The following is a 72,089-nucleotide window of genomic DNA, read 5'->3' as shown; positions in this document are numbered from 1 at the left end:
TAATTTTCCATCTTATGAAGCAATTTACCAAATATTTATTCCTAAATTTTAGTTCCAACTCTTTAACATATCTTATGGAGCAGTTTACCAACTATTTATTCTTAAATTTTATTTCCAACTATCTAATATATTTTCTGCTTGAAAAAAAGAAATCTTTCTAATAATAATAATATAAAAGAGCTTCTAAGAGCATCTCCAATAGGCTCTCTAAAGCCTAATTTGGAGAGCAAACACACTAAAAAACCCTTCCAACAACCTCTCTATCTCCAAATTTTTTTTTTAGATTTGCTACAGTAGCTCTCTAGGCATAGAGAGCACTGTAGCAATTCTAAACAATATTCTCCTTTAAAATAATACCCGGTTGAATAAAAAATGACTTCTTTCTCTTTCTTCCTCACTCTCTTTCTCTCTTCTCTATCACAACGGCTACAAAAACGCAGAATACAATCCGAACATATAAACAATTTTTCTCATAAACCAAATGAAATTAGAAAAATAAAAGAAAAAAAAGAAAGAAAAGAGAGAGACCTATTCATGAGCAAAAGAATTAATTCAATCTCAATAATCACAACCGATTAAAATATTTAATTTTCACTAAATAATCACAATAGTAACAACAAAATTATTCTTGATCTTTTCTCTCAAACATCTCTAAACTCGGTCTCAATCAAAATACAAACTCAAATCACAATTTTGAAACTAATCAAATTAGAAAGAAAGAAAAAAAAAAAAAAAAACAAAGCTGACTCATCTAAACCTCGGTGGGGAGGAAGATATGTGGTGGTGGGAGGAGGACAAGTAGACAATCTTTATGTGTGAGAGAGAGCTCCAGCCGAAGTGCTGCTAGAGAAGAAAAGAAAAAAAGAAGAGTACTCCTAGAGCTCTGGACAAAGTGCTAGAGAAGATAGAGATAAGTAGGGGTGTGCAGAAAACCCGCCAACCCGCCAAACCCGTTCCGACCCACCCATATTTTAATATATGTTTAAAATATATTATATATTTAATAAATTTAAAAAAAAAACCAGTTGTAGAGCACTTCCTCGGTTCCTACTATCATATATAATATAAAATCCTATTAGTTATTTTAATATATATTTAAATATATTATATAATTAATAAAAAATTTAAAAATTTAAAATATATTTTATTTATAACTAAGTTAGGAATCTCATGTATATTTTGTTTATAAGTGAATTAGAATACTAGTTTATTTATAATTTGTTTATTAACTCAATTGGATACTTAAACATATTTTGTTTACAACTAAGTTGGAATATTAGTTTATATATTAATGTATATTTTGTTTGTCAACTCATGTGGCAAGTGTGATATATATTTTTTTGCTCAATTTAATAATAATAGTAATAAAAAAAAATTGTCCAACCATAGGTTCAACCTGACTCAACCCAACCCATGTGAGTTGGGTTGGGTTTGGTTGGGTTGGACTTATATGATGGGTTGGGTTTGGTTGGGTTTTTTTTTACCCACCATGGTGGGTTGAGTAAAAAAATCCCCTCAACTCGACCCAACCCGATCCATGCACACCCCTAGAGATAAGGAAAAGGTGTGGAGGAGAAAAAAAGAGAAAAAAAAGAGATAAAGGGAAAAATAAAATAAAGGATAAGAAATTAAAATTGAGATATGCTACTATAATATTTTCACAATAAATTTTAAGTGGTGGGTTGTTACTAACTAATACTGATGAAATTTGTTTTTTAGTGATGTGTTCAAATTAAAATCAGTAATAATTTTTTTTTTTAAACTAAAGCAGTAATAACTTACCACATATGATTTATTGTGAAAATATTGTAAAGTGTTAAGAATATAGAATTTCTCATTAAAATGAAATGAATGAAAAAATATTAGAAAAGAAATATTAAAAAAAAATAAAGAAATATTATTTAAATAAGATTGAGGAAAGAATAGATAATCAATTAAAAAGTATATTAAAAAAAATAAGTAGGCAAAACGTAAAATAAATGGTTGAATCCCCGAATAGCTTGCTAGAAATGCTCTAAACACGCCCACACTAGTTGATTATTTATGCTAGTGTTTGCCAGATTCACATGGATCCTTCAGAAAAGAAAGTTTTTTTTTAATATTTTTTTTGTCGTAAGTTAGGTTAAATGCTCAACCGGGTCCCGCTATAACTTTTTGGTCAAAAAGTAAGAAAAAGCTGATTTGTGTGGGTTCCACGTTATAGTTTTTACTTTTACACAAATATTAGGTTTATTATTATTATTATTATTGTGTCTCAATTTTTTTTTTCAGCAAAAAAGTAATTATTTAATTTTATTTTGCTTTTAGTTTTTAGTTATAATACTTTAGCAAAAAAAAACTAGGTAAGATGTTTTCAAATGTACGCTTAGTGTTTATTGAGGAACAACTTATTTAGTGTGTTATAATACTTTTAATAAAAAAAATTAATTTATTTAAGCTAAATAAATTATTTTCAAATAAATCAGTTTTTATCTATCCGTTTAGGTACAAATTATATAATTTTTTAATTGAAATTTTTTTGTTGAACGTGTGTTAAAATATATTTATATTTTAAAAAAAATAAAAAATAAAAAGATTTTAAAAACTTGAATTTCAAAGTTTAAAATATAATTGCTTAACCAAATTCTAACTGACCTCCTACAAAAAAATCTTGTCAACATAAATTTTTGAGTTTTATGAAGGAGGTCAGTTGACAAGATTTAGTAATTGGTGAATTTAATCTCTTGATCAAATTCTAACTGATGCTGAATTTATTGGTTAATAACAATATAGACATATTATAATATGTAAGCTAATAATGCCAAAAGTTTTTCATAAAAAAAATTAAAAAAAAAAAGCCAAAAGTGTGGTAGGTGAGACTGTACTACATAAGTCATGACGTGGAAACAATTGGTTAAATTAGTTTTTACTATTAATTTATGAATATATATATATATAAAAATTGATAGGTCGTATATTTTTTTTCATTTATAGTAATGAATTATTGTACCAAATTTAGACCTTTCAATAGATTAAACATAACCTACAATTACATGAGATTCCATCTAGAATGTCTAGAATTTTTTAAATGCACTTGACAACAATGGAGTAACACTCAGCAGAGTGTTGGACTGTTGGGAAAAAAATATAAAAGAAGAAGAAGAAGGATCAAATTCGCTGGCAGGTTTTAAATCACCACGTACCAATTATAGTCCAAGACATTCATAAAAGGCACATATCTCTTCTTACTTAGGAGACGTGGAATTCAACTAAGATTTGGTGTGAAAGTGAGTGAAACTCATATTAAGCATGCGTTGGGGAATTGTTGAAAAAAAAATTATTTTTTCCTTTTTGTCTTAGTTTTTTTTAATAAATAATTTAACTTTTAACTTTTTTTTGAAATAAACTAGTTTTTATCTTGTGACAAATAAAACTCAACTTAAAAGTTACCCACAATTATAAACTTTGATATATATATTATGCAAATAAACTACATGCCACGCTAGAACGTAGCCCAATCTGATCAATAATTCTATATTAATCATTCTTTATCAAACTGTCAATATAATTTAATTTTTCACAAAGACAATCATTAAAGTTTTATTTTTTGACTGGTAATGACAGATCAAGTTTTAGTGCTGAGCCCTTTTGTACAGAGAGAAAAAACCATGTGGACCTAACCTAAGTGTTCCCTTTCATCATCTACGAAGCTAACGCCAATTTTCTTAGAACAATCATATGCTCATATGCATAGTAGAGTAACAAGATTACATAGTTTTCAGACCCAAGTGTAGTGGTAGTTGTTACTTATCAATAATTCTTTATTAAACTGTCAATATAATTTAATTTTTCACAAAGACAATCATTAAAGTTTTCTTTTTTGATTGATAATGACAGATCAAGTTTTAGTGCTGAGCCCTTTTGTACAGAGAAAAGCTGTGTGGACCTAACCCAAGTGTGCCCTTTCTGCATCTACGAAGCTAACGCCAATTTCTTTGAACAATCATATGCTCATATGCATAGTAAGGTAACAAGATTACAATAGTTTTCAGACCAAAGTGTAGTGGTATTTGTTACTGTTGACGAACTTGAATTAAAGAGTTCCGCTCATTGTTGGATTTGGATAAGGAATGAATTTTATTCCTTTTGGGTTACTGTTATTTGAAGTTATCAAACTCCATTATAACTTTTGTTTCCAACTTGATTTGGACTTTTACTTGGAATAGGAATAGAAATTTGTTTTGGTTTAAAACACATTCTCCTAAAACAACTTGGAAACCAGACTTTGGCATATCAACTCCTATGTAAGTAGAGTGTGTACTGCAAATTTAAAGTGGGTGAAAGAGGCTTTCTATTGGTTTGGTTCTTTGATATTTGTGAGACCGTGGGTCGCAATTTAGAATAGTGAGAGATGTATTGTTGCTGCTTGGTTTTGGTCTTCTGCTTTGTAGAGAACTATTTGAGTGTATTTGGAATTTACTTTGTGGAGAGTTATTTGGGTGTATTTGGGATTTAAGTTTGCGAGAGTGCTTTTACACCAATTTGTATTATCTCAAATTTGATATAGGGAAATTTTTTGTCATCACCTATGGACTTTGCTGAACCACCAATTTTGTTTATTGTCTTTTAGATTAATTTTCTTATTTCCTATTATTTGTTTGAAAAAAAATTTCAAATCTAAAATATTTTCACAATTAATCATGATAATTTTTGAGGTTCCGCCATTTTACAATAGTTTACTGCTTGCAATAGTAATAATGCAATAGACTAAGACTAATATTTATGGTCTGTTTGGCATGTGAGTTTTAACACAATAATTCACATTTTAAACAATATTACACACATTTCTACACACTTTTTCACACATATATATATTAAAAACATCCAAACAACATAATTCAAATTACTCTACCAAACACTCCCTAAGCCTTTAAAGTGCTTTTTGAACAAATACACACATTTTCCTCCTCCCAGTCCTTTCATGGAAATTTTGCGAGCCTGCCATACCAATGTCATCGTGTCAGTCAATTCCGTCAAAAAGTAGTCTGGTAATTCAGACCTTTCAAATGGAATCTGAATGAGTGAGCCATTTTTTCATTGGGACACATTTATGAGATATTTTTGGAAAGCCTTGTATTATATATATATATATATATATATATATATATATATATGGATAAATTGTAATAATGATCTTTAAGTTTGGAGAATATTATTTCATGAAGTCGATAAAGTGAAAATTCAAATTCTGAAATTTTCTAAGTGAAAATTCATAATTCAGTATTTTTGATTGGTCAAAACTTTTGCTCAATCGATTGAAATGGTAAGGAAATCTATCCTGGAGTCACTACCTATTTCAACCGATGCTCAATTCTTTTTTGATTAATCGAAAAGAGAATTCGATCGATTGAAAGGAACGCTCAACCGATTGAAGCTCATAAAACTGAATTTTTTGTAGAATTTTCTAGTTACTGTTTTGAAAGTTTGAAGAGGTTTCAAGCTCTATGAACGGTTTTATGAAATATTTTGACACTTTATATGTGCCTTTTGATGAAATAACTTTATAGGTATAAATAGAGGCTTATGACACATTTTGACTTTTTATACGTGTCTTTTGATGAAATATAACTTTACAAAATAGTAAGTTAGAAAGAAACACAAGAAATTCTGTGGTTATTCTCCAAAATTGCTATCTGTAGAACTCAACAACTTGGTTGTATCCTGGGGACAAATTTGCGATAACTATTTAGCAACAAGAGTGTGGGGGCAAATATTGTCTAAGGATAACAATTTTGTGCCTCTAAATTATCTGTTTTTGCTTGTCTTTTGAGTTATCATTGTTCTTCCTTTATTATTTGTGTATTATTCCCAACAAGCCTTTGACAATGCACAAAATCGTTAATGAATTGACTTTCTGTACACATGCCAATTATAGTACCTACAGGATAAAGAAAGGGTGAAGAACTTACAGGGAGCATCGGTGGGGTGTTGACCAAAGACCCTCTGAATGTTAAATAAGTGATAAAATAATTTCCAATAATTCAAAAGTGTAAGAGTTAGGAAATTTCACGTTCCTTGAAGAAGAGGAGACTTGGTGTTTATATATTAGTGTAGGGTTGACCAAGATCTCATGAACATATGATTCTTCCTTGTAGAGAAGATATGAAGTTAATATTCCGAGATCTCAGGGCCTTACCTCCCAAATTGGGAGGATACGAATATGTAGCAGGATCTTTGGACATGGTGTGCAAGTTCTTTCCATATAGGGATGCATGAGTGGAGAACATGCAAATGGCGTGGGACTAAGTGTAATCTATCGTCGGTATTTGGTAACTTGACGGGTACTTTCCTACGCGACGGTGAATGTGAATAGAGAGCATGGTCGATGTCGCCTCGTGATCAACTCGAAGGGAACTTAGTACCCGAAGGATAAAAAGAGACCAAAAGGCATTTCAAGCCCAAAGGGAACTTAGTACCCAAAAGGTAAAAGGAGACCGAAGGGCATTTCAAGCCTAAAGGGTAACAGAGTTAGAAAATTTCTCAATCAAAATATTCCTTATCAACCTCTAAGATTAATTTTTGTATTAAGTTTATACAAATGTTATATCACCTGATGATTTTTTATGTTTTATTTATTTTTTGAGCTGTTTAGAAAACTGACTTACACATTTGTATATGTGACATTACTTTAGTGGTTTTTCGGATGAACCTAATAAGTAATAACAGACTAACTACCTCTACTATGTATCTAATACCCAATCCAATCATTACATGTGTCCACTACTTCACCAAATCGTTACAACCCTTAACCAAGACGACTTGTTGTACATAACATGTTTTGATATAAACGACTGACGTATAGCAGAGTCCAGAACGTTTGCATTTGATTTCTTCTTCAACACATTTCACTTAGACAATTTATTCGGGTCTGAAACCATTTCAGAAAAATAAAAGAATGCAATGAACTAATTTAAATAAATTATATTCAAGCAAAAAAAAAAAAAAAAAAAACTCAAATCAACTATAATTTTTTATTAAAAAAAGATCATTTTAACCCATTTCTCTCATTTTAATTAAAAAAATAATGATAAAGCAGGAATTTTTCCCGCATAAGTAACTATCTGGATTTTCATTAGCAAATCTAGATTTAATTGAAGAGATTCTCAGGGAAATTTTTACCACAACTCTAATGGTTGATTGCGATTTGCGAGTGACGAGTTTATGTGAAATTTTCATGAGCAAATAGTGTGGTCGTAAAAAAATTAATATTTTGTACTATTTTGTAAGTAAAAATAAATATATTAAGAATTAGTTCTATATTTTACAAATTTACCAATCTGAATAAAAAATTAATGTCTAGGATAATACAACTAAGCCAACCTACTTATCTGGTAATGGTATTCCATAGGCTTAAGGAACATTTCAAGGATGGGGTTTTTCTCCAATATTTTATGTCACGAAAGTGTGTTGACACATAGTTTTTATAATAATTCTTATGTGGTCAACTATGAATAGTGGAAAAAAAATGATAAGTCCACATAAAAGTGATGATTCACCAATCAAAGTCGACAATATCATCAAATTTTGACAAAGTGTGTGATCATAGAAGAACTAATAAAATATTTTCTTAAGAAGCGATGACAATGATTATCTTATAGTTTGTGTGTGTTTGGATACCGCTTATTTTGCTAAAAACTGAAAACTGAAAATAATAAAAAAATAATTTTTGAATTACTGTTCACACAAAGGTTACTGTAGATAAGCATGAATGCACTGTTCATGTCCCATAAACAGTGCAAGAGGCGTTGGACTTGAAAAAAAAAAAAAAAAAGGCCAAAAACGCAGAACAAACCAAATACAGATGCAAACGTGAACAAACCAAACAAACCTTTTAAACAAATTAAATATAGATTAAAATCTTTTTAAGATACAGCTAACATTTTATAAGAGTAAGTTAAAAATTAAATTAGAACGAATTTATAGTTATCCATCACTTTTTTATGTTTTAATCTCCCATCTTCCATGGAAACAATTTAAATACAACCATGTGAACCTTCTTTCTTTCCCTACATTATTTTTATTCCCCATCTTACATTGAAAGTAATCTAACCTCTAAAAACCATGTGACCAATTTTTTCTCATTTCAAAACATATAGAGATGACTGTTTTCTATGAAAATTTAAGTATTTTTTTGAGGAAAATGAAAATTTAAGTATTGATCCATTAATTCTGCACCAAAGGTCCAAAAGAACACAATGGTGCCTGGGCCTTACGACAAAATTTGTGAAAACTACATCTATTGGCTTCATTGGGGCCTAAGCCCAAACTGAATATGTTGAATGAGAAGTCTATTTCGTGTGGAGACCACTAATTAATTTACGGCTTCAATCTGTTCATTAACTATGATTTGATTCAGTAGAATAAGCACACAGTCCATGAAACCATGATAGGGCTGAATGACATTCAAGATGGAACTGACCTGTTTTGTTGGTAGCATAAACAACATCAATTGTTATAGCTTTTTCATAAGAAAACATTAGGCAAAAATATAATTTACACCCGCTAACTTTTCCTAAAAGTCATATTGGTTCTTTAACTTTAAGTTTGAAGTTAGTAATTTTAGTCCAGTAACTTTACCCAAAAATCTTTTTAGTGCTTTAAGTTTGAAATTGGTCATTTTAGTCTAACAACTTTACCCAAAAATCATTTTAGTCCTTTAAGGACTCACTTGATCCGGTAACTTTGCCCAAAAATCATTCAAAATGACTAACTTATAGGACTAAAATGATTTTTGGGTAAAGTTATTGGACTCAAATAACCATTTTCAAAATTATAGGACTAAAATGATTTTGGGGGTAAAATTAGTGGACTCAAATGACCTAGTTCAAACTTAATGGACTAAAATGATTTTTTGGCAAAGTCAACAAATGTAAATTACATTTTTGAAAACATTATATAGCACAGACATTCGTTATAGATGTAAAACATCTAGAAAATAAGAAGATACTGATAATCACTTTTGCTTAGGAGCTTTGAAAATATTTTCCTGAAAAGCTAAAGCATGGTTCCTCTGTGGTTTAGACTTCTTCCCCCTTTTCTACTTTTCCTCTCTCCTTTTGTTTGTGCATCTACCCGGTTTTTCATTCTTTTTATAGAAACCCTTAAGAGGAAACTTTTAGAATAATTTTTGTAGAAAGGTAAGGCACTTTACTAGCGGAAAAAAAAATCCAAGATGATGGTTTTCAAAAGACAAGTAAAGGACTGGGGAGGGTGATGCAAGGAATGTGATGGACTATTTGTGTATGGCTTTAGAAACAATGAAAGGTCTGAGTTTCTTAGAACACATTGATAAGTGGATATGCACCTTTACAAGAACACACAGTACCAAATAGTACACAAGGCTAACAATTCATTCAATTACCAAAAACTGATTACAAAATGAGACTGCATGTATCTATACAACCTGTTTGACACTAGCAGCCACTTGGATGAGTGCCAAGTGTCCTAATCCTAATAGCTACAGCCCAAACAACCATTCAACTAACTAACTAACTAATCAGTTAAAAAAAAAAAAAGAGTGGCCGCTAGTTTGTAATTATCTGCAGCCCCTTGAATCAATGTTGAACATATGAAAAGAGGACTCAAGATACTCCTGCATCAGACTTCATTTCTTTAGAAGCACTTGGCCTCAAGTGCTCTTGGAAACATTAGAAACATGATAGGAAGTGAGGTGCTGCAACTTGCTGTTGTGCAGCCTTATCCTGGCTTGAATTAAGGGCTTTTGTTGCTGCATTGTACCATGAGTTTGCTGTTGCTGCATTACACAAAGGTTGCTACTTGCTACTACTTCACAGCCAAATCACACACAAATAAAAGCAACAATGTAGAATTAGAGGGGAAGGCTCTCGAAATCAAATGAGACTAGAAAGAACTTGGGAATTAACACCGTTCCTACGAGTGCTTTTGTCTCGAAGAGCCAACAAGGGATAGCCTAATCTCTCTATCTTGGTCTCGGTTAGGATCATGCTGTGGAAAATCGAATATAAACAAAACCTACACATAAAGTGGTTTTAGGACTAGTTTATAAGTATAATGAACTAGTTTTGTGGTTTCTCAAACACAATAATTTCAGGGGGTTAGGCTATTGAAATGCATTCATGCATGTTTGACAAAAAGATATATTAGCTTACTAGAACCAGATGGTATATAACTTCTACGACCTTTTCATCTAGCAAATCCTAAATATCATGTTTAGCTCATGTAAATTGTGAATCCAATCAACCTAGAATGACATTTTTAATAGTGGGTATTTCCTGGTCTTTTCAGTGTGCTTGAGCGTGTATGTTTGAACAAACCCCATTGAACCTGTTTTGCAACCTAGAAACTTGTTGGAGCATTAAGCAATAAATCTGTCTCCTGGAATCAATGCTGAGCACATTTAGGTAGATTTACTCGATGCAATAGAATTTGAAGTGCTAGAATGTACTTCACCTTGTCTATGAATTTTCTAGTAAGAAATACCACTGGATTTAGAATCAGCTTTTGAGATTCATGAAATGCATTTTAAAGTTTTTGCAGCTGACTCTGTGTTCACGCAATTTGGATACTATTTCATCATTTCATGTTGTCTTTAATTGGAAGAATGAGGAGCTTTTATTAGCACACAAAACGAAGTTAAAAGGACAGAAATAACATATGCATTAATTTTCCCACATATGCATTAGCCAAATCAAAAAGGCGCTGTGCAGAACCTATATCGCGAGTTGCACCACAAAATATACCCACTAATCATCGTAGTCCAAGTAACTACATTCCTCTCAACCATCTCACCAAACACCTTGTAAGCTTCTCTAACTGCTCCCCCACCCGCATACATATCAATCAACGTAGTTCCCACAAATGGGTTTGCTCTAAACCCACCCTTTATTGCCACACATTGCACTTCCTGGCCTTCCACATATGCATTAATTTTCCCACAAGATTTCAAAACAATAGGGAAAGTAAAGCAATTGGGCATCACATCCAAGCTCTTCATATTACTAAACAAAACTAAAACTTCCCTATAAGACTCATTTTGAGCATACCCTTTGAACATGCATTCCATAGCGCAATATTCAGCGGTTCAGGGATTTGATCGAACACCTTGCGTGCATAAGCCATTTTCTTGAGCTCAGCACAAGCTGTGATAAATCTTCTTGGGATGTAGTAGTAGTAGTCATTATTGTGTAGGAAGCTGTGAGTAATTATCTGGGTTTGGATTTGTTTGAGTTGTTTTAGAGCCTTACATGATTGCAAGAGCGCAATGAGTTTTTCTTCAACAAGCCTTTGTGGGGGCTTTGTGGCTAAACTTATAAGCTGAATTTTCGATATTTTAGAAGCAGAAAGCTATGTGTTAGTTTGCACTTACTGTCACGGCTTAACGAAGAAAGGAAAATGAATTTGATCCCTTTGATTCGGAGGAGAACTACAACTACTACAAGTCTACAACTAATAGGATGGGCTGTTTGTGTGTTTCAGTGTTTTGTGTTTTGGATATGCTTTGGTGATGTATAACAGTGAAATAAAAATAAGCATTAGATAAATCTTATACAATAATATGTCAACTTTTAGGTTTTATATTTGAAAAATAATTGAATTTTTATCTATTTGCATATTCTCGAAAATTTATGAATTTTATGAAATTTCAATTTGTGTATTCTCTAAAATTTATGAATATTCTTTTTTTTTGAAAGGAATGCTAGAAAGCTTTCATTAAACGGGATTTAAACCCAAAACGGTTACATCATCAAAGATTTGAGAAGCAATGATAGGGGGAGTATCCTCCACCCAAATATTACAGTCAGATATGTGCCTGGCATATTTGGCCAATTGGTGAGCTGCCTTGTTCCCTTCCCTGCGAGTAAAGGAGGACTTCCATGCTCTGAACTAGGGTTCCCATGACTTAATACCAGCAATTAGGTGATGGACTTGGATTGGACCCGGGTCATGGTTAGTGATGGTAGCCATGACAGTTTGGGAGTCCCCCTCAAGAATGATCTCTCTAAGGCCCAACTCTCATGCAAAGATCGTGCCAATTTGCTTTGGCTTCGGTCTCAAGAGCCCTAAGTGGATATGGGAGTAATTTGCTAAGAGCTCCCATAATCTGCCCCTTGTCATTTCGAACTACCACCCCGATTCCACAGTGTCCAAGTTCTTTAAACACAGCTCCATCAATGTTGGCCTTGAACCATCCAATAGGAGGTGGTCTCCATAAGCTAGGACTGTGGGGTTGAGAGGGGTGGGGAAGTTCGCAAAAGCTTTGAAACTCATTTAAGAAGGCTCTTGAAGCTTCAAAAATCTGCAGAGCAGTTTTGGAGACTTCTCCATGTCGAATAGCGTTTCGGTTGTTCCAAAGGGGCTATATGCTAGAGTTGCGAAAGTATCAAGGTCTTGGCTGGGCTTAGCTTCTTTAACACACCATAGCAGATCAAGGAAGTTTGGCGCGTAGGCAGTGAGGCCTGGGGCTTTGATATTCGCCATTTGCCACACCGCTGCCGCGAGTTCACAGCTCAAAACATGTCCAGCTGTTTCAAATTCACCACAAATGTCACACTCCACTTCCACGGGGATTTTACGATCTTTGAATATTCTAAAACTCCAATATTCGCGTATTCTCTCATTTGATGTGACATAGATCCATTATTTAATGAGTGAAATTTACTATCACTAGTATTATTCTAGTACGATGCACGGCTTAATGAAATAGGCAAGTTAAATTGTTTTTAAAAATAATTACAATAAAATTATTAAATAAAAGTAATAATAATTTCTAAAATAAGTAAGTAATTTTAATAAAAAAAATTTACTTTAAGTTCCGATTGTGTAGAGTTTGGACATTCAGTATTTATCTATTTTTATATTTTAAAATTCTTTTTGTGCTTTATGTTAATTTTTTTAATATGAGGTAGGGGATGAATTTGATCATTCCTGTTTGGGTTATGTCATAGCCAATACAAATAATAATAATCAAAATATTCCTTCAATACATATTTTTTTTCCTAATGATATTCTAATTAAAAAAAATGAACACACTCAAAAATTAAATATAATAATCAAAACCCAAAATCAAAACATACGAAAAAGAGTTCAAAAATTGAGAATATAAAAAAAAAATTAAAAATTTACATAATGGAATCAAGAACTTAAATGGGTGTCCATTGTTTTGCTTCTTTATCAATGGTGGCTCTAGAAATATTTTCCAGAGTGGTCATTAAAAAACTTAAATTACACAAAATTTAATTAAAAGAGAACTTCATATATTGATAAAAAAAATATATAAAAAAAAAACGCACACACACACAAATACATATAGTCATATAATTTCTTTCTACAATTTTTTTTTTTAATTTTGAAATTTTTGCACTTTAGTATCATTGCCAATGTTGCAAGTTACATATCTATCAAAATATTAATTAGATAAAAATTTTCTTGGGATTTTTCTTTTTGTTTGTAAGGACCTAATATATTGTTAAGGGGACTAAAGTTTAAGGACAAAGTTAGACTACAAACTTAATTGTACCCTAAGGCTATAACTCTCGTTAAATAAATTAACATTACCACATATTTTGAAAATTTAATTATTGAATTGCATGTTCTTTATGTCCTTAAAACGCTGTTAAGGTACTTTTTTTTTACACTTAATATTGTTTAAATACCACCTATTTATTTTCAAACATCACCAACAAATTATTTTGCTTCACCAAATATTTTTTACCATATTATTATTATAGCCCACAACCATTTTTTTTTTGGCCACCACAAAATTGGGCTACAATATAAAATGTTATAAGACCTGATAATTTTGTAAAGCCTATAATTTAGACTTGTCCCCAAATTATTTATTTTATTGAGCAACATAAAATCTCATTCTTTTTAAAGCCCAAAGATGTTTATACTTAGCGATATTTGAAAAGCCCATGATTCAAATGCATGGCGAAACAATTTTACCAATGGAATTCAAATTCATAATTAAACCCCGTGATTCAACTCATGGCAAGACATTTTTATGGAATTCAAATCCATAATTTAAGCCCATGTTCAAACCCATGGAAAAATTTTCGCCGGTTCATCCTTTGTCTCCTTTTACACTTCACTCGTGGCAGTGGTTATGTTCCTTTCAATTTTCACATCTGTGTGTAGAGAAAGAGATTTCTGCCATGCCTTACCCTGGAAGCTTTTGTTGGGTTTAATAGCATTCTACATGTCCATAGCTTCTACCTTGGTATCTTTCACAACCGGACATTTCTTCATCTTTAGGAATCAACTAAAATTTGTGTCTTCCACCTCGTATATAGTGACCTACGCTCTGGTAACATTGTTTTCTATGGTAGTGTTTCCACTCTACTTTCATTTGGTGTGGGCTACCTTGAAGAAGGTGCCACAACGTAAATACAGGTTGAGTATTCCTCACTGGCTTTCGGAAGATTAACAAGTATTTACATTCCTATGTTTTTCAAGAGTCTGAAGGCTCAGGCTATTAATGATTGATACACTTTCTCCAATGATATTGATGCAGGACTTGTACTGTGTGTTCTATTTCAATAAAGCAAAACATATATATCTGGGTGAATTAAAAATTATCTACCTTCTTAATTAAGTTGTTGGACTACAATTTGCTATTGGGAGTTCAATTTGTTAGAATGTTCTTTTTTTTATTACCATTATGAATTTAACTGTTGTGAATTCAACTTTATATATAGTTTGTAGGAAATAAAATTTTATAGAGTTGGTCAGTTTCATTTAAATTTTGTTAGATTAGCCATTGTCTAATTAAACAAATATGTTGATGTTTTAACATGTAATTCCAATGCTCACATCTTTTTGAGTAATCTAGCTAAAAAGAAATTCAAACACAATAATATATTTGTGAACAAGTTTATGTGAATAAGACTTGATTAAATGTGATTATAAAAAAAAACAAAAAACAAAAAAAGGGACTTGATTAAATGTGTACATAATGTTGGGGTTTATGTCCTAAAATCCAATTTATTGGCATGTCATAAATAATTAAATTGTTTAATTATATGAGACTATTTATAAATGAACTAATAGGACATTATCATAGACCATGAGATGCATTGTATGTGATTTAGTCACAGAAGATGTAAGTCACAAGTTCCTTGTAAACTTAAAATGTAGTTCGTAGTCGGTAATGAAATTGGGCGTTTCATCTGCGAAGACTATAATACATCAACTAAAGATGATTTGTCTTGATCATGGAAGTGGAGACTTCTAGTTCATGTGTTGATGTGTCTTAAGAGTTAAGACATTTTGAACTGGACCGCTGTGAGATTAATTATTCAATCAACATCTGTCATCCGAATAATTAATCTCACGACTTCTAATTTCATAGACTCTTAATCATGAGAGGGTAGTGAACCCAATTATGAAATATAGATTACTTTGATATATCAAGAGTGAGATCTAATATTCACAGTCAAAACCTCAGTATATTGGGTAACCACACGTAGTGTTGAGGGAACACATATTCTCAAGATGGAATCCATAATCTCTTTTGTAGAGACACGAAATACCCCCTTGAGATAAGTTTAATGTGAACTGGTTATTCAGGGTGCCCACTTTAATAAGGAGTTACTAAAGCTTATATTTATTGAAATTAGATTTCAATAAATGTGAATAACTAAAAGATTAAACTGGGTACTCAAGGATAAAATTGTTGTTTACAGAGTGACAGTTCATTATGACTTTGTTCACTATGGACATTTCATAAAGGGGTCAAATGATATTATTAAAGTCTTGGAATATAATTTATTAATAATGCCTAAAGTGTAATTATATTTATATAGTGGTATTAAATAAAATTAATGGTAATTTTGAACTTGTCAAGAGTTGACAGAAAAGTCCAAGGTCCATTGGAGCTAGAGTCTTATTTGCTCCCTTTGGTCCCATCTCAAGTCACAAATTAAAGCCCAATTAGGTAGGCCCAAAAGGCTAACCCAATTAGATAATCATATTTTATTTAATAAGAGTTATTAAATAAAGTAACTACCAAAGTAGTTAGAATGTATGTATGATGAAAAGAAGGAAAACAGTTTTTCTCTATAAAGAGAAGAATAAGGATTTTTCTTTGAGAATCAACGTACATAAAAACTGATTGAGAGACCACACTTCTTGGGCACCATGTGGAATTGAGATGAAGATTAAAGGTATTCTCAAGTTTTGGTTTTGAATTTCATTACATCAAGGTACGCTTTCTATTCTTTGTTCTAGAATTCAAGGTTATATGTTATCTCTCATGAATGAAGTAGGTCCGTATTTGTTGCTTTCGCTGTGTATTTTGTATGAGATGCAAAACCAAATTTACCAACACATAACAGCAAAAAATATCTGACCTATGTATTTAATTATGTCAATCTCATTATATTGAGAAGATGTCATTAAAAAAGTGAGGAATTAGGAACAAAAAAAAAAAGAAAAAGGTTTTTTGCTTTATTTACAAATGTGACAATGAAAATCGTTGATGTTTTTTATTTAGTGTTTGCATAGTACAATTTGAGATGAGATTTTAATTTTAAGTTTCATTTTTTAAAATTGATGCCACTGCATTTTGTTTTTAAAGTTATGACTTATGAAAACTGTTTTTAAAATGACTTACCCAATAAGCCCTTGCTTTTGGGAATATTAAAATTAAAAGTAAAAACTTGAACCTCCAGATATTGGTATTTAAATTCTTTCTTAAACAAGAAGCCAAGAATGGTAAGACCCCACAGAAATCGTCAAAAAAAACACTGGAAAGATTTTTTGTCAAGTTTTTGCGGCTTGTCTTAGATCTGAAATTTTGGGATCAAAGGATTTTTTTTTTTGTTGAGATTTTGCGGTGGTGGAATGATTTTTTTTTAACCTGTGTAAAAAAATTATATAAAAAAGTTTTTTAGATTATTTTAACATGTTGTAGTAACTTTTTTGTTAATTTAAAATAAAGAACTTTTGCATGACTAGATTGGAATGGTCTTTTCTAATATTAAAAAAAAAAAAGATTGGATATTGTCGTACTGTCTCGTATTGGGATGACAATGCGGCGGGGCGGGGCTGAAAGATGGGGTCTTCGTCCCCACATGGTTTTGTCTTTCCCCATCCCTGCCCCACCCCGCCTAACGAGGAAAACTTTCTCACACAATCCCTACCCCTTGGGGCCCTGCGAAGCCCTACACCACTCCCGTAAAACTCTACTTTTTGTTAACTTGCCCTACAACTAGTACAATTTTTTTAATGAAACCTATTTCATTAATAAAAATATACTTGAAATTATAATTAAATTCATCCCATTAAATCAAATCAATTTTTAGAAAAAATTGAATAATATATCCAAGTGTTTTACAAGACAATAATTTTTTTTCATAGTATAACACATAACAAAATAAAGGCAGAGAACCACATTGGGTAGAATAAAATAAGCCAAAATTTGCCCTATCCCTGCTCCACCATCTTTGTGGAGCGGAGAAAATCCACGCAGGGCGAAGTGGGGAGGGGCGGGTTGAGCGGGGTGAGGAAAAATTTTCATCCCTAGTCTTATAGTCTGAAAATTAGAGGAAATTGAAATGTTTAAATAATGGGAGTGGATATTATCTGATTTCTGTTTTATATATGGGCTTGGGTTTTTAACTTTTGGAAATTTTGGGTTGTAAATTTAATTATTGAATAATTGAGTTCATCTGTGGTAAATTTCATTCTCTCTAAGACAAAGGAAATGTCACATAGGGTGTGTTTGGATACCACTTATTTTGCTGAAAACTAAAAACACTGTAGCAAAATAATTTTTAAATGTGTGAATAGTGCCATGGGACCTGAATATTCAATTAGTGTGTAAAACACTAATAAATGTTTAGACCCCTAATTTTAACAATACCAACACAAGTTTATACACAAACAATATATGTGCGGAATGATGAATATAAGCTATAACCAAATTGGTAAAACACTCTAAACCATAACTAATCACAAAAACAGCAGCAATTAAAAGATAAAGAGTAAGGAAAGAGAGATGCGAACACAACGATAACACGGAGATGTGTTATCGAAGAGGAAACCGAAGTACTCGGCAAAAAGCCTCTCCGCTGCCCTCCAAGTGATCAAATGATCCACTAAAAAATAAAGTTAAGATACATGAATAGCAAAAGACCCTCTAAGCCTAATCTACCCGATGCACCTAGGCCCTCTAAGCTTCTTGCTTCAATAGGGTTATGCCTAACCTTGTCTTCTTTAGTTTCCCGGATCCCGCAATTAGCCCATTGCATCAACCAAATGAATTGGTCATCTTCAAACTACTTCCCAAGCACCAAAATACCTCCTCACTGATATAGGTATGGTGAGATAAGGATTTGGCAAAATGTACCTCTTAAGGATATGTCAATGGAGAGGGTGAAAGTAGAGGAATTTGGAGAATCAAGTGATGAAGATTGTGGATGAGTCAATCTTGTTTTTCTCTAGGGATTCTCTCTCAAAATTCTCTCTGGAGACTTTCTACATTTCGTGGGTATATGAGTATTTATAGTAGTGTGTGTAAGGAATGTGAAAAGTTATATTTCATCAAATAGGGCATTCTGGCGACTCAGCCTCGCGAGTTTTAGTCGCGAGCTAACTGCCTAGCCAGACTGTACATTTTTGTCCTGTAGTACTCCAGCTGTCGTGACCCTTTAGTTCCACGACATTTTTGTCCTGTACACGTGTGCCACTTTGGCGACTTGCCAGTCGCGAGATCTAGTTGCTAGACTCCTTTGATTGCACACATCTTGAGATTTCTTCACACCCTTTCACACAACCCTTACATAATTCCCACCTAAATACATGATATCTAATTACTAAAATACAAGCAAATTTGGCACGGAATAAAGCCAACACATGACTGAATAAATTCAACCTTACAGGACCCATTTTTAATGAAAGTTTTGGTTAAAAAAGAGGTTTGTGGGTCCACTAGAAAAGGCAGAAACGCGCTTCTCCAAAAAAAAAAAATGCAAACCCAGATGCAAAAATGCTCTATCCAAACGAGTATCTAGTACATGGTGCCCCCACACGAAAATAAGGTACATCTTCACGCTAGGAATGGGAATAGTTTTCATTTTTTGTTATTTCATGCTCATTTTTAGTCAAACCAAGTTTTCCAAATAAATCCAAATCCAAATTTTGATGATACCTTTATAAAAATGTCCCATGAATTCCAGTTGCTCTGGATCACATAAATGATCTCGAAGGAGTGTCAGAGGAGCCCCATAGCTTATAGAACTGAGTCTTTCAATGGAGAAAATATAACGTAAAGTTGCATTGCTGCTTTTAATCAACAGATGGAAATTTTGAAAGTAGCAAATCTCAACACGAGCTCTTTAGTGTGACATGATTGTGAATCAACTAGCTCAATATGCTAGGAACTTGACAGAGTCTAGATTTTGGATAGAGGAAACTCCATGTATCATTGAGCATTTAGTGTCTCAAGATGTATTTTTTTTATCCTCATCTCAATAAAATGTAGTTTTCATTAAAAAAAAAAATTAGAACTGAATATGGCGAAACAACGTGCGAGGGGCAAAGGTAAGCGTGCTTGCCGAAATTCACCAGTGTCCTCGATCTAGCGATTCATCGAATCAAGAAGGACAAGTTTCTTCAAAAAATGTACATGAATGGCAATCCCTGTTCTATGGTTTTACTTTATAGTAGTTTTAAGAGCATCTCCAATAGCTTAGGTAAAGGCAAAATATTGTCTATAATAAAGAATGAGACCATAAAAATGGTCTCCTATGGATTCTCTATACATGAATTTTTTTTTGCTAATGAACAGTAGCTCATCAAATCTGATGGGCTACTATTCATTCTTCAAATAATTTTTTCTATTATAATAATCAGATATTGAATAAAAAAGTGTTGGAAGATGTGTAGTTGTTAAAAAAAGAATAAAGAATGAATAAAGAAATAATATTTAAATGAGAAAGAGAATGTGATAGATAATCTATTGGAAAGTGTATTTGAAAAAGTGGGTAGGTAATAGCTAAATGTTATTGTTCATTCTCTAAACAGTACAAAAATTTGGAGAATATGCTGGAGATGCTCTAACCTATGCAAAGCACCAAAATCATTTTTTAAAATAAACCTTTAGATGATACAAAGGAAAACCATTAAAATATTAGAAAGGGATTAAGAAATAAGAAATTACAAATTCTAAAACACCTTTACAAAATTTAAAGATTTTATTGAGGAAAAAATAAAAAAAAACAACAACAACAACATCATGAAGTATTTCTTCTGTGTGTACTGTATCTAAATAAATATATGTGTTAGGTAACTTGGTGTAGTTTGATCAAAATTTGCACAATCAGTAACTTGATTAGCATTCTCTCTCTCTCTCTCTCTCTCTCTCAAAAAAAAAAAAAAAAGATTAGCATTTTTTTCAATTGTACCAATAATTTATAACTTTTTTCATGCTTATCGTACACATTAAATTTTATATAGATTGGAATTAATTTATTATCAAATTTATAGTTTTTATTTTTTATAATTCAAATTTATAGTTAACTGTATATAGTATGTTTCTTAAACATAAAAGACTAAAGCTCTGAATAATTTATAGATAAAACAATTCCTAAATCTCTGATCATATATTAGTCCTTGACAGATATAGTTAGTGTATGATGATGCACGAAAATTGTCAGTGAGTTGATAGTCCTCGAATGCTCCAATGGGTACCTGAAGAACAAGAAATCAATAATCTAACAGAGAGCACTAGTATGGTACCGGCCAAAAAGTCTCCAAAGATCAAGTCAGTGAATGAGAAATATTTAAGTAATCTATAGTGAGAGAACTAGGGAATTTCCTGTGTACCTAGGAGAGGAGGAGACTCGATCCTTATATAGTGGGGAGTAGTGAATGAATATCTCTTGGATGTGGGAACCTTTCCATGTAGAATAGATCTGGGGCTAGGGTTTCTGAGATTTTAGGGCGTCTTTTCCATATGGCGAAGATATGGACGTGTAGTAGAGTCTTTGGTCGTGATACGCAAGATATTTCCTTATGGGGACTTATGCGTGGAGATTACGTAAAGAATCAGGGGACCCATTAATTTTGTTCGTTGGCTTGGCCAAGCATCCATTGACGCGTAGACAGGGAGACGAGGACCTGATTGGCCGTTCGCTTCTAATCGTCAAGTTTTCCTATCTGTTGCTATGACGGGCTCGAGAGAATGCGACGACGAACACGTGGATTGGACAGTCAGCCCATGAGGTCATTTAGCTAGATGGACGAAGGGAGGATCATCTAAGACAGATGGATAACAATATTTCCTGCTAGATGAAAATGCCTTCATTAGCTGCCCCCTACTCCGTGATCCGTTAGGGTAGCTGAAGGGTCACAAAGTAAAGACAATATTCTTTTATTTAATGCTTCTCGTCCTGATGTCTGATGTCATAAATGAGGGGCAGTAAGGTCTGCGTGGTTTGCAGAGTGACATGTGGCGCCTTGTGATTGGTGGAAATGAAACGTTATGTCGCTTCATTTTCTGTGCCCTTCCATCCTATAAATACGTTTGTATTTTTCTTTAAGTTCAGTTTTTACTTTTCTCAAGAATTCTACACAAAGCTCCCGCATTAACATCAATCGTCCATCAGCTACTGTTTGTCCATCGCTTTGGTCGTTCTGTCTGTGTATAGCCTCCCCATCGTCGTCTTTCTTTAGGTAGGTTTTTGATCATTTTTCATATATTCTCTGTATCCGTCTTCCCTAGGCCCTTGGTCTAGTGTTAGTTTGAGTGACCACCTAGTTTCTTATTCGTCGCTTGTAGGTGAGAGAATGTCAGAAGGTAGTAAAGCGACGAGTGGTCACATTCCATCCCTCCGTTCGGACGACGAAGATATTTATCCATCGGGAAGTGTTCCTTTGACAAAGGAATGGATGGGTTCCTTGGAAAGGGAGCCATTGGCTCAACTTTTAGAAGATGAGATGGAGGAGAGCTAGATGAAGAGATTGAAAGGGAAGGAGAGTGACAAAGAGGATGGAGAAGAGGTAGAAGATGAAGAGGAAGAGGACGGAGTAGGGGAAGAGGACAGAGAGGAAGCAAACGGGGAGGGAGAGGAAGAGGGTGTAGCCCCTGGCTCATCAGGTGATGACTACAGGCCGTTCATCCTCCCTAGTATTTGGTCTGTAAATGACTTCCTCTCGAAGATGAAGGATAGGGTTTTCAATAATCTGTGCCTTCGTTATCAAATACCAGACGATGTCCCCATCAAGATGGCTACACTGGCCGAACCACGGACGTCAGTTTTTACAAGGCTATTTTTATGGCCGGTCTGAGGTTACCCCTCATAGAGTTAAAACGACAGTTGGCCGACCGTCTAGGAGTGTTCGTCTACTAGATTTACCCTAATGCTTGGAGAATCTTTCTGGGGGCAGAGGTATTATGGGGCCAGATGAGTGGAGGTCTCTGTCGCCTTACTCTAGACAAATTCTTTTCTTGTTATTTACCTCAGCAAATCGCTGGCTCCAAGGGTTTTCATAATTTTGTCATCCATAAGATAGAGTTGAAGTTAGTGACGGACGTCCCTGACTCCAACCATGATTGGAAAATCTATTACTTTTTTGTTCAAGGCTCGAATTGGTTGTGTAGACTTGAAGAATGGGATCGCATAACGGATGAATACGACAATACTTGGGGTATCCTAAATAAGTCATGTAAGTCGTCGGACTGCCCTTGACCCGTATGTATTTCACAAATTTTACTAATCCTTTTTTTTTTTCTTTTTTCAGCTCAGGTACGCTCGTCCATTAGTGAGGAGGAAGTTGATTTTCTTCAATGCATCCTTGCTATTCCCCTTGCGCGCAGGAGTTGGAAGAAGCTAGTTACTCTAGATAGCTTGCATGCTTTTTGTGGTGGTCTTGTCCCAACGGGTGAGGCAAGAAGGCTAGATGCTCAATCCAAACGTCATAAGTGTCCTTTATTTGCATCTGTCCATCACTTTTCTAGTACACTCGCTGCTCTTACCCTTTTTATCTTTCAGAGATGGATTTAGGGACCAAGAGGGCTTTGGAAGTGAAAAAGGTTGTAGCCCTTCAGATCAAGGCAAGCAGCTCGTCGGTCCCTGCTGCCAAGACAAGCCAGAAGAGGAAGAATCAGGGTGACGGAGATCGCCCACTGAAAAAGGTGGTCAATCAACCCATCAACTTTGGCCCGCCAAGTTCTCAAGCTACACCTAATCGCCCTCAACACGGAGTGGGTAAAATGACAACTCATGGGCTCGTCATCAATGAGCCCGCCACCCCTTTTGCTCTACTAGTGAAAGACAAACAGTAATCCGTTCAGACAGCGTACTCCATTGTTAAGGATCCTGATCTTGACGAGTATTCAGAGTATGAATTGGACGCTCTAGGGGACTCTGGCCTTTTCGACTTGATGAGGGTAAGTATTGTAGCCGTACTTTTTGTTCCGTCATGGGTTATTTTGGTGCTAATCGTCTGTCTTCTACCAGGCCTCTATAAGGATGAGTGCATTCTAAACCCGGTATGCTGCTAAGGAAGCCGTCATCAAGCGCTTGAGGACCCATCTAGAGGAGGAGTCTGCCCAATTGAAGAAGTATAAGGAAGGGGCATGGACTCTAAAAAATGAATTCAAAGCCTTGATGGAGCAAAGTGAAGAAACTCGACGGTGCTACCCGTTGGGCTGAGGAGCTGATGGAGGCTAATGCCATTTTGACAGCAGAGGTGACTTCTCTTCGCGAGTCCATAGACAAAGGGAAGGCTGATGCCATCAAGGAGTACAAGGACTCGCAGCCGTTCTTCAACTTGCTAGGGTCTCAATACTGGGAAGGCTTTGAGGACTTCTAGAAGCAAGCCATCGCCCTTTTCCCTAACGTGCATTTCTCACCCATCCAAATCAAGCTTACCATTCCTCCGACTCCCAGGCCAGAAGACGAGGTGGTTGAAGTTGATGACAGGGAAGGGGACATTCTTGAGAATGTCATTGCTTCTTAAGAAGGCAACAGTCAGCCTCAAGTTGCAGAGGCGATGATTAATGTGGAAAATGCAGCCCCTACTGCTTAAGAACGGAAAATTTGCTTCTCCTCTTCTCTTTCTCTTCTTTTTTATCCTAATTTGAGAACAATATGGGTGCCTTGTTTTGGCATGTGTGACACTTTATTTCTACCTTCGAACTTTTGTTAACTTTGTTTTGGAATTTTTAACTTTATTATACGTCTATCCTGCTTTGTAAATGACTATCGGTATTCTTGTTTACTTGCCATGTGGTGTGACTGAATGTATTCTCTATGGCCCGTCCACCTTGTGGTGAGACTTGATGGCCCGTCTATCTCTAGGGTAGTGCGATATCTTAAGACCAAGACACCCGTTGGTGTTTTTGTGATTCGTCCACCCTGTGGGTAAAGCTTAAATAAAATTTTAAGGCGAGGGCACCTGTTGGTGTCTTAGACGATTCGTCCACCCCATGGGTAGGACTTGGTAGATTTTAGGACTAGGGTACCCATCGGTGTTTTTGTGATCCATCCGCCCTACAAGTAGGACTTAATAAATTTTAAAACGAGGACACCTATCAGTGTCTCAGGCTATTCGTCCACCTCGTGAGTAGGACATGGTAGATTTTGGGATTACGATACCCGTCGGTGTCTCGAGTGACCCGTTCACCTCATGGGTAGGACTTAATAAATTTTAAGATGAGGACACCCATTGGTGTCTCAAGCGATTCATCCATCCCGTGAGTAGGACTTGGTAGATTTTGGGACTAGGATATCTGTTGGTGTCCTAGGTGACCCGTCCACCTCATGGGTAGGACTTAATAAATTTTAAGATGAGGACATTCATTGGTGTCTTAGGTGATTCATCCACCCCGTGAGTAGGACTTGGTAGATTTTGGGACTAGGATACCTGCCAGTGTCTCGGGTGACACGTCCACCATGTGGGTAGGACTTAATAAATTTTAAGTCGAGGACAACCATCGGTGTCTCAGGCGATTCATCCACCCCGTGTAGGACTAAATAAATTTTAAGCCGAGGACACCCGTCGGTGTCTTAGGCGATTCATCCACCCCGTGTGTTTGATAATCCTCAAGAGTCTTATTTCAATAATCAAAGAATTAGAGTCTTAGTTTCGAAGAAAGCAATAACATAGTTCATAGCTGCTTTAATGAAAATGGAAATTGACAACACAGTTTGTAGTTGTCCGCTACTGTTAGTATCTTTGTAGGTGCTCGGTGTTCCACGGGTGATGGAGCTTCTGCTCGTTGAGGGTCTCTAAGTGGTAGGTCCACTTTCTATGGTAGTCAACAATTCTGTAAGGTCTTTCCTAGTTTGGGCCTAATTTGCCCTACGCTGGGTACTTGGTGGCTGTTGTCACCTTCCTCAGAACCAAGTCACCGATCTGGAAATGTTGAGGCTTGACTTTGGCATTGTAATGCTTTGCCATTAGTTCTTGGTAACATGCTATTCGTTGTTTAGTTGTTGCCTAAACTTCATCTAGAAGGTCTAGTTGTAGGCGCATCTCCTCTTCGTTTCTTCTTTCGTCATGATGGGATACCATGTAACTAGTTAGCCCAATCTCTGCCGGGATGATAGCTTCATTTCTGAATGCGAGGCGGAAAGGTGTCTCTCTTGTAGGAGTGCGAGCCATCGTCCGGTATGCCCACAACACACTCGGTAGTTTGTCTAGCCATACACCCTCTGCACCCTCGAGCTAAGTCTTGATCATCTTGAGCAAGGATCGGACTTGCCCATTGGCCTGAGGGTGGGTGAGAGAGGAGTAATGATTCTTGATCCCCAATTGTTTGGTAGAAATCTCTGAATGCGTTGTTATCGAATTGCTTTCCATTGTCAGAGATGAAGATTTTAGGGATGCCGAAGCGGCAAACGATATTCTTCTAGATGAAACCGCAAACATTATTATCTATGATGGTAGCCAGGGGTTTGGCCTCGACCCACTTGGTGAAATAATCAATTCTGACGACAAGGAATTTGAACTGATGCATTACCATTGGGAAGGGTCCCATTATGTCGAGCCCCCATTGAGCGAATGGCTAGGGAGTGTTCATTGGGGTAAGCTACTTTGATGGTTGCCAAATGATGTTACTGAATCATTGGCATTTGTCGCACACCTTTACGTAGGACTAGGTATCCTTCTACATCGTGGGCCAATATTACGCTGCTTGTATTAGTTTGTGAACCAACGAGCGCGCCACTGAATGGTTTCCGCATACTTCTTTATGGACTTCCCTCATGACATAGTCTACTTTGCCAAGGACAAAGCATCTCAGATATGGTTGGCTAAAGCCCCTTTTATAAAGGACGTCCCCTATTAGCATGAAACGAGATGACTGCACTTTCAGCCTCCGAGAGGCATCATGATCATGCAAAAGGTTGGTGAATTTTGGCAATGGTGGGTATCGCTTGTATGTCTACTTTGGAAATGGTTGGTGAATTTTGGACGAAAGATAGTACCCGGCTAGTGATAACCATGTGCTTTACAGATGCTGCTTTGGCCAAGCGATCAGCTTGCTAATTTTCTTCTTCAGGATCTGCACAAATCTAGCTGAGAACTTTTGGCTTATCCTTTCCTTAACCATGCTTAGGTATTCTTTCATTCGTTCTCCTTTGGCCTTGTAATCTCCGTTCATGTGTCCAATGATGACTTACGAGTTGCTGTGTATGACTACTGATGAAGCCCCTACTACTTTAGCCAGGTCGAGGCCTGTAAGGACTGCCTTATATTTAGCTTCGTTGTTGGGTGACTGTAGGACGACTCTGATTCCTCCGACATGTTGGTTGGACGAGTCACTTGTCCATACCATCCACATTGCTGGTTCTTCATCCTCATCTTCTTTTGTTGTGAACTCGGCAACAAAGTTGGCCAAGGCCTGGGCTTTGATTGTAGTCCTTGGTCGGTATAGAATGTCGAATTCGTTCAACTCTATTGCCCATAAGGCCAACTGTCTAGCTGCTTCCAGATTGTTCATCGCTCTCCGCAACAGTTTGTTCTTCTGCACCACTATGGTATGTGCTTGGAAGTATGGCCTGAGATTTCAAGCAGCCGTAACTAGGGCAAATGCTAGATTTCCATCGGGGGGTATCTTTCCTCTACCCCCTAGAGTGCTCGATTGGTGTAGTACACTGACAGTTGTACGCGGTTTTCTTCCCAGATAAGGGCCGAATTGGCGGCCGTTGGTGATACGGCTAAGTAGAGGGAGTGCTCCTCACTGGCTTTAGATGGACTTAGTAAGGGAGGTGAGGTGAGGTATGTCTTTAGCTCTTCGAAGGGTTCTTGGCACTCATCGATCCTTTTGAAGGCTTTCTTCAATGTCTTGAAAAATGGTAGGCATTTTTTCGTCACCCTAGAGACGAATCTATTGAGAGCCGTAACCCTACCGTTTAGGCTTTGTACCTCCTTAACGCTTTTTGGTGGTGTCCTTTCTAGTATGGCCCGAATCTTGTCGGAATTGGCCTCTACGCCTCGCTACGACACCATGAAGCCTAGGAACTTTCCCGATGATACCCCAAATGTACACTTGCTGGGGTTGAGCTTCATATCGTAGTGACGCAAGGTATCAAACATTTCTTGCAGATCATCTAGATGGTTGTTTTCCTTCGCTCTCTTTACGAGCATGTCATCTACATATACCTCAACATTTCTTCGGCTATGGCTTTGTCTCTTTCTTGAGCAAAATCTCTTTTCTTCTGTCTGACGGGAGGGAAAGACGGGCTCACATTGAGCTTGTGCACCATGACTATTGGGTTGATACCCAGCATGTCCTTATGACTCCAGGTGAAAACATTTCTATTATTTCTTAAGAAGAGGGTAAGTTCCTTGAGGACTGTTGGGTCCACTTGCGTACCAATACGGGTGATTCGGCCTAGGAGGTCGTCATCTAGAGAGATTTCTTCTAAGTCCTCAGTTTGTTCCATGGTGACTTGTCGCTCCTCAATGTTTAATGCCTAAAGGTGATTGTCCATTTCTAACATTGCCACATAGCATTCATGGGCTGCCATTTGGTCTCCACGCGCTTCTCCTATTCAGTACTCCGTTGGGAATTTCACCAACAGGTTGTATGTAGAGGTGGCTGTTCTCCATGCGTTGAGCGTAGGTCGCTCGATGATGGCGTTATAGGCAGACGAATAGTCAACAACTAGAAAAAGGACTTCTTTGGTGAGTTGCTGAAGGTACGTCCCAATGGTCATTGGTAAGGTGATGGTGCTGACTGGGAAGACCTTGGTACCGCCAGATCCGACTAGCGACGTATCTAAGGGTAAAAGAAGCTCTTTGTCGATCTTTATCTACTGAAATGCAGGGTAATAGAGGATATCTGCCAAGCTACTGTTGTTAACCAGTACCCGTCGGGTGGTAAAGTCCTCTATTGATAAGTTGATGACCAACGCATCATTATGTGGATGATGGAGTCATCAGGCATCTTCCTCTATGAAGCTAATGGCTGGGTTATCAACCCTAGTTGCTTTGGGTGGCCGTCCCAAAATCTAGATGCCCTGTACCATCCGCAAATACGTCTTCTTCACTTTCTTGGAAGAGCCAGCTAGCGCACTTCCCTTAATATCACCTTTATTTCCCCGAGCGGAGCCCTTGGCCTTTCTTCGACTCGCCGGTTAGGTTTGGGGTCTCTAGGTGGGTTCTCCCCACCCCTAACGAATCAATGTAGCTTTCCCTGCTTGATGAAGGCCTCAATCTGCTGCTTCAGGTTGTAACATTTGGAAGTGTCATGCACATGGTCCCGATGAAAGTGACAGTACTTGTTTCTGGGTCTTTTGTTTGGGTCAGCTTATCTGGCCATGTTAGCATCGCATCGTCCCTTATTTGCATGAGGACTTGGTCTAATCGGGTGTTTAAAGCAAGGGAGTCAATCTCGTACTGGAGGCTGTATCGATTTGACTAGCAGAATGATATATTTCAGTACCGGTCAATACCGGTGTACCGTTTCGGGTTTACCGCTATTTTATATATTTAATATATATATATATATATATATATATATATATATATATAAACTAAATATTTTTTAGAAAATAATAACAACCTGAAACTTAAAATCTATTGTGAAAATGTTGTAAAAATATTGTGAATATAACATTTTTATTTTTGTTTTGGTACACGTATCTCACTTTTCCACTACCATCTGCCCATAAATTGTTAATAACTCACCTTTTTTTCACCTTTGCTCATCCTCTTTTAATTTTGCAATTTATCTTTCTTTATTTCTATTTTGATTTTATCTCCTCCACATGTTTACCTCCACTGAGTCTTATCTCATTTCAAATTTCAAAAAGCAAGTCTTCTCCTTACCTTTGGTTAGTCATCACATGGGCACCCAAAGCAAAACTCAAAATCTTCTTGCCTTTCCTTCTTCTTCGGTTTGCCCCCTCTGGCAATCATGGTGTCTTCCGCGTTCATGTACTTGGTAGCCTTGTATAACATGTCGGCCATCGTTTTCGGGTCGTTCTTGTATATGGAGAAGAGGAATTCCCTTGATTGAAGCCCATTGGTGAATGTGGTGACCAAGACCTTGTCGTCGGCCTCGTCAATTAACGGGGCTTCCTTATTGAAACGAGTCACGTAAGGCCTCAAGCTCTCATCGTCTCGTCGCTTGATGTTCAACAAGCTCGCCAATGACCTCTTATACCTTTGGCCTCTGATAAAGTGGGTGATGAAATGCCCACTTAGTTCCTTGAAAGTGGAGAGGGTGTTGGGGGCTAGCTTGCTGAACCATACCTTGGCGGGTCCCTTGAGCGTGGAGGGGAACGCCCTACACATGATTTCATTCGGAACTCCTTGTAGGTGCATAAGAGTTTTGAAAGACTCTAAATGGTCGAGTGGGTCCCGTGAACCGTCATATGCCTCCATCTATGGCATTCGGAACTTGGCTGGAAGGGGGAAAAAAGTCACTTGTGTTGTGAAGGGTGAGCCGGTCCGTTAGACTAGCTCATCCAAGTTGGTGGATACCCTTCCACTCAGGGCATTCATCATCATGTCCATTTTTCTTTTATCATCTGCATCTCTTGTGTCATGCGTAATGTGCCAACTTCCAGCTTAGAGGGACGACTGGCATCCTGCTGGTCTTGTCTGCTGACGGCTTTGCTTTCCTCTTGGTTGTCCCTTTCTTGGTGATCATTCGTCGGGGGACGGTTGTTGTCGCATTCGTCCCTGTCCTGTTTGTCATTTTGATCGTTTGACTCCTAGTCGTTCCGCTGTTCCAACTGTTGTTCTAACTCATGATTCCACTGAGTGAGCCGTTCAATTGCTGCGGTAAGGGTTTGCACCTACCTCTCCAATGCGCTAGGCGGGTTCCCGGTCTCTTGGTTGGTAATGGCCATTGACCGTGTTAGGACCATACAACTCTTTGTCTTTGAAACGGCGATATGGCTTATCACTAGTTCCTATAGACAGCGCCAACTGATGATGCACAAAAATCATCAGTGAGCTAATAGTCCTTGAATGCTTCAATGGATACCTGAAGAACAAGAAATCAATAATTTAACAGAGAGCACCAGTATGGTACCGGCCAAAGAGTCTCCGAAGATCAATTAAGTGAATGAAAAATCTTTAAGAACTCTATAGTGAGAGAACTAGGGAATTTTCTGCATACCTGAGAGAGGAGCAAACTCGATCCTTATATAGTGGGGAGTAGTGAATCAAGATCCCTTGGATGTGGGAACCTTTTCATGTAGAGAAGATCTAGGGCTAGGGTTTCCGACATTTTAGGGCATCTTTTCCATATGGGGAAGATATGGACATGTAGTAGAGTCTTTGGACGTGATGTGCAAGATATTTCCTTATGGGGACTTATGCGTGGAGATTACATAAAGAATTAGGGGATCCACTACTTTTGTCTGTCGGCTTGGCCAAACGTTCGTCTGTTTGGCCAAGCGTCCATCGGTGCGTAGACAGGGAGACTCTGGTCGTCGACTTCTAATCGTCGAGTGTTCCCATTTATTGCTATGATAGGCTCGAGGGACTGCAACGACAAACACGTGGATCAGACCATTGGCCCTTGAGGTCATATAGCTAGACAGACGGAAGGAGGATCATCTAAGACGGATGGATAGCAATATTTCCTGCTAGATGAAAATGCCCTCATCAGTATATATAATAACAATATATAATTCAATTGATACCTTTGGTATTTCTAAGAAATGTCTACTAATCATTCACCCTTTTCCAATTTACCTACCCATACTACCAAAATAGCATTCACTACTCACTAAATATACAATTAATATCATGAGTATAACATGGCATAAAAGTGATATTGCTGCACTAGCTCTCTCTCTCTCTCTCTCTCTCTCTCTCTCCATACTAAGCTTTCCTTATTTATTTGTTATAATTACAAAAATGGAGCCCATTATCTTTGTTTATTGCTTTACAATTGAGGGCTATAATGTATATAATAACAATATATAATTCAATTGATACCTTTGGTATTTCTAAGAAATGTCTACTAATCATAAATAGTTAGACATTCACTCTTTTCCAATTTACCTATCCATACTACCAAAATAGCATTCACTACTCACTATATATACGATTAATATCATGAGCATGACATGGCATAAAAGTGATATTGCTGCATTAGCTTGCTCTCTCTCTCTCTCTCTCCATACTAAGCTTTCCTTATTTATTTGTTATAATTACAACACTGGAGCCCATTATCTTTGTTTATTGCTTTACAATTGAGGGCCATAATGTACTTTTCACTATAGAATTTTTCCCTTATGTTAGTATAATGGAAGAGGGATTTTTACAAGATCCTTCCAATGATGGAAAAGGAGTTTGGTGATGTAGACAGTTTCCTTAATTGTATAGTCATTGACAGCTGGAGGTTTACTTTGTTCTATTTTATTTTATTGTTAGAGTATTTTCATTGCTAGACTATTTCTTTGTTGGCGTGGGCTTTTCCCTTGTGTTGACCCATTGTTGTAGGAAACATTTTGGGCTTTCTTAAGATTCTTGTTGGGGCTACCCTAGGCGTAAAGCATAAAAATGGAATCTTTCAAAATCTCACTTATAGCCTTTGGGCCATATTTTAAGCCCAACATCGAGTCTTGGTTTTGTACTCTATAATTATTATATTTGTCAAAGCGAAAATTTCACCCCTGACAACCCCTACTTATACTTTGCACCCTAAACTTTTAGAATGCACAGTACCACCTTGAATTATAATCCATGTTACACTTTGCACCCTCCATCAATTCTGCCTTTAAATTGGATGGCATCACGTGAAAAGACCTAATTGCTCATCTTCTCAATCCCTTAAACTGCACTTTTTATTACACTTTACCACCCTAATTAAACCACACTCTTTATTATATTTTACACCCTAAAATTTGGTTATTCGTTCAAGATAAGGGCAAAATTGATAGCAAGGTGCAAAATGTAAAATGGGTAATGATTTTGGGGTGTAATTTAGAGTGATAAAATGTAATTACTCTTAAAATTTTTGTTCTCATGACATCAAATTATAACTCCACCATCAGGGGTGAAAAAAGTTTATACAAGTCATTATTGATTTTTTTTGGGGGGGGGGGGAACAAAATTTTTAAATAACTATAAAATGTAAACAATATTATTAGTTGGGAAACGTTTCAAACTAATTTGGTTTCTAACAAATCGAGTTCATTGAACTCGATTTTGGGCTTATAAATCGAGTACAATGTACTCGATTTCTCCGTCGCGGTACCGGCTGATGTGGACAAAATGTCCACGTAGATTTAAAAATCGAGTCTATTAAACTCGTTTTAAGAACTCGAGTCTAAGAGACTCGATTTGTGTTCAGTGTCCCATAACTCTCCAACACTCAGTCTCGCTCTCACTCTCACCAAAACACTCTCAAACACCTCACACACTCAGTCTCTCACTCTCACTCTCAAAGCCACAGATCACACTCATCTCTCACTCTCAAAATCACAAAAATTCAAACACTCACTCTCTCTCTCATAGTCTCTCAGTCTCAAACACCCAAACGCTCAACTCATCGGCGGCTCTCCCTCTCTCTGTCATTCTCCTCTCAACTCATCGGCGGCTCGGGCTCATCGGTGGCTGGTTCTGTCGTCGGTGGCTCCTCTCAACTCATCGGTGACTCGGGCTCATCGGTGGCTCGTTCTGTCGTCGGTGGCTCCTCTCCTCGTCGGACTGTGACCATCTCTCTGACCCACCATCTCTCTCTCACTCTCAGGTAATTGATTCTTAAATTCCTTGCTTTATTTGTTTTTTTTTTTTTTTTGTGTTTTAAGGGTTCGACAAGTTCAACTGAGCAATGTTATTGTATGACAAGTTCAAAGAATTGTATGACAAGTTCAACTGAGCTATGTTAATGAGAAAAAGGGGAATGTTGCCCAAAAGTTATTGTAGTTAGTTGAGGTTAACATAAATTAGGAGGGACAGGTCTCTAATCCTAGAGGGAACAGTTCCGGTTAAGTAGTTATGGGAATGTACGAATAATTTGTGTTTCCCTTGGACTCGTTCATCAAACTTTTGAGGGATTTAGTTTGAAGTACGTAAGAGGTTTAATTCATGACTACTAATCAATTGAACTAAAGACTGCAACTGATTTAATTAATCGAACTAAGAGGGCAACAAAGGTGATGGCGAGGGTGAGGGCGCCGCCGATGCTTTGCAAATGGGGCAACAATTCTTCAACCCCAGCCACTGTTCTATGCAGTCCACATGAAACTTGTGCTCACACTGCAATCTACCCAGTTCATCTCCAACAACATACTCCTCCAGCACAAAAACATAAAAGACACTTCAGTTCAAAAGAAAAGATAACATTTCAAACCCATGGCAATAGCTGATAGATAGCTTGTATCATTGGTTAATGCAATCCAGAAACTAACCGAATCAATTTCATTCGTTTATTTACTTGGTGTCCAGTTTAATACAACTGAAAAACCATGACAACCCAAAATAACCTTCTGCAAGATATTGGCTTGTCAGTTGATCAAGTACCAAACTGTCTAGTCAATGGGGCTTACAGCCCAGTGCCACTCTTCCCCCTCTTTATAATAGGCCAGGAAAAAAAAGGGAGTAACAAACTGTCTATTCAAGAAAAAAAAAAAGAGAGTAACAAATTGCCAAGGGATTGTAATTGTTTTTCCATAATTCAATAAGTATAACAATGGGGGAGAGGGGATTTCAACCTTGGACATCTTTATTGGCCCAAGTGATTTGAAGACCATCTAAGAGAAGGGAAGTTCTGTTTGCTCCATTGGCATCCCTTGTTTCATAGACTTGGGATCTGAAACTTTTTTGTTGAGGGCAATTGTAAAAAATCTCAAATTTGGCATAATTTTAAGGATTGAATTTTTATATGTAAGAGATAGTTGAAATTCTTATTATTGTTTTTAATTAATACCTTTTTATATAATTGCATTTTTTCTTGGTGGATTAAGTTCACCTTCTTATATAGTTCCTTATTTTCATGTTGAAGTTGGTTTCCCTGCAACAAGAAGGATGAAATTTAGTTGTGTGAATAGTAACAAAAATGAAAATGAAAATAAGCAGCCAATTTTTTTTTTCGGTTAAATTCTTTATTTAATCCATTAAAATTTAGTCCTACAAAAGTAAAAAAATTATGGTAAGTACCATGTGTGTGCTTTTTACTCAAGTATTGGAATTCTAGTGAATGAGCTTTGCATATAGGAAGAGGCCTCCAAAACTTTTTCATTTGAACACCCTGAAGACTTATTTCTGTTTGGTTCTCCAAATTCTGCAAATCTTTGATACTCAAACCACAAATTTCTTCACCCATCATTTCCCTGTTATGTTAATAGACATTTTTTAAGCCTTCAAGTTTTCATCTTGAACATATCAAATTCATTTTTATGGTGCACTTACGATATTCAAGTCTCAAGAGACCATATCTTCCAACTATAACATTACTGGAACTGTTGAGAGATGCTATTCTGTGAGCTCTAATGATCCTATGAAACTCGTCTTGTTATTGATGGCTTTTACTCACGAATGCAAATATCTTTGTGAGCATCTAAAAATTTGTCCATTCTTCATTCTTTGCAATGCAAGTTCTCTTGCTAGTATGTATGAAAAGTCGTTGCATTCTTTCTTGACTTTGTTTCATGATTATGTACAAATAAATAAATAAAAAATCTAGAAGAAATAATAAAGTAAGATCTCAAAGGTATGTCTTTGGTAGGTTTTGCCTTACTAATGGTTCTATTTATTAAATTGTTGCAAGTCATTTTTCTATTAATTAAGTTATTGATTCTTGTGGGAAATTGTTTAAGTGATCCGTTTTAGTTTATCAATTTATCTGAAAACATGGTATTTAGTGGTCTAAGAACCCATTTAGTAATTCTTTAGACTTCTTTGTGTTCAAGCATGTATATGAAGTAGTCTCTTATCTATAAAATGCTCATTTACTTTTTTCTTTAATAAAAAACTACAGCTGCACTGATATTAAAGGGTCTCTTCGTGGCCATATGTGAGAAAATGTTGGAAAAGGCTAAAAAGCGCATTTGCATTTGTTTAATTTGAAACATTCATATGTTGAGCACCTCATTTATAAATTCATTTAAAGAAAAAGTTAATCCTTCTATTTATGGTGATTTCTCTGCCATTTGAGGGCTATCATGAGTTTCTTAACGATGATGTCAAATTTCTACATGCAGAGTTTGATGCATTAACAGGAAGCAAGATCTCTTCTATTGACATTGGTGCACCTGTTGTCCGCATGTCTTATAGTCCTACAAGTGGGCATGCAGTGATTGCCATCCTTGAGGTTTGTCTCCAAATAGCCTCCTGTTTAGGATGTTTGAATTGTGTTGAATACTCAAACACTTTAGGTGTCTGATGGTTAAATTTTTTTTAATGATTATTGTTTTATCGGAAGCACTAGAACTGTGTTAGGTTAGCTGTTTTCTTGGCATATATGCATTTTCCACTAATTTATGTTCCTTTTTTTAGTTATAGTAGTTATGGTGGTTAATCTACTTTGATTTTGATGTTATGCATCTGGAGATATGTGAAGATGTGCTTTTGGAAGCCTCTTGGTCTAAAGTCATTTTCTTGGAATTGAAAATTATATCTTCCTACTCTTTAGGGCAATGCATGGAAACATATGACAAAGCTTGTGTTTATGCATGTTATATACTTGCAATGTGTTCTGTTCAGTCCCCAAATATTGGATCGTACCGAAAAAACAAAGCAGGAAAGACAGAAGAAAAGAATTCCATCTCCCCCCCTAGCGGATAAGCAATGTAAATTTTATTCAACTAAGAAAAAAAAAAGTCATCCAATTAAGTACACAAATTACATCCTGTATACAACTGGGGACCAATACAATCAAGTACACAAATTACAAGCATCCATCAAAGCATAAACTGAGAAAAGAGAATGATTTCCTACAACTAAAATCTATTCCGATAACGTTTTATAGAGGAAAAGAATTCCAGCTTTACTTGCCAACTTTACTGCAATCAGAAACTTTGGGTTGGTTCTATCTTCTATTCAAAAAAATAAAAATAAAAGAACAAACTATGGGCTAAATTAATCATGCCATTTTGGAAGAGTAGGCATAATTTAATGGGACACGTTTCAGATCTTTAGAAACAGCAGAATACTACCAACAAATTTGGTCATGCCAAAAAAATATCCTGGTAATATCTGCTAGAAATTCCTTGTATGTATTTGTTTGTGGGAAATGAGACTTGGGGACGGATTTACTTTAAAGAAATCATGCTAACTTTAAAGATATAAAGCTTTAGGCAATTGATGCATTTTCTTCTAATTTAATATGTAGTATGGCTGCCGTTGCTGAGGTGGATGATGAGTTCGGTCCTAGTCCCAGGGTTCCTTCGGTGTTAAGGTTTCTAACAAAACATCGATCATCTGCTGTTTGGGAAGGCCAGGTAAAATTAAAATCGATGACCTGCTGAATTTCTATATTCTTTTCTTATCCTTTCACATTATGTTGATTTTTTTTTTCATTTCTAAAATCCTAAGTTTGTCAATGGTATCACTAGCTTTGAATGCATAGTAATGCTCTTGCAAAATGGTCTCTAAATAATTATCTACCTCTTATCATTTTCATTTTAGGTTATACTCCTGATTTTGTTGATGTAATTCTTCTTGAGCATAACCTTAATCTTGATATATAGCTTTTGTATTTTTGGTTTTTGTATAAAAAAAATAAGAAGACTACAAACCCTTCATTAAATAAGTTGTCATAAACTCATGGAAATTCCAATTGAAGAACTTATAGTCTATTTTCCCAACAATAGCTACAATCATTTATACAAAGGTTATGGCATATTACATCTCATCACCATGGTTCTATCATGTGTAGGATCCGGGGGTATTGAAATGTCGTGGTCGTAATGAGGAGTTTCGAAAACGAAGCCCGATGGTGGATGATCTCGTCCTCGACATTGTCAAGATAATTGGATTAGAGGGGCTGTATAGGACCCCATTTAGAGAGCTTGACTATAATTTGATAACGGCCTTTGTTGAGCGATGGCGGCCTGAAACCCACACCTTCCACCTTCCACATGGTGAGATGACGATCACATTACAAGACATGGAGGTTCTGTTGGGGATTCCAATCGATGGTGAGGCAATTGTTGGAACTTGTGCCTTGAGGTGGGCTGTTGAATGTCAAGAAATGCTTGGAATTGTTACTAATTCCGTGGTGCTTAAAGGACAGAGGATCCAAATCAAGAAGCTACTTGAAAAAATTGACCAAGGGTTGCCCGATGGTGCAGAAGAGGTTGTTGTGCATCAGTATGCACGGTGTTATATTCTAGCACTCCTAGGGGACACAATTTTCACTGACAAGTCTGGCGATAGGGTGCATACGATGTGGTTGCAGATGTTGAGGGACCTTCACAATCCACCTCGGTACAGTTGGGGGAGCGCTTGCCTTGCATGGTTGTACAGAGAGTTATGCAGGGCAACCGACAAAAACGCTAGTCAGATTGGTGGGGCCTTAATACTCGTTCAATATTGGGCATGGTCCAGATTCCCTTTTTTGTGCCCAAGGATGGACCTCCCACCAGATGGTGCATATGGCCCACCATTACCATCTTCGCCATTGTCTATTAAGTAAGTCTCTTCCTTGACCGATTCTCTCTATTTTTTTTGGATCCATCATTTTAAACGATATGACACATTGAACTTAGCATTATTCAACATACATATCCTTTTTCTTTTTTATTACATTGCATATTTGGTAGATATTGATTTCCTCTTTCTTCATTGTAGGTTGGTTTGGGTCGTGAGCACGAAGAATAGCCCCGCCGAAATCTGTTTGGTTCGGTACTGTCAGCTTCTAGATTCTATGTATCCCAACCAAGTATCCAAATTGTGTTTCTTGTAATGTTATCTTAGTGTATACTGTTATAACTGTAAAATATGTCAATTCAAAATAATGGAACATTGCATAATGTGCTGCGCTTTTTTTTTACTACAACAGGTGGTGTGGCAACCATATGAAGCCGAATTAGGCCACTTGCCTGCGTTCTGTGTAGCAGGACGGGACATGTGGACGGCGAGGGTGCCGCTTGTATGTTTCTGGCTAGTAGAGAAACATACACCGGATCGTGTTCTTCGTCAGTTTGGGATGGTGCAAGAAATTCCCGAAAATGTTGATACTGACGATGCCCTTCATAAGATAGACTTGAGGGGGAAGATTGAAGTGGATTGGAGGGTCAGACATTGTAGCCACATCCAAGTATGGAATACGAGAGCACAGAAACTATGTCATGGAGCACGACTAGAGGGTGCTATGTCGAGTGTTCATCCATACTTCGGCTGGTATGGTAAAGTCACATGGAGGTTTGTCGACCACACTAGCGCCTCTCTTCTTATTACGGTAATCGCTTTGACCTTTCTTTCCAAATTTTGTTGTGTGTTACCATTTTTGCGTTAGGTGTACTAATTGTATTACAAAAATTGCAGGTCGCCATGCACAAGCAGATGTTGATGCGTTATGTAGTAGACAGTCCTGAGCACAAGCTGATTACAGCTATGCTGAAGGAAGTGGATCGCCTTCACCGTCTAGCTGCCCATCTTCCCTTGGAAGATGCGGATACAGCAAATCCAGAACTGCCAGAACATAATGCACGACCAAGCACGAGCTCAACTCCTGCCAGCCATAGCCATGGCCAGTGTGTTGCACCCCATCAAGGCCAAAATCAACCCCCTCCACCCCCACATGCTTATCCTGCCCCAAAGTTCCCTCCACCCCCACATGCATCACCTGCCCCAGAGTTCCCTCCACCCCCACATGCATCTCCTTCCCCAGAGATCCCTCCTCGTACTACTCCCGCATTTCCTGACCTACAGATCCCTGTACCCACTGCACATGCATCTTCTCACCCCGAGATCCCTTCACCCACCCTATGTACATTTTCTGACCCCGCTCATCTATCCCTTACTCCACCATCCTTTGATCTCGGCATTGATTTCAATGACACCCCTCAGGTCATGCACACTCAATCTCCCTCGTACAGCATTGGTCATATACACCATGTACCACCCCATAGTGACTCCATGTCATTCATGCCCACTCCTGGACTGCATACAGCTCCTATGACTATGAGCCTCACTCACATTTCGTCCGCTACACCATCCTCCCCCGCAGTTGTAGTATCTTCAGTTGTTGGGAGTCAAGCAAATCAACCAGCTATGCATGTCGAGAATGAGCAAGTTGATGAGCTACAGTCACCCCCACAAGGTCGGCCTAAACGTACAAGAAAAGCACCTCCTTGTGGGACAGGTGGTCACAAAGCAGGACACAAGGCTGGCCCCACGGTATGCATTGGTCATTTACTAGCTTTGAATACTTTCGTGACTGCTGTTATAGTTGATATTAAAATTCATTTGATCCATTGTTTCTTTGTAACTTCGTCTTTGCAGCAACGCAAGGAGCCTGACCAAGGAGATGCGGTACCCCCTCCCCCACATACCAGACATTATACAAGACAGCGTAAGCGCCAAGTGCCATAGGGTTAGCACCCCATCTGCCCATAACCCTATGCTTTTCAAGTGCCATAGGGTTAGCACCCCATCTTCCTCTCTTAACCCTTGATTGTTTATTGTTCCTTAACCCTAACAGGATTGTTTATTGTGCTCATATGCTCATATGCCCATATGCCATTTTTTCTTTTTTTGATATCATAGTCGTGAGTTTGGATTTTATACATAATGTTTATGTGCTTAATAATGAGTTTTATTTATTTTGATGAATATGAATGTTCTTTGTAGGTGAACATACTTGTTGTAGCAAGAGAGAGTGACCAGTATTTGCAGTGGCAAAATTTCATCCCCATGAAGTTTGTGAGTTTCTTACTTTCTTTCTGCATAATCAAAGAATATGAGCTAGATATGTACTGGTTTTTCTGTGTGCATGTATATATTATTGAAATTCTGTTTTTGGGGGTGTGGTTTAATTTCATAATTTTGCAGACATGTTTGAGTAAATTTGGGGTTTTTATATCTTTCACCATGTCATATTGTCAATGTGTCTGGGTTTAGGATCTTATTTAAACATAGATATGTTGTGTGTGTTATTTAAATTCTGGTTTATAGGGGTTGATTAAATTTCATTGTTTTGCAGACATGTTTGAGCAGAGGTGGGGGTTTTCATTTCCCACCATGTCACATAGTCAATGTATGTGGGTTTAGGATATTATTCGATTGCCCCATGGACCTTTCAGCTCTTTCAATCTTCTCTCCTGTTCCCACTGGTTTTGATGCTGAGGTGGATGTTAAAGTTTCTGACTTTCAAGATTCTAGTTCTTCAAGTTCAGATTCTGTTGCAAGAAAAAGGCAGAAAATCGACAAGCCCCTTGATGTAAATGATTTGATTTATGCAGTGCCTTGGCACAAAACTGTTAATAACTTGCACCTGTGGAATGTGTCTTTTATTGATATTGTATTAATCTCAAGCCCAATGGGTATGCTAGGATTACCGTTTCTTACTCAGATGAAGGGTTTTTCCGCTAAGGTATGACACAATTGGGTGGCTATATTTATTTAGTCTTTCCCAATAATGTTGATAAGATTTTCATAATTTTGGTGGGTGAATTTGTCAGATATATGTAACTGAAGTAACAGCTAGACTTGGGCAGCTTATGATGGAGGAGCTTGTTTCAATGCATATGGAATTCAGGCAATTTTATGGGCCTGAGGGGTCTAGTTTCCCTCAATGGATGAGTTGGGAAGAGCTTGAATTGCTTCCATCTTCTCTGAGAGAAGTAGTTTTAGGCAAAGATGGGACTGAGCTAGGTGCTTGGGTGCCCTTGTACAGGTAACTGATGTTTCATTCGATAGTCTATAGAGTCCTTTCTTGGTGAAATTTTTTCAATGCATACTTGCACTGCATCTTTGTCTTAATCTAGTACTTTTATATGTCACTTTTTCAAGTACTAAGTTATTATCAAGTAAATGCTCTGTCAATTTATTGTGTTCAGTGTATGTTTTTAATATAATTTATCACTTCTTATCAAAATAAATGAATAAATAAGTGGAACTTCTCAGTGCAGCTGATGTGACAGATTGCACACAGAAGGATCAGACACTTAGATATGCTGAAGAGACCTGCTACAATGGCACATTGATCATAAAAGCTTTCAGCTCTGGTTTAGAAATAGGCACTTGTAATTGGACAATAAATGGTCCAAAAAGAGATGTTGCTTTTATTTCAAACTCTATCTTTCTTCCTGCTCATGCGATGAAATTTGATTATAGTTCTCTTCAATCGAATGATATCGTATTATATTCAGATTTCTCATCCTTGGATGCCATGGAAAATGTTGAGGATGATGATGGTTTCTCTATTCCCACTACCGACAGTATGTCGACTCTCAGGTATTATCACTTTCTGTGGTTTTGTTAGCTGTCTTGTTAGGTTCTATGTTTTTTACTAGATGCTTTATTGTAGCTATTATATTGATTTTATTTTTTACAAATTTATGGAGTTCTTATTTATCAATAAATGGAGATATTGAATATTTTTTACCTTTGCAATTAACTTGCATAGCATGGACAACAACAACAACAATAATTGGGAAGAGTCAGTTGAATCCTTACTTTATACAGATGAGAGTTTGGAAGAACAGGACAAACTATCTTATCTCTGCTACTGTGCTATAGCTTCTCTTAAAGTTGGTGGTTCTGTCCTCATTCCCATCAATCGACTTGGAACTCTTCTGCAGCTTCTGGAGCAGATATCAGCTTCACTAGAATCTTCAACACTGAAGGCAGCTCTTACCTTTTTTCTTTTCTTCTTTTGGAAGGTGGGGGGGAGGTTGGTCAGACTTGTATAGACAGTTGCTGTAAATTAGGCTACAAGACTAGGTAACTTTTTCCTGATGGCTCTTGACTTTTGATAAGAGCCAATCCCGAACTGAAGCAATGTAGTCCAGGTATAAACTATAAAGGAGATGCCTTGGCAATCAAACCTCACTAGGTGACATATAGCTTAGGTGTGTTTAGGTGGAAAAACCTTGGTTTATTCTTTCAAAGTGTGTGTCCTTTCTGCACATCTATCAAATACCCAATTTGAATTCTTGTATTTTTTTGTTACCACAACAGCAAATCTAGGAGGCCCTCTTTTTTCCTATCACTTTGTTCTTTATAAATGGTCTAGTTGATTGGTTGTCTCCTTTGCATTAACCTAATGTTGCTTATTCTACATTTCTACATAATCCTTTTGCATATGGTTGGATAATACTTTCTTTTGTCAAATCATTCATCAAAGTTCTCAATGGAGTTCCAGCTGTATGATAAAGGCTGTAATCTGAACCCTTTGCAACTTCTGAGTGAAATTCCCCCTCTTTTGTTTTTAAGTCCGACGTGAAATTCCTTTGGTGGTTCAGCAATGTCATAGGAATAAATTAGTTATATTGCTGTAACTAAAGAGGTATAATTGGCCAGTGAAATTATTGCTGCAATAAATAGAAGGTTGAAACTTCATTTAAACACTTTTCCATTTTCAGAAATGTTAAAATGTGCATTACTGATGTCAATGCCTTGGCTTATGAGTAGGACATGCTTCTTATTCATATCAAATTGATGATTCCTAACTTCTAATCAAATCATTAACCATGATGTAGGTTCCTATATATGTTATTTCTTCTATAGCTGAAGAACTATTGGCATACACCAATGTCATTCCAGAATGCCTATGCAAAGAGCGGCAAGAAAAGGTAATACAGATCTATGTGAGCAAATTCGGCAACCTAGGTTCACACATCACAGGTTACATTGTTTCTGTAGTCATTATTCTAAACTTCAGATCATTTTCTTCCAGTGTTGCAGCTCTTGAAATCTGCTCAGATGCAACATGGATTGAGGCATGGCGATTACACTCGCTACAGGTACCGTTGCATTTGAATTTCTCAATTCGCATCTAGGTTTTTTTTCAGATCATTTTCTTAATTGTTTAATTAGCAGTCACACATTGAGCAATTAATCTTTGCATTTTGTTGGAGTTCTTTTTAAAAATAAAAATATATATAAATTGCAAAGATAAAAAAATAAAAATAAAACCGTGGTGATTGTTTAATTTATTGATTTGTTTTTGCAGAATAAACATTAACTGAGCAACCCAAGAAAAGGCATTCATAACGTTCGGTTACTTGAGAAGGGCTTTAGAATACATGTGTTATAGAAAATAAATTATCAGGGTACAAGGCCAAGCTCAATTCAAGCCTCCTGATCTGTATGACAAAGAAGAAATGATGCCAAAATAAGGGGAAAGTCTTGCCAGAAGACTTGCATCCCCTGCGTAAGAATCAATTATAAAGTTTTGGTTGGTGCTAAAACTCTTGAAGAGGCCCGATACCTTGTTTCACTCCACACAAGAGATTGCTAGCAACATGACTCAATTTTATTGTCAGGTACTTCTTTACAACCAGCTTAGTATCAAGTTAGTTTACTGCTTCTTTTTTAAATGATTTTTAAAACTGATAAAACAGAACTGATAAAACAAATATGAAAGGTTTCAAGCAACATCCAAAAATTGCTGAAGGGAAGGATTCTTGTGCAGATTCACTTTAATTTGTCAACAAGTGCAACACAAGCTCAGCATCTATTTGGCATGATATCAGTGTCTACTTGTCCTCTTACATCAGTCACACTCCTAAATTTCTAATATGCTTCCAGGTCAATAGTAAAATTATTCTTATCTTGAGGATTTATGGTTACTTGACTCCTTTGCCCGCATTTCAACTAGAGGGGCCTGCAGCATTATTCAGCTCCTTCATTTTGAGTTCAAACTCCTAGTGGTACAACAAGAAAGTGGGAGATTGAGGGAATGACAAGTCTCTGGTAGTTCAATTTTTATTATTATTATTTTTCCTTAATCTTATGTATTCAATGACTAACAGATTGATTCTTTTAACAATTTAAACTTTTTGACTTTTTTGTTTAACATTTGATTGAGGCTAAACCCTGTCTATCCTAATGAACTGTTTCAGGATATAAGAAACCTGTTATGTTTCTCTTCTATATGCAATTGTGCAAGTCTAATCTCGTATCGGCAGTGAATGTTATCTAATATGGCATGGCTTCTTGCGTTGGGTTCTCTATATAATTTTTTCTTTTTACTTTGTTTCAGTGATGAACTCTCAGTGTAACTTTGATATTACTCTACCAATTTATAATTTGAGTTTCTTGTTTTTACTTATTTATGATCTTTTGTTATGAAAATTGGAGTATTCTACTGTTTTGTTGTCGCTTGTAACTTTTTTTTTATTATTTTTTTTATTTTTTTATGAATAAAATAATTTATTAGATCGATGGACTAGCTGAACTACACAGAAAGTGTGCAGAATAGTCCTAAATAATTACATGCTGAAATTCAATGAATTGCTTGTAACTAAGGTTTCATTTTCTTACTTCAGTCACCAGTTGATGGAAAGCCCATGCTCCTAACACCTGAAGAATCAATTCAAATCCAAGTAGGTACTTCTGTTGAGATTGTTTCTTGTTAATCTGTTAACGGGAATGCATTATTGAGAAATTTAATTAATTATCACAATTGACAACCTAATAATATATTGTCATTGCATAAATTTTAGTTTTATTTACCGACGGCCAAAATAATTAATTAGTATTTTGAAACTTTGGAGAGGGGGGGAGGGGAAAATTGAAGCTTGTGTTTTATTTGAAACTTTTGGTGGTGGTATGGATATTCTATTGATTTTTCGGATTTGTAATAGCATATTTATAATATCCCGAGGAACTCACCTTAAGGTGGACTACTCTGCAGAAATTTGCCAGTTTAAAATTCTAGACAGAAGTTAAAAATCAAACATCCAAAGGGTTGAGTGCTAAAGCATGGTTATTGTTTCTTTACTACTTCCTTCTTCAATACCTTGTGTCCTTACGTTTCCCCAAAAAATTGTGCAGAACAGGATTGGAGCAAATATTATTATGGCTGTTGATGATGTAGTGAAAACAACCATTACTGGTCCACGAATAGAAGAAGCAATGTACCGCACTCTTAGATGGATAGACAGATGTATAGCAGGTAATTGCATTTGGTACCCAGAATAGAAACACTCATGTTTAATTTCACTAACAACATAAAGAGGTTATAAATCTGTATGATACATAATCAACCTTAGTTAGTTTTCTAATGCAGTATCCTTGGTCCACCTGCAAATTCCTAGGCTTCTCAACCCAAAAGATCTTTTCCTTAGGTTTATTATTCAGGCCTTGGTTGAAATCATGCTTTTAAGTTATGTAGAATGTAATCATTGTAATGTCTAGGTTAGTGAGTTGTTATGCTTATACAAGATTGATACATGTAGTGCTAATATGTCAATAATATGATACTGTGATATCATGCTTTTTCTTTACTAATAATCTTATGTCATAATACTGTAAAGGATTGTGAAAAGTTTTCCTTTCAAGCACCATTTAAATTTGTAACAAGTTTTCCTTTTGTTTTTTGTTTTCAATAATTTCCTGTCCAGCCTTCTCTCTCTTAATTTTTCATTCTCTGTTCAGTTGCCACATGTGAGGTTTAATGTCTTTCAGCCAGCAATCGGTTCAACTTTGTTTCATACATTTCAGAGATTTAACTTGTTATACCAATTTGCACACATACATACATCCACAATTGATCCCTGTATTTTACTTTAGTAGTGTTATGGTTTATTGATCAAGGAGCCATATTAACAGAGCTTACTCTTGTGACAGTTATGCTATTGGTGGTCTTGCAGGCGGTGAAAGTAAAGATTCATTTTGGCGTGTTGTTGCTCAGTGCACTGCCGCACTGCCGGAGGACAAACCACAATACCTTATGGTGCAGATTTTTTTCATCAAATCAACTTACATCGTCCAAACTAACTTGAATTCTTGTGAACTGGGTGGTTCATCTTTTCATATTTTTCCTGTCATGATATTTCCTCAATACTTCTTTTCAGGGTGTTGGTTATCCACTGGATATTGTAGTTTGCAGTGCTTTAGGTGCTGACATGTATGACTGTGTTTATCCTACTCGTACTGCTCGCTTTGGCACAGCTCTTGTACCTGAGGTGATAGCTTCTTGTGAACATAAACTATGGAACCATACTTTTACAACATTCTTGATCTTTAAATTTTTTAATCTTTTTTTGATCTCCAACACGGTTTTTCATATAGTAAATTTATATATGAGTGGTTCATATACAAAGACTTTTTGCTTCATTCATATGTTTCTCATGAACATGAAACATACGGGCAGGTCACCTGTTTATGTGAATTGTGAACTATCGTTAACTTAAATATGCATCTCTGTACCTAGTTGCCAGTCAACTCCTGTTAACTATGAACTTCTTAAAATGTAATGGTATTTCTTTTTCAGTGTGGGTGGAAGGATGATTTCTGATATTTATGATATTTTATGCAGGGAGTGCTGAAGCTAAAACACAAAGCGATGGCTGATGATACTCGTCCCATTGATCCTACATGCGCTTGTATGGTGTGGTCATAACCGAAACATGTTGGGTTAATTATTATTGTATTATAAATTGATATTTTATAATGATACACCTGCCTCATTGTATCTATTTCTCTGTAGGTCTGTAGGACCTATTCTAGGGCCTACATCCATTGCCTTGTTACTTGGCTTTCTTCTCATTAAATGTACTACTGAAGTTGCAAGATGCTAGCATCAAATTTTATTACAAAACTTTGTGAATGATTATGTTATATTTTGCAGAATACAGCTGATCTTTCAGATTTAGTCAGTTCTGGAAGAGATAGAAAACCCGAAGAGTTGGCATTTTCTGAAGAGTGTGCACTTAAAAGTTTGTCCTTTAGAGCAGAAAGGTTTGGCTTCTGAGTTTTTTTATTTTAGTGGTCTTAGAAAATGGTTTTTATTTAGTTTATTGCTACTCCTGCAAGTATTTTAAGATTACACCCCTATGTCTTTTTAAATGTTGAAATTGATCTTCAATAGGGATGTGGACCTTTGTGAAGAAATACAAGAAGCTTCGTACCACGTACCATAGGCATGTGCTTATTCACCTTTCAGCCAAAACTTCTTCAATTGGTTGAATATGTATATCAGATGTTGTATAATTTCATATTGAGGAACGTTGCCTCTTGTTTTATTGTATGATATTGGTATAATTTTGTTTTGTTGGCATAAGTTCGTGTTGTATATCATGTTATAGTATAGAATCAGGTGATCTTTCATGGAGGCTTGACTGCAGCTTGTGATATTTTGTATCGTGCGGAACTTCTGTATTATTTCCTATGCTATATGGAGAAAAAAAATTGGTAGAAGATAATTTAAACTTGTATCACAGGTGTGGTTCTCCACACGGATTCATAATTGAAAAAAAATGGATCATACCTGTCTATAGTCTATACTACCTTACCTTTTTCAACAAACTAAGGGTCATCCCTGTCTTCTCCTACATAATGTAATTAGGAAGAATTTTTGTTCCTAAAAATTGGTTGGGGTGAGTAGCTGGATGTAGAGGGCATGATCTCAGGTAAAAACGTGAGCCTTGAGCTGGTGGCTTTTCAGCACTACCCTTTGTCATCTATGATCTTTTGATTTTGATTAGGAAAGAAGACTCAACTAGAAGTTATAGTTGAAGGTTAAACGGTATATTCATTTAAGTGCAAAACAAAAGGTGTCATGGTTCATGCTAAAGGCATTAAAGCACTAGCATCAACACTTTAAAAAAAAATTAGCATTTGGCACATCAAAAAGTCACTTTCTAACACAACCTTTTCGACAAGTTATTTTTTAATAAAATCATGAGGGTAATAGTGAGGACTGAATGGGGCAATTATTTTTTGTGAGATTGACACGTGAATTCAGTTAGGGCCTGACAGGAAATCACCCCCAAAAAAAAAAAAATAAACCTACAAATCGAGTTCATAGAACTCGATTTCTGTGGACTTATAAATCGAGTCCTATTGACTCGAGTTCTAGAGTGAGTACTCGACTTCCCCAAATTCGAGTTTCCAGGCAGAGAGCTCAGGCAGAGAGGTCACACATTTTTTTTTTTCCAGTAACATTTGCTTACTTTTTTTTCTTACCTTTTTTTTTCCCATTTTTTTTCTTACCTTTTTTTCTTCTTATCTTTTCTTACCTTTTTTTTTCTTACTTTTTTTTCCCTTTTTTTGCTTTGGTTTTTTTTCTTATTTTTTTTTCCTTTTTTTTCTTATAGTCTCAACAAGAAGCACCAACACAGATGAGTATAACAGCTAATAGAAATAATTAACAACTAATTGAAAGATAAAATTAACCATTCATAATATCACAATATAGAAACAGGTACATTGGATACAGAATACTTCGATTACAAGTGCATTCAGTGATAAAAGAAAATAATAATTGTGCCGATACAACCCAGTAGTAAGTTCAAATACACAATAAAGAGAACCACAATTTACATCTACAATGGCATTCCAAAATCGAGTATCTGCATACCTGAGAAAAATTGAAATATTGTTGTTAGATACCAACAGCCAAAATAACGGTAGTAATCTACGTAACTTGGATAATTGATACGCACATGAAATTTTATATAAAAGCATCACTTACCTAGGTTGGGTCAGTATTGCTTGTCGAAGCCCCACGGGAAAGTGGACATCTTCTACGGTTATGCCCATGTTGATGACACAGTCCACAGCTCTGCTTTTGTTGAATCTCCCTTAAGTCAGAATCTGGCCTTCGGCTTCCCGGTTTTCGCCGGACCCCATCCATCTCATTCCGTATCCTAGACTTCACAGGTCGACCTTTGGCCCACAACAGGTCTGGGTCAGGCACCCACTTTGGACCTTCCACATCCCTCCACAATGACTCTGACTTTGGCACCACAAATTGGTATGAGTAGGTGCGAATGGCGTTCTCCAAACTATAGCATGGGTCAATATATGCACTTGCATCTTGCCCCAAGTACTGAAGAACTGTAATCGCATGTGAACAAGGGATCTTTCGATTTTGCCACTTTCCACAACCACATGCTCTGGCCAATATGTTTATTGCATGACTATGTTGTCCCCCTCCAGAGCTATGAATGTTGTACGCAGTCGTTACTTGATATACACCATGGACATTATTAAACGGCCTTACTTGGTGTGTTTTAGATTTTTTCAGATTTGCATCAAAGATTTCTAAGGCATATTTACTCCACACCTTACCCTCCAAGAGATCATGAGTAATTTTTTTGTGTCGATCATGGAAATACGCGACAAGTTTGCTCCAAGTGAATTCAACCAGTGCAGCAATGGGCAGGCCATGGGCACCTTTGAGTACTCCATTGAAGCACTCCGAGACATTGGTTGTCATAGCCCTATAACGGTATCCACCATCACGTAGCTGGGTCCACTTCTCTATATCCTCTTTCATTAGATATGTGTATGGCATGATGGATGGGTCAGGTTCACTAACCTGTTGTTCAGTGGCTGATTTCTTCCTAAGGGCCTCAATCTCGGCTTCCTTGATAGGTTGCATGTACAACTCAAATTTAGCTTCCTGAGTAGCATACCCCGCTTTCAAGGCCAATGACTTTAAAGTGGCGTCCTGAAAATGCGTGTTGAAGTTGCTAGCAACATGTCGAAGGCAATATCTGTGGTATACTCGTACTCGTCCATGATCATCTCTAGGCCAGTTTGCAATTGCATTTTGAATACCCTTATGTCGGTCAGAAATTATGCATATGTCCTTATTTGCTATCACATCCCCCAGTGCAAACCTGACGCAATCTAAAAACCACCTCCAACTAGGCCCTGACTCTTTGTCCACAACAGCAAAGGCGAGAGGCAAAACCTTGTTGTTGGCATCGGTGGCCATTGCAATCATCAACACCCCTCGATATTTACCATACAAATGGGTCCCATCAATACTGATTACTGGCTTACAATGTCTGAATCCTTCAATGCAAGGAGCGAAAGCCCAAAATACATATCGCAATATTGTAGCACCTTCCTCTCTTGGTTCAGTGAGATACCAGTACCGGGTGCCAGCTTCTTATCCAAGTATGCCAACAACACCTTTTTCAGCCTTTCGTAAGACTCTTCCCAATCGCCGAATATCTTTGCAATAGCCCTTTGTTTCGCATCCCATATCTTATAGTAAGAAAGCTTATGTTCATAATACTTCCCTTTGATGTAATCTCTAAGGTGTTGAATTGTTGCCGTGTGATTTTCTCGCAACATTGGAACAAATTCTACTGCAAGAAAATTACAATCCATCATTCTACCATCAAGAGCCATGCCAAGGGTCATACAACTGTGAGGACCCCCATAAGATGTGACCATCCATGTTCCCTGTTTAGGCTTCATGACTGCTCCAACGTACCACTTGCATGACCCATCCATGCATTTCACATACAGTCTACTTTTGGTCAACCTACTAGTCAGAAAGTTTATGTTATGCTTTGTGGCATAAATTGTTAATGCACGTTTCACCGCTTCTTTATTCGCAAAAATCAACCCCGTACAAAAATTCATGTCCGCATTCCAAGAAGAAGCAAATGCTTGCTCACCAACTTCAGGATCAACCATATTTTCCCAAGTATTTTCATAAAATGATAAGGCGGGAGGTTCATAAACGGGGGTTGCATTTGTAACATGCTGAACTCTAACAGTAGGGTTTGCATCATCTTCATCACATTCATCCATATCATCAACATTAGGATTGAGAGTAATTTCATGGTCATCAACACCCCTATCAAAGTCACCTCGCTCAATCCTCTCTTCGTACTCATCTCTATCGTCAAGATCTTCCCCAACACAGTGTTCGTCTTCATCTTCAACTACTGGAACTGTAGAGGATTCACCTCGATGTGTACAAAATTGATCTTCAAATCTATTGCCAGGTTCGCTCTCAACTGTTCTTGGTGTCTCTTGAAAAGGGGGGTGTATAGCCTCCCAACGTGGTGCATTGATCATCTAGGACTGCAAACTGTGGAGATGTAGTTGTTTGTACAATATCCTCTATGCCGACTTCTGCACGCGGCTCCAAAGTGACGTACAACTCAAAATTTGCTACTTGTTCCCATTGACGCATCTTGTGAAACATGAACTTCACATGTTTGTCTTCTGTTATCGCCATATATCTGTAATTAATGCATTGATTGAGGACTTCATGTGGAGAACGGAAAGTAATATGTATGTCATGCAAAGCAGGGTTCAGTTGCAGCTCTTCCATAATTTTTATCTTCAAATCACTCAAGGTCTTTAACTTATGGCGTATCATCATATAACAGCACTGGATACCCGGACCTTGAAATGGAAATCCGTCATAAGGGTTGGCATTGCTAAGGGATCCACCGTAGTATATATTTATATAGATCATTATCAACCTATAGATCATCAAGTGCAATTGTGTTAGTGACAAATTTATAACTCTCAATCAACATCAATCACAAAACTTTGGGTATGACATGCCAACAATACTAACCTCAACCAAATTTGCATATACTCACATCCAAATCATTCTAGAGGCATGACTTTCAAAACCCATTCAAATAAGATATGATGAACAAAAATATTATAGCAACTAGTTACCCATTGAAATCTTTGTTACAAATTTGAAACAACTATATCTTGAAATAATTTATACTAAAAAGACTGTAATGGGTGTCTTAGGTATCAAACTCATAATCCATTTCATACCAATGACAAAAACCTAAAAGTACTAAATATTCCTAACAATTGATCACAATATTTAGTACTAAATATTCCCAATATTAATTTTGAATAAAAAACCTAGCATAATCACAATATTTGGTACTAAATATTTCCCCAATACTAAATATTCCCAATAATTAATCACAATATTAATTTTTTTTAAAAAACCTAGAAAATAATTTAATCACAATATTTACACTAACAAAAAATAAGCAAATATTCCCAATATGTTGTAATAACATAATTAATCACAATATTTGGTACTAAAAATTCCCAATTTACAATCACAATATTAATTTCCTAAAAAAACTTAGAAAATAATTTAATCACAATATTTACACTAACAAAAAAAAAAAAAATTTCCACATATGTTGTAATAACATTAATCACAATATTTAGTACTAAGTATTTCCAATAATTAATCATAATAATAATTAAAAAAAACTAACAAATAATCACAATATACTAACAAACTACCCACAAACAAACAAACTAATCACAATATTTACATTAACAAACAAAAAAACAAAAATTTTCCTAATATGTTCTAATTGTTTCTTAAAAAAAATAACCTAGCAAATAACCACTATATTTAACTAACAAAAAATATTATCAATATTGTAAAAAACATTACCTGAGAGTTGATGCAAGTTGATGAAAGTTGAGTGTGATTGTTGTGTGAGTGATGAAGTAAGTTGTGTGAGTGATGAGGGTTGTGTGAGTGGTGCTGTTGTGAGAGCAGAAGAGAAATGAGAGCATAAGAGAGGGTGTGAGCCGGGTAAGGGGGAAAGAGGTCCCAGTTGGGACCCACATGACACGTGGATGGGTTGGGGACCATTCACAGAAATCGAGTTCAGGAGACTCGATTTTTAGAAGCAAATAAATCGAGCCTCCTTTACTTGAGTTACGTCTACGTGCCCGAAAACCATGGTGACCAAAAATCGAGTCCAGTAGACTCGATTTACATTAAGTGATCACGTGTGCGCGTGAGTGTGGAAAATAGAAATCGAGTTCACTGAACTCGATTTTCTTGACCAAAAATCGAGTTCAAAGAACTCGATTTTTGTGCCTACGTGGACTCCTTGTCCAGCTCAGTCAGTGCCGCGATGGAGAAATGGAGTACAATTATAAGCCGAAAATTGAGTCCAATAGACTTGATTTGTTAGAAACCAAATTTGTTTCAAACCTTTGCTTACTAATGATATAGTTTGAGTTTTGTAGTTATTTCTGAAAAAACGCGGGGGGGGGAGGGGGGGGTGTAAAAGGTACAACTCATTTTAATTAATTGGCTTATTCTTTTCTTAAACTATGCAACATTAGCGTTGTGCTTTCTCATTTAAGCTAACATCTTCCCTATTTCTTTTCTTCTTTTCCCCGGTAAAGGTACAACTCATTATTATTATTATTATTATTTTTTTTACTGAAAAACTCATTAGCTTATTCTTTTCTTAAACTATGCTCCATTAGCAGTGTGCTTTCTCATTTAAGCCCTCTTTCTTTTCTTTTTGCCCCCCTCCCTCTCTTATTTAAAGGTAAGGTTCTAGTTCCTTTCTTTTCTTTTCTGGTAAAGATTAAAGAAAAAGATAAATTCTTGTTCAAAAGATGAAAAAGAGACCACCCTAACCACGTTTAATTCCTGTTGAAGCAGTTCGTTACACATGGGAGATGCCTACTAACAAGAAGAGAATACATTATAAGAGAAGAAATTAAAGCACTTGGTCACAAAATTCTAAGGCACATACGAATGTAGTAGCTTCACAATAAATGTATAGATTCTTTATATGAATCTCTGTGTATGATGACAGTTATAAAATAATCCTTTTATATCCCCTAGAAGTTTAGTGAACGAAACCCTAAAAGTCCAAGTCATCATAGGTCAAAAAACATATCTAGAATTTCTGGATTTGCAAAAGTTGATAAATCAAGAGGTATTGAGCTTATATCGAGGTTCATTAAGTTTTGATAGAATAAAATAATCCTTTTATATTGCTCATTTTTAAAACTTTGGAAGCCAATATTGCTCATTTTAAACTTAATGAACTAAAAGCCCTCACTAGATAAACTTTAAGGACTAATAATGCAATTTAGCCAATTTGTTACACTTTAGTTTGTGGTAGTAGGTTGTAGCATTACTCTTTTTTTAATAATGCTACAAACTTAATTACAATAATCACAAATTATTTTACAAATTATTGTTTTAGCCAATTATTATTGTTTTTATTTGGACCCACGACTAATATTACTTTTTTGTTTACTAATAATCGCTCACCACATTAGCAGTTTGTAAAAATAAAAAAAATAAAAAAAAACTTGTATCTTCTTCTCTTTTTTTCTTTTTTCTTTTTTTTTTTAAATTTTTTTTAAAATGCTTGAAGAAGCTTTCCTTTTAAGTGTAAGATAAACGAAACTTAAAGGAACCAAATTTAACAAAAATATATAACTATGCTAGATGAGGAGCTTGTGTAATAGTTAAAGTTAAAATCTTAGAGACCCCACTAAAATAAGGTGTGTCGGTGTTATCCGAGTACCAAAAAATTTTGTTAATCATTTCCTAAAAAAAAAAAAATTATGAGCCAAATAACGTCTTCTTTTGTCATGCAGAATGTGTATAGTTCCAACATCAGCTCTTCACTTTTCTAATTTCCTTTAATACTCAATTTTTTATTTGCATCTTCTTTAAAATATAAGAATTTCATTCTAATTATTTAGAAAGATATATATACTACTTTAGAAAAAATCTCATTAGATTCTACAATTGAAGTTCAATTTTGTGCCATGTGTCCTAAATTATTGATTTTTAGAGAGAGTTTTATTTCTTAATTTTAGAGTCAAATGTGAGACCACATTATAAATATCCATCCAAGCAAGTTATTGCGTACAAAAACTAAAGAGTCTTGAATTAATAAACATAATTTAAAAAAAAAATAGACAATTTACATTTATTACCTTATAATATTCTTACAAGAATTTTTAAAGAGTTAAAAAAACATATATAAGACTGACTATCAATAATATATAAATTATATATATAAGAATTATATTATGCATTTTAATATATATATATATATATATATATTTATATATATATTTTAAGTATATCCATGCATATGCATGAGGTTACAAGCTAATTTGTCTAACAAATAACAATTGTCAATTAAGGTACACACCAAAAATTGAGTGTAATATGCGATTGTCAACAAATTAAGAGGTTTAAAAACATTATTGATATAGGATGGATTGTACTAAAAAAAAAAACAAATTAAGATGTTTTTGTCATTGTCATGCCCATGGTAAAAGAGCATTACTTTTTCTTAATCGTTTTTAATACTCAATACTTATTTTCATCTTTTTTTACTATTGATGTAAAACAGATAGCACAAGCTTTTTTGGAGCAGCAAGGGTGCCAAAAGTCACAACATGCGCAAGATCAAAGGGGGTGCCAATAGAGGCCATCAAGGCGAAGATTTCAAAATTTCATGAAATTTGGCAAATTGAAGGGAAATGGTATTCTAATCCAGACTCAAAATTTTGAGCATCATCTAATTTTAGGCAAATTTCTTCGTTAAGGTCCTGAAAACAGTGTTTTTGCTATTTATAGTAATATTTTTTTTCCTTAATAACTTTTAGTTTAAAAGTCAAAATAAGGTCCCATCTGTTTTGGGACGTCTCTTAAAGACAGTATTTTCAATTTTTGCAATAATCTAAATTTTGCTATTTTTCGCAAAAATCATTATTTTGCCACATAATTACGCGATTAGTGCGCATTAGATTTTTTGTGCGTTTTCATAGCCGTCTTAAGATTTCTTTTACTATTTAACATATTGTAGCCTTTAAGGAAATTCAAATTTTTTCTATTTCTCTCGAGTGGATTCCATAACTCTATCTCCTTGTGGATTCGAGGATTTCATTCAAAAGTTAACATGTTTTCATCCGAACAAAAGATATATTATTCCTTTAAAAAAAAAAAAAAAACAAGGTTTAACTACAAAATTAGTTGTAATCTAAGGTTACAATCTTACTTAATATCATTAACATTACTACATATTTCAAAAATTTAACTGTTGGATTGCATGTTCTTTATACTCTTAATACACATCAAATTTTGTGTCAGTCAGATATTATTTATTATATGATCTATCAGATTATATTTTATGCATAATTTTAAATTGCAAAAGCTTGTAATTTAAACAATTTATTGATGACATAGCTATTGACCTTTAATTTTCTAGAAATTTTACAAACATATAGGATATAAAAAAAAAAATGTAATTCAATGGTTAATTTTAACAAATTCACCTTTAATAAAAAGATATCAATGCTGTAGCTAAATATATATATATATATATATATATATATATATATATATATATATATATATATATATATATTTGGGCATGGGGTTCATCAGTGAAGCCCATAGTAAAGCTTGGAGCAGAGCACAAACTAAGAGAGGGTTTGGATCCAGCTTTTTTTTGCTGTGTCCACGTTTTGAGTTTTGCTTTTTTTTTTCTCTGTTGCGGGGGGACAAGCGTGCAGTGCGCGCACTGTGCGTGCACTGTTCACGTACTTTTTTAGCAATTTTTTTTATTAAAAATGGGTCCCGCAGCACTATTCATACATTTAAAAATTATTTTGCTACAGTGTTTTCAGTTTTCAGTTTTCAACAATAAGTTCTATCCAAACGGACCCTAATTGTTGTGTTAGTGCAAATGACTATAGCATGAGCCACTCACTTCCCGGCCCGTTAGTTAATTTTTCGAAGATATCCAATCATTAGCAAAAAGAATCAACTAGCATATATCCGCTTTTGCTGTCAGATTACTAATCCTAGGATGGGACATAGTCACATAGGATGGATTGTATTCTGTCAAAACAAACTTATATTAAATTAACAAATGAACTAACATGCATGCATGAGGACCAAAACTATGCATTATTATATGTAACGTGAAACAATATCTACGATTAAGAATTTTAAGGATAACTTCTTGTCATACATAACATGAAAGACACTATTTTAAATTTTACTGCAGCAAATGTGAATCGATTCAAGTCCTATGAGCACCACTCGGAGGACAAACTTCTATTTCATGCTAATTAAAGTGATAATTAACATTTTTGGATCAGGCTAATTGGGATGATTCTTTTTGCTAAAATTAGAGGAAGAGAGAGTTTGAATGATTTTTTTTTTTATGAGCATTTTTTTGTATAACTAAAAACAATTCAAATTTATAAGTCATTTATGTAATATACTATAACTATATACGGTCTATTATTAACTAAATAATATATATTGCTTTTTTAAACCAAAGTTTAGAAAAAATTCAATTAGAATCAAAATTGGATTTACTTTTGTCAGCTTTCCATACAAACTAAGTTTTTTAGATTTTAGCTGTTATTTTTTTTTTATAGAACTAATGAATATATTTTTTATATTGTATCTATTTAGATATTTTGTATAGGAAAATATTAAATGTAACAAACTGTAATTAAACTTAACGATCCCATGCGCCTATCCTTATTTAATTTAGGAGATACTATTTGACTAATTTATTATTTTATTTTGTATTATATTAGTAAAATTTTACTGACAATAATTGTGAATTAATATTATAAATATAGTATTCAATAGTGATTTTCAAAATTATATAGGTAATAGTAATGTAATGAGAAACTTGACATAACTAATATTAGGAAAATTGGAAGGAAGAACTTTTTTTTTTTTTAGAGAGAGTTTCAACTTATGGCGTCCGTTCCTGATGATAGTTTTTTATCATTAGACCAAGACGCCAATTAGTTTTTGGTGTAGGTAGGAATTGAACCTCAGATCTCATATTCAACTATCAGAAACTTTACCAATTGAGCTAACTAGAACCCACCAAGAAAGAACTATTTTAATACCTCCAAATGTCCTGGTTAAATTATATCCTATATGTTTAATAACCCAAATTAACATCATAGCACCACTACAATTTATCATTTCTATAAGTAAGCACGGGTTACATACTAATTTGATTATAAGCCAAAAACTTTAAGAATTTAAGTACGAATGCATTTGCACTTTTTTTTTTTTTTTGTATAAATTATAATCAAATGTGTTTGCAACTAGCTCTTAGCAAGCGTCCAAAGTATAACTACCATATCTAATTGATGCTAAAGTGCAATCTAGGAGACATCTCTTTTCTTTTTCTCCTTGTCTTTCACTTTCTCTTTTTCTTTTTTCTTTTTCTTTCTATTTCCTTGTGGCACAAGCACCGACAGGACTCGGTTTATACTTTATATTATAAAATTCGACAGACATTTCCAGGACTGTAATCCCCACAACCCTAATATTCTCTTACCTATCTTCATTGCTCCTATCACAATTACGATGACAACTATTGAAAAACGACGTCAGAAGTTAGATGTCAGGGATAATTTATTCAAAAGAACCATGGAAGGTGATTGGAATCAAGTGGAGGAGATATATCGCCAAGAGTACCCATTGGCTCACAATGCCAAAATCAACGACTTAGGGGACACAGCGTTGCACTTGGCTGTCTCCCTAGGCCCAGAAAATATAGTTGAAGAACTTGTCAAAATAATTTCTGAGAAAGACAAAAACAAGGAGGCTCTAAAAATAGAAAACAAGCGATGCAATAACCCTTTGCATTTGGCAGCATCAATGGGGACTCTGAGAATGTGTATTTGCATTGCTGAAGCTGATCCTGAATTGGGCATAGCTCGTAACGATAAGGGTGAGAGCCCTCTCTTCTTAGCTGCTCTTCATGGTAAAACAGACATCTTTCTTTGCCTCCATCTTATCTGTATCCGCAACTCCAAATCCGAGCAGCCCGACAATTCCTACTATAGAAAAATCGGTGGTGAGACTATTCTGCACTGTGCCATCAAGAGGGAGTATTTAGGTGAGCTTATTGTTTACAACTTTTTGAGAATTAATGTTTAATTTAGTGGAAATTTAAGTTATACCTTGATAAATTAAGGTTTGTCTAAAATATATGACAGTATTTTAACTCAAGATCACCTATTAAAGAAATTATCGATTATCCTAAAAATTTTAGTTGCTAGAAAATAATAAATTTAACATTTGACATTATTCTAATATGTTGAATAGCTATAAAAAAAAAAAATTAAGGGATCCAACGAATAGTGAAAGGACAAAATTGATATATATACATATACATATATATATATATATATATATATATATATATATATATATATATATGTATGTATGTCTGTATGTGTATAGAGAGAGAGAGAGAGAGAGAGAGAAAGAGAGAGAGAACATTTTGCAAACCCTTCCTCCATGAATTTTATATGCAATTATATATACATTTTCCAGTATAAGGAAGTAGTGTTCTAACCTCTAATTAGAATAAATTATTCTAATACTCCCTACTCATTTGAAATCCTAAAAATCCATGAATTAATAATATGGTGGATGAACTTGGAGTCTGGGATCTCTGAGCTTATGACATGTCTTTCAAATTCATTAAATCCACCACATGAGTGTCTTTGAAATGACATAAACAATTATACTTTGACATGGCAAAATAACCACGTTCATTTGTAATCAAATTAGAGTCTAGCTGGTTAAATGTACACTTGTTAACAACAGTTACGAAAGCCGCTTCAATTGCTAATAATTTTAATTGTTGTGGTTGACAGATATGGCATATCAGATACTTTGCCTACACCCTGAACTTGCTACTTCTGTGGACGAGAAAGGAATTTGGCCTCTTCGTCTTTTAGCAGAGAAGCCTTCTGCCTTCAAAAGTGGTTGCCACCTTGGATGGTGGAACAGCATCATTTATCATTGTAAGTGTTACTAAAATTTCAAGCTGCTAATCACAAGCATACTCCTTAAATTGTTGAAATTCAAAGTTATACAAGCATTACATGCACTTTTCCTTTTTTTTTTTTTTTTTTGATATGAATGCTGTAATTTTATTAATGATGCAAAAGTGATATTACATCATGGATAAGAGTTTGCTCAAAAAAGCAAGGGTTCTCTTCAATTCACGCGGTGAAATCAACAATACTTAGAGCATGTTTAGCTAGTAAATGGACTAGTTTATTATCTTGTCTACGTACATGAGAGAATTCAACCCAGCTAAAGTCCCTACAGAGGGTTTGCATACCTAAAATAAATAGTTCCACAGATGATGGGGGTGGGTGTTTCGCAAAGAGCTCGGTGTATAATAATAGAATCGCCCTCCAAGATGAACTCTCAAATACCGATGTCCTTGGCAAATAGGAGACCAACTTCAAAAGCTTTTGCTTCTGCCTCCACAGCACCCAACAGAGATCTTCTTGCTCAGAGCTGCCTCCACCCCGCTGCTATCATCCCGGATAATAACACCAATGCCCACTGCTCTTTGTGCAAATGCGGCCCTGTCGACATTAACGTTGAACAATTTTGCCGGTGGGGGTGACCATGAGATTCTCAACTCAACCTGCGGTGCTGGCAAGCATGCTGCCTCGACAGCTGCGGTGTTCTCAACCAGGTGCAGGGCTGCTCAGTTAACCATCTCCCTCCCCAAACTCCATTTGCCACCATTTCTCACCTCATTCCGGTTACACCACAAAGCCCTAGCTATCGTGAAAACCTTGGCAACTTTGGCATCCTCCACTCTATCATGCATTAGCATGTGCCATAGTAAGTCATGGAAAGACAAACAACTAGACACACCAAACGACGCCACGACCTTTGAACAGTCCCAAGCTGCTTGGGCCTTCCTACAATTCCAGAGAACATGACCTGCTGGACTTTCTGCTAACCTGCATTCATCACATAAGCAATCTTGCAGCACCTTGCGTCTCCTGAGGTTGGACTTTCTGGGTAGAATATCTCTACAGTTTCTCCAGCAGATAGTGCCTAATTTTGGTGTTACGGGGAGGCTTCAAAACTTTCTCCAAAAGCGGCGTACCTGCCTATTATCCGAACTAGTGCCATTGTTCTCGGGTTGGGAGAGCTTCATAGCAAGTGTGTAGGCGCTACGCACGCTAAAGAAACCATTTGGAGATGCAAACCAAAGCATCAATGACTCATGTTGGGAGTCGAGAGCTTAATGGTAGACCCTTGATCACTTCTGCCTCATGTAGATAGAACAAAGCATCAATGACTGCCAAGTTCCAGCTAGCAGAATCAGAGTTGATCAACTCACATACCCGTGTATCAGAGTGCAAGAAAAGTCGGGGTGAGATGACTTAATGCGTGGGAGCAGTGGGTAACCATTTGTCATCCCAAATCCTTATATCTGTGTCATTACCCACTCTTCTCACACTAGGGATTGAGCAGCCAAAATACTACACCAAGTGTAGGAAGGGCTGTTGCCGATGGTAGCAAGAATAAACTCACATTTTGGGAAATACCTGGCCTTAAGAACTTGGTAGACAAGAAAGTTGTGATCCGTTTGAAGTCTCCATCCCTGTTTTGCAAAAAAGTGCCAAATTGAATCGTTTTATCTTCTTGAACCCCATACCACCACACGACTTTGGTTCACAAAGCTTATTCCAACTTAGCCAAATAATTTTCTTCTCATCATTCTTTTGGCCCTACCAAAAATTCTAGATCATGCTTGTCAAATCTTCACAAAGACAATTGGGTATTTTAAAACAAGCCATTTGTGTATTTTGGAATAACTTGTGCAACTGCCTTAATTAACACTTCCTTCCCTGCTTTAGATAGCATATTTTCTTTCCATCCCGCCAATTTCTTCCCAAGCTTCTCTTTGATGCTACTTGACAAATCAAGAGGTGTAGCCACAATAGCACCAGTTTTTATATGTCTGTTGGCTTTACCCCTTTTTTTTTTTCTTTCTATAAGCAAGCTCCCTCCAGCTTCCCTGGGACTGGGCGGCTGGTTTTGATTCTTGAACATGTTAGGAGATTTTCGTGGGCGCGTGCGTGTAGGAAGGCCCTGGGCACAAACTAGCAAAGTACAGAAAAATAGCTCATCAAAACTAAACAAGGTACACAATCATGAAATGCAAATTCCATAGGCCAACCTCAATTACACACTTAGTGATGTGTAATACAAAAATAAAAATCTTTTTGTATTTTCAAAATTTTTATGACCAAAAACAAAAAATACACATTATGCTAAATGAACAAAATGTAAAAACAATGCATGAATAGTGCTCAACTAAGCTATAGAGGGTACACAAACAAAAAATATCAATTTCTTAATTAACCCATGAGTATATGTGCAATCTAGTACATACTCATACAAAATAAAAAATAGCTTATGCACTCAATTTTGCAACGCATACTTTCTCTATTTCTCCACAATATCAAGCATGCTTTAAATCAAGAGAGAAATATCATAATTCATGTAATCCTCAAAAAAAAAAAAAAAAAAAAAAAAAACTAGACACAAAATCAAATATTTTTGTCTTTTTGAAAATTTTCAATGTTTTTGGACTTTTTTTTTTTGAATAATCAAAACAACCTAAAAAACTATATAGCCAAAAACAAAAAATAAACATGTCCACAAATAATTGAAAGAATTATATCAAGGACAAATAAACAACACTCATCTTAGCAAGTCTTTTCTCACCCATATAGCACACATCTTAGGCTTTGTAGGTGAAAAACCATGAGAAACAGTGTATTTGAGGGATTACAAACTTCTTCTAAGAGAAACAAAAATCCTGCAATTCCTTTCACAAGCCAACAAACTTAAATTTTTCAAAAGCAAGTGAAACAATTTATCAGGACTTATGGCAAGAGAAATGCCATCACATATCCTAGACTGAAAAATAGAATGCTTAAATTTTAATATATGAAAATAAGAATGAATGTGACCAGACACATCACAAAAGTGACAAACAGGAATAAATTTAGGAACATCAGTATTCCTAACAACAAATCTAGTCTCACATTTTGGTTTTTGCCTCAGCAAAGAACAATTTAGTCTAATATGACCAGCATCATTACAAAGGTGACTGGTAGGCACAAAAACAAATTTCTTATGTTCTCTAATAGTAGGTTTAGACATAGGTTTAGAAACTTCAGCGTCTACATCAGAACTTTTACCTTTGTCTAACCTAACAACATAAGTCTTTTCTTTATGATTCCTCTTAAAAAAAGGAATATAAATTTTGTCTTTAGGCTTAACAGGAACAAAAATAGAAACAGATTTTTTATCAACAGAAAGTTTGGTACAAGACAATTTTTTCAATTCAACTTTAGACTCAGCTAACTCTTGTTCCAAACTTTTCATCTTCTCATCTTGAGAGGAAAATTGATTTCTCAAAAATTTATTCTTTTTATTAAATTCATCCAATCTCACAATCAATTCATCTTTTTCAAGATTAGCCAATTTTAAATCTTTCTTGAATTTCTTAGCAATTTTCATAGATTTAAATAATTCCTTACAAAGAGCTTCACAGGCATCAGTAAAATCAACAAAAACATTAGTGTCCTTTCTATTTAAAACATCACAACTAAAAGTAGTAAGATACATAAAATTATCCATGATAGCAGAGATCAAGAATCTCACTCAGGATGTTAATCCAATCAGAGTGAACCTGCTCTGATACCACTTGTTTGTTTGTTTAAACCCCTAAACACACAGATTTTTTAACTTAATTAATTAACCAAGTTGATACTTAGGTTTATTATTCAGATCTAGGTTAAAAAGTAATAAATCATATCATGCAGTGCTGAAAAATAAATAAGACAACGATATAATTACCTAGGAAAACCAATGAAACCAACAATTTCAAGGTAAAAAATCTCGGGAGGATTTAACCTTAACCTGACCTATCCTCAAGGCAAACAAATCCACGAATAGAGAATTGAAATTTTTACAAAAGATTTAACCCTAAATCTATTGTTATCTTCAATAGTAACTTACTGATACAATCACGTGCAAGCTCCGAATCTACAGACTCTTTCTCTCTTGGATTTGCACAATACAAGCACCCATGCTTATGACTTTGAAATCTCACTCAAAGGTTTAGCAACACAAACTCTCTAGTTTGTGACTCCAAGACCACCCTTGAAGGTTTAAATCATTTGGTGATGTCGATCTTGTTGCAGCAATTTTAGATCTACCAGTTATAATGGTATGAGAATAATTTCCAATAGTGACTTTGAAAGAGGAAGGTACAATACATTTTAGGTCTCATAAGAGAACCTCCAAAGTCTTCTCAAAACGTGTCTTAGAGTTTCCTTTAAATACTATGTGAAATAGATCTGAAACCCTAATCACTTAATGAGCTTAACGGGTTGATGGGCTTAATTAAAATTCTGCAGACCTATGTTTCGATTGATCGAGCCTGTCTTTTGATCAGTCGAACCTCGCATGTTTCAAATTATTCTTTCTGCAGCTTGTATGTTCTTGTGTTCTGACTTGTAACACCTTGAGTAATGTCTAATAAATCTTATAGACTCTAAAATCTATATCTAGACAAGTTTGTGCTCATGGTTTGCCAATTATTCTAAAATTTTAGAACCTAACACATCTATCACCTCATCTTTCAAAACACGTTCTCCAATTGTTCAACAATCCATCAAAACATTCCATGATCTATAGTTCCCAAAATTCAAGAAAAATGTTAGTAACTAAGTTTTAAGAACAATCTCAAGCTCCATTTGACGTAGGACAACCACACTATTTCAATGGTACAATTAAACAACAATAGAACGAAAAATAAACCCTAGGAGTCAGCACCTAAGGGTTGCTTGGAGTTAGCACCAAGCAAAACTGGAGTCAGCACCAAGCAAAACTGGAGTCAGCACCAGTGTAAAAGAAACACACGTTTTTATAATTCTCAAAAGCTGTCTTACAATAATCAGAAAAAGTGCTTAAATAGCTAACAATAAAATGCTTAAAAAAAAAAAAACCTCTAATTATTAAATGCTCGGGTTTGCTTAATCTTCAAGCCCAATTACTAGCAGGCTCCATCCATAAGGCCACAAGTTGAGTTGTCTTCTTTTTGTTCTTTCTCCCATATATGCGTATAATTGGAGGCTTGTACCTTGTGCCGGCACCACCATTAGCATAGGAGTAGGAACCATGCACTTTTCCTATCTGTTAGAAAAGGGAACAAAAAAAGAAAAGAGGTTAAAACGCCCCTTAAATTTGAGTTTGCTTTCAAATTGGTTCCTTAATTGGTTACGAAAGCTTTCAATTCACACAAAGTATATTATAACAATATTAATGTGCACATTCGTCTACATAGATCAGAATCTTGTTAATAACCAACACAAAATGTATGATACCTACCTCGAATTGTGTGGATTTGATTTGAATGAATTGATTTGAGTGTGTGTTATGTGAGTCGTGTATCAAATTCCACACATGTTTACTACATGGAGCTTGAGTTTATAAATGATTACAATGAGTCTCAATTACAACTTGACTAATTCTTTCAAGATATAAGTGCGAATATAACTAACATTTTTTCTTGCATCATTACCTTCTGTCCCCGGTTATGTTGTCATTATCCTCTGTTGTTGTTTGGAAGGGATAACTGTTGATGCGCTTAAAGTAATCGATAGAGATCGATTGATTAAAAAATGCAAAGGCCAACAAAGTCAAATATTTCCGGATAACTACCGAGCATGCATCAACTTCCTTGAATTGTTGTGGTCCTTGTGGAAAGGTGCCCGTGCAATATTTGGTAAGTGAAGTGAATCCTTTTCTTTCATAGAATGTGACTGATCTTAAAGGCACTGCTGTGACAGATAATGATATCTTGGGAACTAAAGATTGTTTAGAGACCTATGACATGAAACCGAATTTTTGTAGGATACATCATTTAAATATCTAAGTTTAGCATATTCATCCCCTTCTTTCAATGATATTAAGAACTTAAAAATTAAATATGAAATCAAAAGCTACCCTCTGGTTATATGAGAAACGAATAATGCAACTTTTTAAGCATTAAACACATTACACATATATGTTGTATAGGCTGAAAATACACAGATTTGAGTGCTAATTGAAAAATGCATATTAATAAATTATTAAAATTTCAGCATATAAATGACAAAGATTGAAAAGACTATCTACTAGCTAGCAAGGCTAGCGCTGGCTCAATCCTTAATTCCTCATTCAATTTAGGCAATTGTTTATATAGGACCCCCAAACAAAAAAACCCCATAATCTTTTTTTGAGAAGAAATTTTGAAAATAAAATTAAGGTCCATAATCTTGATCCTAAAATATAATACTATACTTGCATATGAAAACCTAAAATAAAGTATATTTCGTACCTACTTTTTTTTTTCTTTTAAAAAAGTTCTTCCGGCTAAAATGTAAGAAATTCATATGCATTTTTCTTACTTATTTAAAGCTATCACCTAAACGTTAATCTTGTTGAGCTGTCCCTCTCTTTGAGGACTTTTAATTACATGATATTTTTATTAAGACTAACTTAAATAGTTTAATGGTTATGTGATTAGTTAAAACCCAAGAGCTTTGTAGCCCATTTGTTTGGCAGCTCTCATAACATTTCCAACAAAGACATTAAATGTTTAAATCTCTTCAACCAGTTGTAATTAGTGAATTATAAAATAAAAAAATGGTTATATGATTAAAAATACATGTGAATTGGCCAAGAACTTGATAACTCAACTGAGTCACATCTTTATCTCCCTCATCGCAACTATTGATGTATAAAATAATATAAAAGACACATGTAAATAGACATATGAACTATCATATTATGCCATAATGGATAAGAGAACTCATGTCATTGTATGTAAAATACCATAAGGTGCCAAATTTGCATATATATTTAAAAATTGCCTATATAATTTGATATGAGATGTTTTAAAAGTGTTTTTGTAAAATATAAAAATTAGGGTCTTATAAAAAAATAAACTGAAATCTATTAAATTTTTTAAAACCATGCTAAGAAAACTGTCCACCCGAAGCAAAACAGTTTTTTTTTTTTTTCTTTCTTTCTTTCTTTTTTAATTTCTTTTAATTGCCGTGTGCGTTATTTTATATAACTGAGATATTTTCTTTTGTAGTGATTATCAATCAAAAAATAAATAGAAAACCAGAAAACCAAGAAAGGAAGGCAGATGTAGAGGATCCCACTGTTTCATCAAAAGAGAAAAAAGAGGATCCCACTGTATCATCAAAAGAAAAAAAAGAGAATCCCACTGTTTCATCGAAAGAAAAAAAAGAGGATGCCACTGGACCGAATGTTATTCCCAAACAAAAAGGTGAGGAATGCAAACTATACTAATTGTGTTTGTGAAATTTTAAAGAATTCTAAATGGAAAATTTATTATGGTCTAGTGACTCTAATGTCCTAATATTGGTTGTCTTTACTTAATATAGCTCTGGAGTATTTTCGTGGCTGCTTTGAGATTCTCAAATTTGTATCCATGCCAATACCGGTCATGCTTGGATATGGTGGTATGCCACTGTATTAATTTTTAGATTTTCTTACTTTCTATTTCTTCCTGTGTATATACATAGGAAGTGTACACCACACACACACATACACATATATAATTCACCTAATTATGTGTTTATTGACATATTTGCCTCTTCATAATATATTTACTGTTTTATGATTACAAGGAACAACGGAAATAAGGAAGTTAAAAGAGAAGCACATATTGTCAGTTAAAATTATGCAAGTAGTCATAGAACGTTTGAACCCACATCAGTACTTCGAAAAAGGGACGAACCCTTTTCTAACACCAAGCAAGGACAAGGTAAAAAACGAGGAAGATTACGAGGATAGCAATTCATACAGTTGGTTTTATATGTGGAATATTGATGAAAATAATCCGCCGGAAGAGGAGAAAAAAATTGATAATATTCCCGTGCATCCACCCTCTGACCAACCGGAAAAAAAAGAGAACAAGAAAGATGCAGGTAATTCACTACTCTCCAATACAGAACTCCCTGGCCTTTTCGGTTTTTTTTTTTTTTTTTTTTTTTATGTACGATTTTCTAAAATATTTTATATTTAGATAGAACAAATATCTTATACCAAATTATTATCAATATAACAACCAATGTTTCTCCCCTTCACTCATGTTGGTAGATAGATGGCTAGGTATAATTAATTGCTACAAGAAATATTTTCTCAATTTTAATATAAATATCTTCATTTTCATAAGAACATCCTCAAGCCTATCAATCCAAACAAAACTGCCAAAAGGATAGAAAAGATTGAGAAAGAAATTTGTAGTGTGTTTGATCTGGTTTTAATTTTTGGTTGCAGTGGCTGTGGGTTTATGTCCAAGATTTCTGGGTTTAGTTTTTGGTTTGGGTTTGTGTTAAAAAATTTTGGGTTTAGCTTTTAGTTTTGGTTGATTTTGTGGGTTTGGCTTTTAGTTTATAAATTTCTTTCTCAATCTTGCTGATGTTTAACACTTCTTTGCCTTGATTTTCAGAGACCCTTTTCAAAAGAATCATCCATCTTCCCTAAGAAACCATCAAAACAAGAAAACGATTATATATATAAAACCCATTTTCCTGAATATCAAAATCTTGATTTTTTTTTTTTTTTGGGAGTGGAAAACCACCAATTCAAGAAATAGAATAAACCCATTTTCTTTCAGCCTATGACTGTTTGAAAGAAAAAGAAACACTCACTTCATATAGGAATGTTGTTGTTGTTTTTCGAAGCAGCCAATGCCTGTGACCTTGCGACTCTTCTGATTGATGATGGGGTGTCCATAGGATTTGAATCAAGAATGTTTTGGTGTGATGGTCACTCCACAAGTATAAGTGCTTGTGCTTGTGCTTGTGGGGAGCAAGGGCCGGGGTTTAAATCTCTAGGAGGGAGCTTCACACACATAAACACTTAGATTAGACTAGAGTAGAAATTCTATCTTGTATAAAAAAAAATAATAAATAAATAAATAATTGAACGAAGTGTTTTGGCAGGGACACCGTAAAGATTAGAGATTGAGAAAGAGAGGTGGAAGGGCATAACACTACTTACCGTTCTCTAATTAAATATGTTGACTATTATTTTCCTCTTGCATATTTCTTTCTTTTCTACCCGAGTTTTGTTGCATTTCTAATCGTGTCACTAACAATTCATACATTAGTTCAATTTATTGAACTTCTTGGTGATGTTATTGAAATTTACTAGATTTAATTTTAAGGCAAATGCTCATGTTATTCTTTTATGCATGTGTTTGCCTAGAAATGTTTATGTGTTTGCGTTTTTTTTTTTTTTTGCTAGTCCCATGGCATTGTTCATGGATCAGCCAACACCTGAAAAATGTGTGAACAGTATTTTGCCTTTTAAAAAATATTTTGCTACAGTATTTTTAGCAATAAATTTTCAGCAAAATAAGCGGTATCTAGACAGACCCTATATGTCAAAAATGCAGGATTCACCCAATTGGTTGAAAAAATTGAAAATATTCTCAAGAAAGATGTAGGTAATTCACTACTCTCCAATACAGAACTCCCTTGGCCTTTTCGGTTGATTTTTTTTTTATATTTTTTTTTATGTACAATTTTCTAAAATCTTTTACTTTTACATAGAACAAATATCTTATACAAAATTATTATCAATATAACAAACAATGTTTCTCCCATTCACTCATGCTGGTACATAGATGACTTGGTATAATTAATTGCTACAAGAAATATTTTCTCAATTTTTTAAATATAATTAATTTTTATCTAACTTATTTTTTTATACAAAATAAATTCACTTAAACACAAAATAGTATTTGTTATGAATTATGATTAGGGGTGTGCAACCAACCACCGATCTGCCATAATCGATCCTATTCAACTCAATCCGATAGATTGGGTCGAGTAATGGTTAGCAAATTCACAAATTTGTCTAGCCCAATTCCTTTTATATTTAATATATATTTAAAATATCATAAATTTGTTGTTATTTGTGTTGATTTGATGTACTAATAAAATAGTTTGTGTTCATTTATTACTATGCTCATGTTTAACATGTTATAAATTTGCTATTATTTTTGTTAATTTACTGTCATGTTCGGATTTGATTTGATTAACAAACACAAATATGGTTATAAATCTGCTATTATATGTTTGGGTAATCTTAGAAATATGTTGTTGTAATGCTTAATTTTTTTTTATTAAAAAAAAAAATCTATCAAATATGTGGGTCAAACCTGATTCACATGGGTTGGGTTGGAACTCTATGATGGACTGGATTGAGTTTTTTTCAATCCGACCATGTTAGCTTAGATTTAAAAAAAAAAAAAAAACCCTCGTTATAATCCAATTTGACTCATGCATACTCTTAATTATGATCAAATTACCCTCCATATCTAATCAAAATGGGCTCAACAGTTGCCAGTGAACTTATCAGCTATATAAATAGATAAGAATATTTAGATACAATTTGGTATATTCGTTTCTTCTATCAAATCAAAACATATATATTCTACTTTAAATTAAATTCCTTTTAATAAAAGACAATATTATCTATGCTTTTTTAAAGCATGTGACTATGTGCTTGAAATTTATTTTAGAAAGAAGTAAGCTAATTTTATTAAAGTAAGGGTCTGTTTGGATATTATTTATTTTGTTAAAAATTGAAAACTTATTACTGAAAATACGATAGTAAAATAATTTTTAATGATAAATAGTGTCGTGGGTTGTGAACAGTGCCACTTATCTGCATTTTTGCAGAGTTTTTGGCTGGGTCATGAATAGTGCTATGAGACCCAACTAAAAACACAAACGCACAATAATTTGCACGCAAGTGCACGCTAAATCTAATTGGAATACAACATCCAAATCACTATGTAGGGATTCTACTTAGGGAGTTGATTTCGTACTGTTCTGACCGGTATCACCAGTATTTACCATTTCAGTAGCTTGTCTGGTAGAGAAACACTTTGATTTCGTACTGATTTTAATACTGGCCATACCGGAGTTGTTTCAGCCTTACCGGTATAAATACCGGATTTGGGCCGGTTAGTGGATATCAGGCCCATACCAACCAATGGCCAAAAACACCTCCTCACAACAGTCGAACTTCCTCTGTCGCGTCATCGTACGTTCTGACTTCTGATATGCAATGAACGACGACACTAGAGCTTTGATAATGAGGCTGAAAGCTTGCAACAAAGATAGAGAAACAGAGAGTATTCTGAGATTTACAAACCAAAGGAATGACAAAGGAGAGAGGCGTGAGGCATGTGTGAGTGGAAAAGCTAGAAAAGCATTTTGGAACTTGGAACATTTGATTAAAGTGGAAGACAGGTTGGTTTCTTGAATGAAGTTTTTACCAAACCATTTAATGCTTTCACCAAATCCCTACGTTACCATCTTTTTTACTACTACTATTCTCATTAAATTATTATTATTATTATTATTCAAAACTTATAATCTTTTTCAGATTATTTTTTAATGTTATTTTAGGTTGAGGAACTTGCATTTGAAAAAATCCATAACAAATTAGATAGACTTTTACCAAATAATTAAATAAATACATTATTACATGAAATAATATATATATATATATATATATAAAAATTTTTATATATATATATATGAATATAATTTATAAGGTGCGGTAATCTCAAAACCATACACCAGTATTAACCGGTACTAAAATATTTCGTTTCTCTGACCAAACTGAAACGGTTTTCGGTATGAAATTGACTCCCTTGATTATACCTATACATCCGTGTTTGTAGATAAAACTGTTTTCCTCTCTTAGTTAAGGCATGAGCTAACCTATTTCCTTCGTGTCAAACGTGTCTGAACTTGCAAAACCGAAGAGTAGCACCTCAACTCTTACATTTGTCAGTCACATTCCAAATAATATGCTTGAATTTAATCTACCTTTTGCAATTGGCAGGAAAGGAAGAGATTCCTAAACTTACCATGCCAAAAGAAGGGACATCCTTATTATTTGCGGCATGTAATGGTATCACGGAAATGGTCGAGGAAATACTGAAAAAATTCCCGATGGCCATCCATGATACAAGTGACAGCAAAAATATGATACTCTGGGTAGTGGAGCACAG

The 72,089-nt window shown here is 35.3% G+C and overlaps 5 protein-coding genes and 1 pseudogene across 5 annotated transcripts in view; 4 read left to right on the top strand and 2 right to left on the bottom strand.

Moving 5' to 3' along the window:
• Positions 1-29,310: 29,310 nt before the first annotated feature.
• LOC142616974 (uncharacterized) lies at positions 29,311-29,862 on the bottom strand. The gene has a single exon (XM_075789699.1). The coding sequence runs from the start codon at positions 29,860-29,862 to the stop codon at positions 29,311-29,313; it is 552 nt and encodes a 183-aa protein (XP_075645814.1).
• An 8,584-nt stretch (positions 29,863-38,446) lies between these two features.
• Positions 38,447-40,022, top strand: LOC142617932 (uncharacterized). The gene is made up of 3 exons (XM_075790906.1): positions 38,447-38,842; positions 38,929-39,783; positions 39,889-40,022. The coding sequence occupies exons 1-3, from the start codon at positions 38,510-38,512 to the stop codon at positions 39,976-39,978; spliced, it is 1,278 nt and encodes a 425-aa protein (XP_075647021.1). The 5' UTR covers positions 38,447-38,509; the 3' UTR covers positions 39,979-40,022.
• Positions 40,023-40,186: 164 nt separating this feature from the next.
• On the top strand, positions 40,187-43,368 carry LOC142616973 (uncharacterized). The gene is made up of 7 exons (XM_075789698.1): positions 40,187-40,308; positions 40,589-40,978; positions 41,067-41,281; positions 41,512-41,841; positions 42,014-42,233; positions 43,089-43,181; positions 43,294-43,368. The coding sequence occupies exons 1-7, from the start codon at positions 40,300-40,302 to the stop codon at positions 43,366-43,368; spliced, it is 1,332 nt and encodes a 443-aa protein (XP_075645813.1). The 5' UTR covers positions 40,187-40,299.
• Positions 43,369-43,853: 485 nt separating this feature from the next.
• On the top strand, positions 43,854-47,308 carry LOC142616972 (uncharacterized; annotated as a pseudogene).
• Positions 47,309-49,030: 1,722 nt separating this feature from the next.
• On the bottom strand, positions 49,031-50,940 carry LOC142616971 (uncharacterized). The gene is made up of 3 exons (XM_075789697.1): positions 50,342-50,940; positions 49,677-50,183; positions 49,031-49,499 (listed from the first exon to the last, which is right to left on the bottom strand). Exons 1-3 carry the CDS (start codon positions 50,938-50,940, stop codon positions 49,031-49,033), a joined length of 1,575 nt encoding a protein of 524 aa, XP_075645812.1.
• Positions 50,941-58,435: 7,495 nt separating this feature from the next.
• The window catches only part of LOC142618004 (uncharacterized), an 18,553-nt gene continuing 4,899 nt past the window's right edge, over positions 58,436-72,089 (top strand). Inside the window, exons 1-7 of the mRNA XM_075790984.1 lie at positions 58,436-59,027; positions 59,794-59,943; positions 65,604-65,759; positions 67,116-67,313; positions 67,432-67,509; positions 67,678-67,977; positions 71,921-72,089. The exon at positions 71,921-72,089 is cut by the window's right edge and continues 178 nt beyond it. Coding sequence (XP_075647099.1) covers positions 58,493-59,027; positions 59,794-59,943; positions 65,604-65,759; positions 67,116-67,313; positions 67,432-67,509; positions 67,678-67,977; positions 71,921-72,089 — 1,586 coding nt within the window. The 5' untranslated portion in view covers positions 58,436-58,492. The remainder of the gene's footprint in view (positions 59,028-59,793; positions 59,944-65,603; positions 65,760-67,115; positions 67,314-67,431; positions 67,510-67,677; positions 67,978-71,920) is intronic.

This window comes from Castanea sativa, chromosome 11 (assembly GCF_040712315.1).
Source record: "Castanea sativa cultivar Marrone di Chiusa Pesio chromosome 11, ASM4071231v1".
Classification (NCBI taxonomy): domain Eukaryota; kingdom Viridiplantae; phylum Streptophyta; class Magnoliopsida; order Fagales; family Fagaceae; genus Castanea; species Castanea sativa.
The sequence above is the reverse complement of the archived record's forward strand: the minus strand, read 5'-3'. Positions and strand labels throughout refer to the sequence as shown.

Coding starts and splice junctions, on each gene's coding strand:
- LOC142616971 (XM_075789697.1), bottom strand. CDS start 50,940: ATGAATTTTTGTACGGGGTTGATTTTTGCGAATAAAGAAGCGGTGAAA. Junction 50,184..50,341: donor GATTCAGACATTGTAAGCCA/GTAATCAGTATT, acceptor AGATTGCGTCAG/GTTTGCACTGGGGGATGTGA. Junction 49,500..49,676: donor ACTTGGAGCAAACTTGTCGC/GTATTTCCATGA, acceptor CAACATTCATAG/CTCTGGAGGGGGACAACATA.
- LOC142616973 (XM_075789698.1), top strand. Junction 40,979..41,066: donor TGAAGGGTTTTTCCGCTAAG/GTATGACACAAT, acceptor TGAATTTGTCAG/ATATATGTAACTGAAGTAAC. Junction 41,282..41,511: donor GCTTGGGTGCCCTTGTACAG/GTAACTGATGTT, acceptor GGAACTTCTCAG/TGCAGCTGATGTGACAGATT.
- LOC142616974 (XM_075789699.1), bottom strand. CDS start 29,862: ATGGAGGCATATGACGGTTCACGGGACCCACTCGACCATTTAGAGTCT.
- LOC142617932 (XM_075790906.1), top strand. CDS start 38,510: ATGTGGACGGCGAGGGTGCCGCTTGTATGTTTCTGGCTAGTAGAGAAA. Junction 38,843..38,928: donor GCGCCTCTCTTCTTATTACG/GTAATCGCTTTG, acceptor CAAAAATTGCAG/GTCGCCATGCACAAGCAGAT. Junction 39,784..39,888: donor GACACAAGGCTGGCCCCACG/GTATGCATTGGT, acceptor TCGTCTTTGCAG/CAACGCAAGGAGCCTGACCA.